General features: G+C 45.0%; 2 long non-coding RNA genes across 2 annotated transcripts; both read right to left on the bottom strand.

Moving 5' to 3' along the window:
• Positions 1 to 23,223: 23,223 nt before the first annotated feature.
• On the bottom strand, positions 23,224 to 29,106 carry LOC137528168 (uncharacterized). The gene is made up of 4 exons (XR_011023306.1): positions 29,075 to 29,106; positions 28,918 to 28,947; positions 26,586 to 26,612; positions 23,224 to 23,254 (listed from the first exon to the last, which is right to left on the bottom strand). It is a non-coding gene; the product is annotated as an uncharacterized lncRNA (long non-coding RNA).
• A 2,482-nt stretch (positions 29,107 to 31,588) lies between these two features.
• LOC137528167 (uncharacterized) lies at positions 31,589 to 56,803 on the bottom strand. Its single transcript, XR_011023305.1, has 3 exons — positions 56,710 to 56,803; positions 36,479 to 36,508; positions 31,589 to 31,619 (listed from the first exon to the last, which is right to left on the bottom strand). It is a non-coding gene; the product is annotated as an uncharacterized lncRNA (long non-coding RNA).
• Between the last annotated feature and the right edge of the window lie 15,286 nt (positions 56,804 to 72,089).

The raw sequence follows: 72,089 nt of genomic DNA, 5'->3' as shown, positions 1-72,089 counted from the left end.
ATGAGTGTTCACCAGCGCCATCTTGTGGCCAAAAAGTATATTACACTTACAAAATACATACATTTTCAAGTATATACACATCATTAATAAAATTACACTTCCAACCCTCCCCCCAAAAAAAAACACTTGTAAAAAAAAAAATCAGCTTTTTTTATTCTATATTTTATGGGGGAAAATTAATTTTAATTTATTACATAGGGGCTTGTAATTATGGCCAGAACAAACAGAAAAATAACCACTTATATTTCAAAATAATATACTGTCGCCATACATTGTGGTAGGGACATAATCTAAACGGTTTAATTATCGGGACCACTGGGCAAATACAACGTGTTTGTTTTATCCACAGGAGAATGTTTAATTTTAAAACTATAAAGGCTGAACACTGAGAAATAATGATTTTTTTCTTTTTTTTTCTGTTTTTCTCATTAAAATGCATTTAGAATAAAAAAATTCTTAGCAAAATGTACTATCCACAGAAAGCCTAATTGGTGGCGAAACTAGGTCGCGCTCTATAGGCAGTACCAGTGTTAGGGAGACTTGCCCAAGATCTCCTACTGAATAGATGCTGGCTTACTGAACAGGCAGAGCCGAGATTCGAACCCAGGTCTCCTGTGTCAGAGGCAGCGCCCTTAACCATTACACTATCCAGCCACAAGATCCTCCAACCCTTAAGGATTGGGTGGGAAAAGTTAACTTACTGAAGTATGCAGAGAACCAGATTGCGCTTCAGCAGGATAGACTGAAGCTGTTTAAAGGATACCCGAAGTGACATGTGACATGATGAGATGGACATGTGTATGTACAGTGCCTAGCACACAAATAACTATGCTGCGTTCCTTTCTTTCTTTCTCTGTCTCAAAGAGCTAAATATCAGGTATGTAAGTGGCTGACTCAAACAGGAAGTGACTACAGAGTGACCCTCACTGATAAGAAATTCCAACTATAAAACACTTTCCTAGCAGAAAATGGCTTCTGAGAGCAAGAAAGAGATAAAAAGGGGAATTTCTTATCAGTGAGGGTCACACTGTAGTCACTTCCTGTCTGAGTCAGGACTGAGTCAGCCACTTGCATACCTTATATTTAACTCTTGCAGGCAGAGAAAGAAAAGAAGGAACACAGCATAGTTATTAGTGTGCTAGGCACTGTACATACACATGTCTATCTCATCATGTCACATGTCACTTCCGGTATCCTTTAATGATAAATGGATAGATAGTTTATGTTTCAGATATGATTGGAGGGGAGGAGTGGTGGGGTTGTCTTTTTTTTATTTATTGTTTGGAGTTTTTATTTATAGGGAATGTAGGAGAAAATGGAGAAAAGGTTGCTCTATGGTATTATTGTTGATGGTATTTTTTTCTGTTTCTCTGTTTGTGGAATTACTTTTTCTTCCAATTAACTCAATTATATGAAAAAAGGGGGCAGTTGTAATTAGGTCTAATGTGATGGTGCAGTGCTCAGTCAGCCTATTGTAATAGGACAGTGCTCACTCAGCCTGGTATGATAGTGCAGTGGTCATTCAGCCTGCTGAGATATGGCAGTAGTCACTCAGCCTGCTTATGACACAGCAGTGGTCAGCCAACATCCCATGATCTGTGCAGTGGTCATTCAACATTCAGTAATACTGTAGCATTCACCGAACTTCCTGCAGCAGGAAGTGTTTGTTAGAGATTACTTGGATGTAAACATGCGTTCAAACTCTGCCAGTTGTGTCCAAAATGAATTTGAGGTCAAGGATAAAGGTGGGAAACCTACTGAACCATCTGCATAAGTACATGCTATCCAGTGAAGTGCCCCTTTAACAAAAAGCTAGGCAACCATGTATTAGTTATACACTGACACTGTTAACTGACAGCAAGACTGTTAACCAGCTAACCCCGCTATTGCCACTTAACACCAATCCTTTGCTCACTACACTGGCTACCCATAAAATGGAGAATCATTTTCAAAATTGGCATACTACATGACCTAGGCCCCGGATACCTGAAGTATTTATTGCAATTGTGTCACAATCTCAGATCAAAAGGATCCAAAAACTTGACCACCCCCATAGTTCGGCTAAAAACCTTTGGAAGCAGAGATTTCTGGCATGCTGCTCCTACTCTGTTGAATGCCTTGCCAAAGGCAATCAAGAGAGCTCCAACCCTGGGCTCATTTAAATCAAAAATAAAAACCCACCTGTGTAGTCCTGCATTTATGATCACATAACTTTTCCCCTGTAAACATCACTATGTACAGATCTGAGACAAGCTTATGCTCTGTGGGTGCTATGGGAGAAAAGCGCTTTACAAATGTTTGGTTGTTGATGTTGTTGACACTGACCTGTGTTTGGTGATGTTGAAACTGTTGAGCCTAAAGAAATCACACACATTATAACATGAAGATAGAGATTACTCCTATGTTTAGTAGTGTTAAAGGATACCCGAAGTGACATGTGACATGATGAGATAGACATGTGTATGTACAGTGCCTAGCACACAAATAACTATGCTGTGTTCCTTCTTTTCTTTCTCTGCCTGAAAGAGTTAAATATCAGGTATGTAAGTGGCTGACTCACTCCTGACTCAGGGAGGAAGTGACAACAGTGTGACCCTCACTCACATAGTTATTTGTGTGCTAGGCACTGTACATACCCATGTCTATCTCATCATGTCACATGTCACTTCAGGTATCCTTTAATAAAAATCAGTGCAGCTTCAGACTACTTGTATCAGGAGAACATGTAGAAATAAGTAAAGCATCTAAAATCTCTTCAATTCTGTGTTAAAATAGGGCTATTGAGATCTAGCAATTGTCACTCAACTTGCTGTGATGAAACAGTGGTCACTCAGCTGGGTATAATGGGGCATTGGCCACTCAGCCTACTGAGATCTGACAGTTGTCACTCAACCTGCTGTGATGGTGCTGTGGTCACTCAGCTGGGGGTAATGGGGCAAGGGCCACTCAGCCTACTAAGATATTGCAGTTGTCATGATGGTGCAGTTGTCACTCAGCTGGATGTGATTATTATTATTATTGATGGTGCATTGGCCACTCAGCCTACTGAAATATGACAGTGATCACTCAGCCTGCTTACGACACAGTAGTGGTCAGCCAACATCGCCCAATCATTGCAGTGGTCATTCATCGTTGCGTCCAGTTTTACACCTATTTTTTGCAGTGAGATACTCCTACCGCATCATACCACACTGCAAAAAAAGTCAATCATATGACCCTGCGGCAGAATGCGTCGACAGGGTCATATGCATAGGTACGCCCCCCTCAGTGATGTACTCAGTGCTGGACAGGAAGTACGTCACTGGGATTCCCATCAGTCTGCGCATGCGCACCAAGCTTTGTTGTTTACAATACCTGTGTCTCCCATAGCCTTGTATTACAGCAGCCCTTGCTTCCGGCGCACTGCATTGCACTGCATTGCACTGCATTGAGTGTGCAAGGCACCACTGACTTGCATTACTTTTTAGACCCTTTCGGTAAAAAAAAAGGGTATTGCAGTGCAGATTTTTCAGTGCAAGTGTATAATGGGCCTCAGTGATAAGTTAATGTTCACATACCTTCCTGTAGCAGGAAGTGTTGTCAGAAAATTCTTGGATATAAACATTCAAACTCTGCCAGTTGTGTCCAAAACGGGTTTCAGGTTGAGTATAAAGGTGGGAAAAATATTTAACCATCTCCATAACTGAATGCTACCCAGTGAAGTGCCCCTTAACAAAAGGCTATACAACCATGTTTTAGTCATGCACTGACACTGACCTGTGTTTGGTGAAGTGGAAACTGTTGAGCCTAAAGAAGACACACACATTATTACATTATTACATGTAACGATAGAGATTACTCAGATGTTTAGAAGTGTTATTAAAGATCAGTGCAGCTTCAGACTACTAGTAGTGAATCATGAAAACATGCAGAGCTAAGTTAAGTGTTTTAAATATCCTCAATACTATGATACCAGTTTAGTAATCAATCAGCCTGTTGTTAGGGGGCAGTTGTAATTTAGTCTGCAGTGATGGTGCAGTGCTCAGTCAGCCTATTGTGATATGACAGTGCTTGCTCAGACTATTGTGATACGACAGTGGACACTCTGCCTTCTGAGGTATGGCAGTAGTCACTCAGACTATTGTGATATAACAGTGGTCACTTAGCCTACTGTGGCATGACAGTGGTCACTTAGCCTTCTTATGACACAGCAGTAGTCACCCAACATCTCACGATCTGTGCTGTGGTCATTTAACATTCAGTAATACTGTAGCATTTACTGATCTTCCTGCAGCAGGAAGTTTCTGTCAGAAAATTCTTGGATATTAACATGACTTCAAACTGACAGTTATGTCCAACATACGTTTTAGGTTAAAGATAAAGGTGGGAAACATATTTAACCATCACCATAACTACAAACAAAAAAGGGCCCCCTTAAAAAATGCTAGGCAACCATGTTTTAGTCAATTACTAGCACTGACCTGTGTTTGGTGAAGTTGAAACTGTTGAGCCTAAAGAAGACATGCACATTAGTACATATGAAGATAGAGATTACTCCTAAGTTTAGAAGTGTTATTAAAGATCAGCGCAGCTTCAGACTACTGAGAGTGAATCAGGTGAACACGCAGAGCTAGGTAAAGCATATAAAATGTCTTTAATTGTTTGCTGAAATAGGACAGTGGTCACTCAGCCTACTGAGATCTATCAGTGGTCACTCATCTGGGTGTGATGGTGCATTGGTCACTAAGCCTACTGAGATATGGCAGTGGTCTCCCAGTCTAGTGCGATGGTGCAGTGGTCACTCAGCCTGCTTATGACACAGTAGTGGTCAGCCAACATCTCAGAATCTGCGCAATGGTCATTCAACCTTGAGTCCACTTCAGCCGCATCACATCACACTGAAAAAAAGTCAATCATATGACCCTGTGGCAGAGTGTGCCAACATGATCATATGCATAGGTACACCTCTGCTCAGTGACTTACTCCATGCTGGACAGGGAGTACGTCACTGGGATTCTTGTCAGTCTGCTTTGTTGTTTACACTACCTGTGTCTCCCATAGACTTGTATTACAGCAGCCCTTGCTTCCAGCGCACTGGAAATATGAGTGTGCAAGGCGGCATTGACTTGCATTACTTTTCGGACCCTTTCGGTGAAAAAAAAGGGTAACACAGTGCAGATATTTCAGTGCAAGTGTAAAGGGGGCCTCAGTGATAATGTAATGTTCACAGAACTTCCTGTAACAGGAAGTGTTGTCAGAAAATTCTTAGATATAAACATGAGTTCAAACTCTGCCAGTTGTCTCCAAAATGAGTTTCAGGTTAAGAATAAGGGTGGGAAACATATTTGACTATCTCCATAACTACATGCCATCCAATGAAGTTCCCCCCTAACAAAATGCTAGGCAACCATATTTTAGTCATGCACTGACACTGACCTGTGTTTGGTGAAGTTGAAACTGTTGAGCCTAAAGAAGACATGCACATTAGTACATATGAAGATATAAATTACCCAGATGTTTAGAAGTGTTATTAAAGATCAGTGCAGCTTCAGACTACTAAGAGTGAATCAGGAAAACATGCAGAGCTAGGTAAATTGTTTTAACTATCCTCAATTCTATGTTTCCAGTTTAATGACCGATCAACCTGTTGTTAGGGGGCAGTTGTAATTAAGTCTGCTGTGATGGTTCAATGCTCAGTCAGCCTATTGTGTTATGAGAGTGCTCAGTCAGCCTTCTGTGATGTGACACTATTATGATATAACAGTGGTCACTTAGCCTACTGTGGTATGACAGTGATCACTCAGCCTGCTTATGCCACAGCAATGTTCAGCCAACATGACACGATCTGTGCAGTGGTCATTCAACATTCAGTAATACTGTAGCATTTACTGATCTTCTTGCAGCAGGAAGTGTTTGTCAGAACATTTTTGGATATAAACATGACTTCAAACAGCAATTTATATCTAAAATAAGTTTTAGGTTAAAGATAAAGGTGGGAAACCTATTTAACCATCACCATAACTACATCAAATGAAGTGCCCCCTTAAAAAATGCTAGTCACCCATGTTTTAGTCATTTACTAACACTGACCTGTGTTTGGTGAAGTTGAAACTGTTGAGCCTAAAGAAGACACACACATTAATACATATGAAGATAGAGATTACTCCTATGTTTAGAAGTGTTATTAACCCATTCAGGTTCCGTCGTTTTCACGTGAGAAATGTTCACCTCCCATTCATTAGCCTATAACTTTATCACTACTTATCACAATGCACTGATCTATATCTTTTTTTTCTGCCACCAATTAGGCTTTCGTTGGGGGGTACATTTTGCTAAGAGCCACTTTACTGTAAATGCATTTTAACAGGAAGAATAAGAAAAAAATGGAAAAATTCATTATTTCTCAGTTTTCAGCCATTATAGTTTTAAAATAATACATGCCTCCATAATTAAAACTCACGTATTGTATTTGTCCATATGTCCCGGTTATTACACCGTTAAAATTATGTCCCTATCACAATGTATGGCGACCATATTTTATTTGGAAATAAAGGTGCATTTTTTCCATTTTGCATCTATCACTATTTACAAGTTTAAAATAAAAAAAATATAGAAATATTTCATCTTTACATTGATGTTTAAAAAGTTTAGACCCTTAGGTAAATATTTACATGTTTTTTTTTTTTTATTGTAATGATTTTTTTTTTATACTAAACATTTTATTTGGGTACTTTTGGGAGGGTGGGAGGTAAACAATAGATTTATAATGTAAATGTGTGTTAATTCTGGTTTGTTTGTTTTTTCAGGTGTAGTATTAGTTTTTGGCCACAAGATGGCGGCCATGAGTTTGTTTACATGACGTCACTCTAAGCGTAGCACGCGCTTAGAGTGACGCATCAGGAAGAAGACGGCCAGAAAAAGCTCAGCTTCCGAGAGAAGCTGTCGCTTTTTCAGCGGGGGAGAGGAATCAATGATCGGGCTCCGTAGCCCGATACATTGATTCCTTGGCTACCGAATCCGCTGCCGGGAGTGCGCGTGCACGCGCACAATCGGCCGCGGGGGCGCACGGTAGTGCGCATGGTTCCTGGACGTAGAAACTACGTCCAGGAACCAAAATAGGTTAAAGATCAGCGCAGCTTCACACTACTAAAAGTGCCCATCCATGGTACAATTTTTCATTTTTTTTTTCGATTAGGTCATTTAGTTTGATGATTGTGTTAGATCGAAAATGAAGATTTTTTTCCAACGTGTCTGATTGGATTTTTATAGAAAAAATAGGATAATTGTTAGTTTTTCTTGATCGAAAAAAAGATTCTTTTCAACTCTCATTCGATCGTTTTGGTCGAAAAAATTGTAAAATCAAATGTTTTTATTGTACCGTGTATGGGTACCATAAGAGTGAATCAGAAGAACATGCAGAACTAAGCAAAGCATTTACAATATCTTCAATTATATGTTGAAATAAGGCATTGGCCACTCAGCCTACTGAGATATAGCAGTTGTGACCCAGTCTAGTGTGATAGTGTAGTGGTCACTCAGACTCCTGATATATGGCAGAAGTCACTCAGCCTGTTTATGACACAGCAGTCGTCAGCTAACATCTCATAATCTGTGCAGTGATCATTCAACATTCAGTAAAACTGTAGCATTCACTGAACTTCCTGCAGCAGGAAGTGTCTGTCAGAACATTTTTGGATGCAACCAAGAGTTCAAACTCTGTCAGTTATGTGTAAAATAAGTTTTAGGCTAATGATAAAGATGGGAAATGTATTTAACCTTCTCCATAGCTACACACAATCCAGTGAAGTGCCCCATTAACCAAACGCTAGGCAACCGTGTATTAATCATGCTTTGACACTGACCTGTGTTTGGTGAAGTGGAAACTGTTGAGCCTAAAGAAGACATGCACATTATTACATATGAAGATAGAGATTACTCTTATGTCTTGAAGTGTTATTAAAGATCAGCACAGCATTAAGACTACTAAGAGTGAATCAGGGAAACATGCAGAGCTAAGTACAGTATTTAAAATATATTCAGCTCTATGTTACCAGTGAAGTTATCAATCAGCCTATTGTTAGGGAGCAGTTGTAAGTCTGCTGTGATGGTGTCGTGCTCAGTCAGCCTACTGTGATATAAAAGTGCTCACTCATCCTACTATGAGATGACAGTGGTCCCTCAGCCTGGTTTGATGGTGCAGTGGTCACTCAGCCTACTGAGATATAGAAGTAGACACTCAACCTGATGTGATGGTGCAGTGATCACTCAGCCTACTAATATGTGGCAGTCATCACTCAGCCTGCTTATGACTAGTGTTGGGCGAACAGTGTTCGCCACTGTTCGGGTTCTGCAGAATATCACCCTGTTCGGGTGATGTTCGAGTTCGGCCGAACACCTGACGGTGCTCGGCCAAACCGTTCGGCCACATGGCCGAATTAAGAGCGCATGGCCGAACGTTCCCCGAACGTTCGGCTAGCGCTGTGATTGGCCGAACGGGTCATGTGGTTCGGGCCCGAACGCGCTCTGATTGGCCGAACGGTCACGTGGTTCGGGTAAATAAATACCCGAACCACGTCATATCTCCGCCATTTCTCTGTGGGTTTAGCTTTGGGTAGGCAGGCAGGGTAGTTCGCTCTCCAGCCACGCTAGCCTGGGTCCCCCCCAGTCATTGTGTGTTGCTGCTGGGAACAGTAGTACACCGCTCGCTCAGCCACACTATATATATAGCATTGTTTACTGCCACTGTGTACCTCGCTCAGCCACGCTATATATAGCATTGTGTTTTCTGACACTCTGTGTACACGGCTTAGCCTGACTATATAGCATTGTGTGTACTGCCACTGTGCACCTCGCTCAGCCACGCTATATATAGCATTGTGTTTTCTGACACTCTGAGTACACGGCTTAGCCTGACTATATAGCATTGTGTGTACTGCCACTGTGCACCTCGCTCAGCCACGCTATATATAGCATTGTGTTTACTGCCACTCTGTGTACACCACTCAGCCAGACTATATACCATTGATTACTGACACTCTGTGTACACCGCTCAGCCAGACTATATACCATTGTTTACTGACACTCTGTGTACACCGTTCAGCCAGACTATATACCATTGTTTACTGACACTCTGTGTACACCGCTCAGCCAGACTATATACCATTGTTTACTGACACTCTGTGTACACCGCTCAGCCAGACTATATACCATTGTTTACTGACACTCTGTGTACACCGCTCAGCCAGACTATATACCATTGTTTACTGACACTCTGTGTACACCGCTCAGCCAGATTATATAGCATTGTTTACTGACACTCTGTGTACACCGCTCAGCCAGACTATATTGCATTGTTTACTGACACTCTGTGTACACCGCTCAGCCAGACTATATACCATTGTTTACTGACACTCTGTGTACACCGCTCAGCCAGACTATATACCATTGTTTACTGCCACCCTGATTCTGCTGGGAACAGTAGTACACCGCTCGCTCAGCCAGACTATATAGCATTGTGTTTACTGCCACTCTGTGTACACCGCTCAGCCACACTATATAGCATTGCGTACTCTGCCAGTCAGTGTGTATATTGCTGGGATCAGTAATACTCCACTCACCGTCAACCACTATATGAGCTCAACATGAGGTCCCCAGAGACCTCCGCTGTGAGCAGCACTCCCAACAACAGCAACAGCCAACGCCCCACGCAAGCTATAACATCCACCCCAGCAGCCAGTGGTCAGCAGCAGCCCTCCCCGGAGGAGAACGTTGTGTCCATCGGTCCGTCGCCAGAGCGATTAATGAGGGCTGCCATTGAGGAGATGATGGGGCCTGATGTGGAGGAGGAGGTCTGGCTCAGGCCAGCATCCCAAGTTAATGTTGAGGACGATGAGGGATGTTGGGGTGGCAGAGGTGGTGGGTGGGTCAGACTCAGGAGAAGAGTTGTATGATGAGGATGATGATCGGGACCATCTGTATGTGCCTCGGAGTCCGACCCCGGAAAACATGTTGTATCGTGTGTTTAGGTACTAAAATCTGCGTTCCCTCCCAGTAGTGTTGGGCGAACAGTGTTTGCCACTGTTCGGGTTCTGCAGAACATCACCCTGTTCGGGGTGACTATATAGCAGACTATATAGCATTGTGTTTACTTCCACTCTGTGTCTGCTGGGAACAGTAGTACACTGCTCACCCGCCACTGTATAGCATTGTGCTCTGTGTCGCTGCTGACAATAGTGGTACACCGCTCACCCACCACTGTATAGCATTTCTGTACTGCCACTGTACTGCTGCCAGTCAGCGTGTACTTTAAAGATAAGTGAAATGAGGAAGAAATCCGGTGAAAGAGGGAGGGGCAAGGGAAGAGGTGTTTCCCCTGACGGTTCACGTACAGGCCACAGGGGAGCACCCAAGAAAACCCACTCAATACCGCCCATGTTGTCCAGGACAACAACCCTCACAGATCCAAAAGAACAGGACCAGATAATTACTTGGATGACCTCTCAAGCGTCCAGCAGTGGGTTAAGCAGCACCAGCACATCACGCACGAGGTCCGAGTCCTCAGCCAGTTACAAGGAGCCAGTAGTGTTGGGCGAACATCTAGATGTTCGGGTTCGGGCCGAACAGGCCGAACATGGCCGCGATGTTCGGGTGTTCGACCCGAACTCCGAACATAATGGAAGTCAATGGGGACCCGAACTTTTGTGCTTTGTAAAGCCTCCTTATATGCTACATACCCCAAATTTACAGGGTATGTGCACCTTGGGAGTGGGTACAAGAGGAAAAAAAAATTTAGCAAAAAGAGCTTATAGTTTTTGAGAAAATCGATTTTAAAGTTTCAAAGGGAAAACTGTCTTTTAAATGCGGGAAATGTCTGTTTTCTTTGCACAGGTAACATGCTTTTTGTCGGCATGCAGTCATAAATGTAATACATATAAGAGGTTCCAGGAAAAGGGACCGGTAATGCTAACCCAGCAGCAGCACACGTGATGGAACAGGAGGAGGGTGGCGCAGGAGGAGAAGGCCACGCTTTGAGACACAACAACCCAGGCCTTGCATGAGGACAAGAAGCGTGCGGATAGCATGCTTTGTACCACCATGCAGTCATAAATGTAATAAAGATAAGTGGTTCAATAAACAGGGACCACGCGGCAACGCTAACCCAGCAGCAGCACACGTGATGGAACAGGAGGAGGCGCAGGAGGAGAAGGCCACGCTTTGTGAGACACAACAACCCAGGCCTTGCATGAGGACAAAAAGCGTGCGGATAGCATGCTTTGTACCGCCATGTAGTCATAAATGTAATAAAGATAAGAGGTTCAATAAACAGTGACCACGCGGCAACGGTAACCCAGCAGCAGCAGCAGCACACGTGATGGAACAGGAGGAGGCGCAGGAGGAGAAGGCCACGCTTTGTGAGACACAACAACCCAGGCCTTGCATGAGGACAAAAAGCGTGCGGATAGCATGCTTTGTACCGCCATGTAGTCATAAATGTAATAAAGATAAGAGGTTCAATAAACAGGGACCACGCGGCAACGGTAACCCAGCAGCAGCAGCAGCAGCAGCAGCACACGTGATGGAACAGGAGGAGGCGCAGGAGGAGAAGGCCACGCTTTGTGAGACACAACAACCCAGGCCTTGCATGAGGACAAAAAGCGTGCGGATAGCATGCTTTGTACCGCCATGTAGTCATAAATGTAATAAAGATAAGAGGTTCAATAAACAGGGACCACGCGGCAACGGTAACCCAGCAGCAGCAGCAGCAGCACACGTGATGGAACAGGAGGAGGCGCAGGAGGAGAAGGCCACGCTTTGTGAGACACAACAACCCAGGCCTTGCATGAGGACAAAAAGCGTGCGGATAGCATGCTTTGTACCGCCATGTAGTCATAAATGTAATAAAGATAAGAGGTTCAATAAACAGGGACCACGCGGCAACGGTAACCCAGCAGCAGCAGCAGCACACGTGATGGAACAGGAGGAGGCGCAGGAGGAGAAGGCCACGCTTTGTGAGACACAACAACCCAGGCCTTGCATGAGGACAAAAAGCGTGCGGATATAGCAGCAATGCTTTTTGCCGCCATGCAGTCATAAATGTAATACAGATGAGAGGTTCAATAAACAGGGACCGGAAACGCTAAACCATCCCAGATGTTCATCGGTCATGTTACTTGGTTGGGGTCCAGGAGTGTTGCGTAGTCGTTTCCAATCCAGGATTGATTCATTTTAATTTGAGTCAGACGGTCTGCATTTTCTGTGGAGAGGCGGATACGCCGATCTGTGATGATGCCTCCGGCAGCACTGAAACAGCGTTCCGACATAACGCTGGCTGCCGGGCAAGCCAGCACCTCTATTGCGTACATTGCCAGTTCGTGCCAGGTGTCTAGCTTCATGCCCGGTTTCAGGTCCAGCGGTGCCAGCCACAAATCCGTCTGTTCCTTTATTCCCCTCCAAATTTCCTCCCCTGTGTGCTGCTTATCCCCAAGGCAGATCAGCTTCAGCAACGCTTGCTGACGCATGCCAACAGCTGTGCTGCACTGCTTCCACGATCCTACTGCTGCTGGTGCTGGGTTAGCATTTCCGGATGAGGTACAGCTTTGAGATGCGTTGGAGGAGAAGGAGTCAGAGAGGTAGGTGCTGCTGTTGTTATCCAGCTGTTTGCGGCGTGGGCAACACCCGCGCCGTAGCAGGTGAGGAATCGCTGCCAGGCTCCACAAGGTTCACCCAGTGCGCGGTAAGGGAGATGTATCGACCCTGGCCGAACGCACTCGTCCAGGTGTCAGTGGTGAGGTGAACCTTGCAGGCAACGGCATTCTTCAAGCTTCGGGTTATTTAGCTGACCACGTGCTCATGCAACTCAGGCACTGCAGAGCGCGCAAAGTGGTAGCGGCTGGGAACCACGTAACGTGGGATGGCCACTGACATCATGCCCTTGAAGCTGTTTGTCTCCACCACTCGATATGGCAGCATTTCGCAGGCCAGAAGCTTGGCTATGCTGGCTGGCTGTTACTGCCACGGCCCGGGGGTCATTTGCTGGCAATTTCCTCTTGTGCTCAAACATCTCAGAAACAGACAACTCAACCGTAGCGCTGCACACCGAAGGGCTGTTGGTTGTTGTGTTTGATGAACACTGGGAGACCTCAAGAGCACTAGTCCGGAAAGTGACAGTGTCAGCATCGTCTGATGTTTGTGAATGTTGTGAACCACGCAATGGCTGGGCTACTGCTGCTGCTGAGGCGGGTCTGGTGGTGAGTCTGGTGAACCCAAGGGAGGCAGTGTTGCTGGTGGTACCCTGTCCTGCCGCGTTTGCCCACAGAGTGGGATGTTTGGATAGAATGTGGCGGCTCATGCTGGTGGTGGAGAGGTTGTTAATACTTTTCCCCCTGCTCAGGCGGGTCTTGCACACCTTGCAAATCGCCATGGTAACATCCTCAGTGCAGTCTTCAAAGAAAGCCCAGACTTTAACTGGCTGAGGACTCGGACCTCGTGCGTGATGTGCTGGTGCTGCTTAACCCACTGCTGGACGCTTGAGAGGTCATCCAAGTAATTATCTGGTCCTGTTCTTTTGGATCTGTGAGGGTTGTTGTCCTGGACAACATGGGCAGTATTGAGTGGGTTTTCTTGGGTGCTCCCCTGTGGCCTGTACGTGAACCGTCAGGGGAAACACCTCTTCCCTTGCCCCTCCCTCTTTCACCGGATTTCTTCCTCATTTCACTTATCCTTAAAGTACACGCTGACTGGCAGCAGTACAGTGGCAGTACAGAAATGCTATACAGTGGTGGGTGAGCGGTGTACCACTATTGTCAGCAGTGACACAGAGCACAATGCTATACAGTGGCGGGTGAGCGGTGTACTACTGTTCCCAGCAGACACAGAGTGGAAGTAAACACAATGCTATATAGTGTGGCTGAGCCGTGTACACAGAGTGGCATTAAACACAATGCTATATAGTCTGCTATATAGTCACCCCGAACAGGGTGATGTTCTGCAGAACCCGAACAGTGGCAAACACTGTTCGCCCAACACTACTGGGAGGGAACGCAGATTTTAGTACCTAAACACACGATACAACATGTTTTCCGGGGTCGGACTCTGAGGCACATACAGATGGTCCCGATCATCATCCTCATCATACAACTCTTCTCCTGAGTCTGACCCACCCACCACCTCTGCCACCCCAACATCCCCAGACACAGACCCCTCATCGTCCTCAACATTAACTTGGGATGCTGGCCTGAGCCAGACCTCCTCCTCCACATCAGGCCCCATCATCTCCTCAATGGCAGCCCTCATTAATCGCTCTGGCGACGGACTGATGGACACAACGTTCTCCTCCGGGGAGGGCTGCTGCTGACCACTGGCTGCTGGGGTGGATGTTATAGCTTGCGTGGGGCGTTGGCTGTTGCTGTTGTTGGGAGTGCTGCTCACAGCGGAGGTCTCTGGGGAACTCATGTTGAGCTCATATAGTGGTTGACGGTGAGTGGAGTATTACTGATCCCAGCAATATACACACTGACTGGCAGAGTACGCAATGCTATATAGTGTGGCTGAGCGGTGTACACAGAGTGGCAGTAAACACAATGCTATATAGTCTGGCTGAGCGAGCGGTGTACTACTGTTCCCAGCAGAATCAGAGTGGCAGTAAACAATGGTATATAGTCTGGCTGAGCGGTGTACACAGAGTGTCAGTAAACAATGGTATATAGTGTGGCTGAGTGGTGTACACAGAGTGTCAGTAAACAATGGTATATAGTCTGGCTGAGCGGTGTACACAGAGTGTCAGTAAACAATGGTATATAGTCTGGCTGAGCGAGCGGTGTACTACTGTTCCCAGCAGAATCAGAGTGGCAGTAAACAATGGTATATAGTCTGGCTGAGCGGTGTACACAGAGTGTCAGTAAACAATGGTATATAGTGTGGCTGAGTGGTGTACACAGAGTGTCAGTAAACAGTGGTATATAGTCTGGCTGAGCGGTGTACACAGAGTGGCAGTAAACACAATGCTATATACTCTGGCTGAGCGAGCGGTGTACTACTGTTCCCAGCAGACACAGAACAGTAAACAGAATGCTATATAGTGTGGCTGAGCGAGCGGTGTACCACTATTCCCAGCAGACACAGAACAGTGAACAGAATGCTATATAGTGTGGCTGAGCGAGCGGTGTACCACTATTCCCAGCAGACACAGAACAGTAAACAGAATGCTATATAGTGTGGCTGAGCGAGCGGTGTACCACTATTCCAAGCAGACACAGAACAGTGAACAGAATGCTATATAGTGTGGCTGAGCGAGCGGTGTACCACTATTCCCAGCAGACACAGAGTGGCAGTAAACAGAATGCTATATAGTGTGGCTGAGCGAGGTACACAGAGTGGCAGTAAACAGAATGCTATATAGTGTGGCTGAGCGAGCGGTGTACCACTATTCCCAGCAGACACAGAACAGTGAACAGAATGCTATATAGTGTGGCTGAGCGAGCGGTGTACCACTATTCCCAGCAGACACAGAACAGTGAACAGAATGCTATATAGTGTGGATGAGCGAGCGGTGTACCACTATTCCCAGCAGACACAGAACAGTAAACAGAATGCTATATAGTGTGGCTGAGCGAGCGGTGTACCACTATTCCCAGCAGACACAGAACAGTGAACAGAATGCTATATAGTGTGGCTGAGCGAGCGGTGTACCACTATTCCCAGCAGACACAGAACAGTGAACAGAATGCTATATAGTGTGGCTGAGCGAGCGGTGTACTACTGTTCCCAGCAGACACAGAACAGTACACAGAATGCTATATAGTGTGGCTGAACGAGCGGTGTACTACTGTTCCCAGCAGACACAGAACAGTACACAGAATGCTATATAGTGTGGCTGAACGAGCGGTGTACCACTATTCCAAGCAGACACAGAACAGTGAACAGAATGCTATATAGTGTGGCTGAGCGAGCGGTGTACCACTATTCCCAGCAGACACAGAGTGGCAGTAAACAGAATGCTATATAGTGTGGCTGAGCGAGGTACACAGAGTGGCAGTAAACAGAATGCTATATAGTGTGGCTGTGCAAGCGGTGTACTACTATTCCCAGCAGACACAGAGTGGCAGTAAACAGAATGCTATATAGTGTGGCTGAGCGAGGTACACAGAGTGGCAGTAAACAGAATGCTGAGCGAGCGGTGTACTACTATTCCCAGCAGCGACACACAATGACTGGGGGGGACCCTGGCTAGCGTGGCTGGAGCGCGAACTACCCTGCCTGCCTACCCAAAGCTAAACCCACAGACAAATGGCGGAGATATGACGTGGTTCGGGTATTTATTTACCCGAACCACGTGACAGTTCGGCCAATCAGAGCGCGTTCGGGTCCGAACCACGTGACCCGTTCGGCCAATCACAGCGCTAGCCGAACGTTCGGGGAACGTTCGGCCATGCGCTCTTAGTTCGGCCATATGGCCGAACGGTTTGGCCGAGCACCGTCAGGTGTTCGGCCGAACTCGAACATCACCCGAACAGGGTGATGTTCTGCAGAACCCGAACAGTGGCGAACACTGTTCGCCCAACACTAGGAGCCAGTGGGCACAAAGCTGACACAACCGGCAGCGACACCACGCACACAACTGCCAGATAACCAGACGACATTGGAGTGAGCTGCGCAGAGGTTGTTCTGGGGAGCTCTACTCCACGGCGGCAGCCCCCCACAATGACATATGACGAGTTTGAGGAGATGGAAGAGGAGGGTATGGACAATGTGGACATAGACCCAGATTTTGTTTGTGAACGAGAACATCGCCGTCGTAGCAGCAGCACAGATGAGTCTGTTGAGGAACCCACTGCTGCACGAGTTCGCCTTGTGCCACAAGGTAGGCGGCGCGCAATTTCAGGCACCGCAAGCATGGAAGTTCAAGTGAGAGGCAAAAGAGGCGCAAACAGAAATCGCCAGCAAGGCAGGTGCTCCAAAGTCTGGGCTTTCTTTGAAGACTGCACTGAGGATGTTACCATGGCGATTTGCAAGGTGTGCAAGACCCGCCTGAGCAGGGGGAAAAGTATTAACAACCTCTCCACCACCAGCATGAGCCGCCACATTCTATCCAAACATCCCACTCTGTGGGCAAACGCGGCAGGACAGGGTACCACCAGCAACACTGCCTCCCTTGGGTTCACCAGACTCACCACCAGACCCGCCTCAGCAGCAGCAGTAGCCCAGCCATTGCGTGGTTCACAACATTCACAAACATCAGACGATGCTGACACTGTCACTTTCCGGACTAGTGCTCTTGAGGTCTCCCAGTGTTCATCAAACACAACAACGAACAGCCCTTCGGTGTGCAGCCCTACGGTTGAGTTGTCTGTCTCTGAGATGTTTGAGCGCAAGAGGAAATTGCCAGCAAATGACCCCCGGGCCGTGGCAGTAACAGCCAGCCAGCATAGCCAAGGTTCTGGCCTGCGAAATGCTGCCATATCGAGTGGTGGAGACAAACAGCTTCAAGGGCATGATGTCAGTGGCCATCCCACGTTACGTGGTTCCCAGCCGCTACCACTTTGCGTGCTCTGCAGTGCCTGAGTTGCATGAGCACGTGGTCAGCTGAATAACCCGAAGCTTGAAGAATGCCGTTGCCTGCAAGGTTCACCTCACCACTGACACCTGGACGAGTGCGTTCGGCCAGGGTCGATACATCTCCCTTACCGCGCACTGGGTGAACCTTGTGGAGCCTGGCAGCGATTCCTCACCTGCTACGGCGCGGGTGTTGCCCACGCCGCAAACAGCTGCACCGCCGTCCCTCCCACTGGATAACAACAGCAGCACCTACCTCTCTGACTCCTTCTCCTCCAACGCATCTCAAAGCTGTACCTCATCCGGAAACGCTAACCCAGCACCAGCAGCAGTAGGATCGTGGAAGCAGTGCAGCACAGCTGTTGGCATGCGTCAGCAAGCGTTGCTGAAGCTGATCTGCCTTGGGGATAAGCAGCACACAGGGGAGGAAATTTGGAGGGGAATAAAGGAACAGACGGATTTGTGGCTGGCACCACTGGACCTGAAACCGGGCATGAAGCTAGACACCTGGCACGAACTGGCAATGTACGCAATAGAGGTGCTGGCTTGCCCGGCAGCCAGCGTTATGTCGGAACGCTGTTTCAGTGCTGCCGGAGGCATCGTCACAGATCGGCGTATCCGCCTCTCCACAGAAAATGCAGACCGTCTGACTCAAATTAAAATGAATCAATCCTGGATTGGAAACGACTACGCAACACTCCAGGACCCCAACCAAGTAACATGACCAATGAACATCTGGGATGGTTTAGCGTTTCCGGTCCCTGTTTATTGAACCTCTCATCTGTATTACATTTATGACTGCATGGCGGCAAAAAGCATTGCTGCTATATCCGCACGCTTTTTGTCCTCATGCAAGGCCTGGGTTGTTGTGTCTCAAAAAGCATGGCCTTCTTCTCCTCCTGCGCCTGCTCCTGTTCCATCACGTGTGCTGCTGCTGCTGGGTTAGCGTTGCCGCCCGGTCCCTGTTTATTGAACCTCTTATCTTTATTACATTTATGACTGCATGCATGGCGGTAAAAAGCATGCTATCCGCACGCTTTTTGTCCTCATGCAAGGCCTGGGTTGTTGTGTCTCACAAAGCGTGGCCTTCTCCTCCTGCGCCTCCTCCTGTTCCATCACGTGTGCTGCTGCTGCTGGGTTAGCGTTGCCGGTCCCTGTTTATGGAACCTCTTATCTTTATTACATTTATGACTGCATGCATGGCGGTAAAAAGCATGCTATCCGCACGCTTTTTGTCCTCATGCAAGGCCTGGGTTGTTGTGTCTCACAAAGCGTGGCCTTCTCCTCCTGCGCCTCCTCCTGTTCCATCATGTCTGCTGCTGCTGCTGCTGCTGCTGGGTTAGCGTTGCCGGTCCCTGTTTATGGAACCTCTTATCTTTATTACATTTATGACTGCATGGCGGTACAAAGCATGCTATCCGCACGCTTTTTGTCCTCATGCAAGGCCTGGGTTGTTGTGTCTCACAAAGCGTGGCCTTCTCCTCCTGCGCCTCCTCCTGTTCCATCACGTGTGCTGCTGCTGCTGCTGGGTTAGCGTTGCCGGTCCCTGTTTATGGAACCTCTTATCTTTATTACATTTATGACTGCATGGCGGTACAAAGCATGCTATCCGCACGCTTCTTGTCCTCATGCAAGGCCTGGGTTGTTGTGTCTCACAAAGCGTGGCCTTCTCCTCCTGCGCCTCCTCCTGTTCCATCACGTCTGCTGCTGCTGGGTTAGCGTTGCCGCGTGGTCCCTGTTTATTGAACCACTTATCTTTATTACATTTATGACTGCATGGCGGTACAAAGCATGCTATCCGCACGCTTCTTGTCCTCATGCAAGGCCTGGGTTGTTGTGTCTCACAAAGCGTGGCCTTCTCCTCCTGCACCTCCTCCTGTTCCATCACGTCTGCTGCTGCTGGGTTAGCGTTGCCGCGTGGTCCCTGTTTATTGAACCACTTATCTTTATTACATTTATGACTGCATGGCGGTACAAAGCATGCTATCCGCACGCTTTTTGTCCTCATGCAAGGCCTGGGTTGTTGTGTCTCACAAAGCGTGGCCTTCTCCTCCTGCGCCTCCTCCTGTTCCATCACGTGTGCTGCTGCTGCTGCTGGGTTAGCGTTGCCGGTCCCTGTTTATGGAACCTCTTATCTTTATTACATTTATGACTGCATGGCGGTACAAAGCATGCTATCCGCACGCTTCTTGTCCTCATGCAAGGCCTGGGTTGTTGTGTCTCACAAAGCGTGGCCTTCTCCTCCTGCGCCTCCTCCTGTTCCATCACGTCTGCTGCTGCTGGGTTAGCGTTGCCGCGTGGTCCCTGTTTATTGAACCACTTATCTTTATTACATTTATGACTGCATGGCGGTACAAAGCATGCTATCCGCACGCTTCTTGTTCTCATGCAAGGCCTGGGTTGTTGTGTCTCACAAAGCGTGGCCTTTTCCTCCTGCGCCTCCTCCTGTTCCATCACGTCTGCTGCTGCTGGGTTAGCGTTGCCGCGTGGTCCCTGTTTATTGAACCACTTATCTTTATTACATTTATGACTGCATGGCGGTACAAAGCATGCTATCCGCACGCTTTTTGTCCTCATGCAAGGCCTGGGTTGTTGTGTCTCACAAAGCGTGGCCTTCTCCTCCTGCGCCTCCTCCTGTTCCATCACGTGTGCTGCTGCTGCTGCTGGGTTAGCGTTGCCGGTCCCTGTTTATGGAACCTCTTATCTTTATTACATTTATGACTGCATGGCGGTACAAAGCATGCTATCCGCACGCTTCTTGTCCTCATGCAAGGCCTGGGTTGTTGTGTCTCACAAAGCGGGCCTTTTCCTCCTGCGCCTCCTCCTGTTCCATCACGTCTGCTGCTGCTGGGTTAGCGTTGCCGCGTGGTCCCTGTTTATTGAACCACTTATCTTTATTACATTTATGACTGCATGGCGGTACAAAGCATGCTATCCGCACGCTTCTTGTCCTCATGCAAGGCCTGGGTTGTTGTGTCTCACAAAGCGTGGCCTTCTCCTCCTGCGCCTCCTCCTGTTCCATCACGTCTGCTGCTGCTGGGTTAGCGTTGCCGCGTGGTCCCTGTTTATTGAACCACTTATCTTTATTACATTTATGACTGCATGGCGGTACAAAGCATGCTATCCGCACGCTTTTTGTCCTCATGCAAGGCCTGGGTTGTTGTGTCTCAAAGCGTGGCCTTCTCCTCCTGCGCCACCCTCCTCCTGTTCCATCATGTGTGCTGCTGCTGGGTTAGCGTTACCGGTCCCTTTTCCTGGAACCTCTTATATGTATTACATTTATGACTGCATGCCGACAAAAAGCATGTTACCTGTGCAAAGAAAACAGACATTTCCCGCATTTAAAAGACAGTTTTCCCTTTGAAACTTTAAAATCGATTTTCTCAAAAACTATAAGCTCTTTTTGCTAAAAAAAATGTTTCCTCTTGTACCCACTCCCAAGGTGCACATACCCTGTAAATTTGGGGTATGTAGCATGTAAGGAGGCTTTACAAAGCACAAAAGTTCGGGTCCCCATTGACTTCCATTATGTTCGGAGTTCGGGTCGAACACCCGAACATCGCGGCCATGTTCGGCCTGTTCGGCCCGAACCCGAACATCTAGATGTTCGCCCAACACTACTTATGACACAGCAGTGGTACGCCAACATCTCACAATGTGTGCAGTGGGCATTCAAGATTCAGTAATAGTTTAGCGTTCACTAAACTTCCTGCAGCTGGAAGTGTTTGTCAGAAAATCTTATAAACAGGAGTTCAAACTCTACCAGTTGTCTCCAAAATAGGTTTCAGGTCAATGCTAAAGGTATAAAACATATTAAACTATCCCTATAAGTATAAACAGTCCAATGAAGTTCCCCCTTAACAAAAATGCTAGGCAACCATGTTTTAGTCATTTACTAACACTGACCTGTGTTTAGTGAAGTTGAAACTGTTGAAACTGTTGAGCCTAAAAATGACATGCACATTATTACATATAAAGATAGAGATTACTCAGATGTTTATAACTGTTATTAAAGATCAGCGACGCTTCAGACTGCTAAGAGTGAATCAGGAAAACATGCAGAGACAGGTAAATTATTTTACATATTCTTAATTCTTTGTTACTAGTTTAGTGATCGATCAGCCTGTTATTAGGGGGCAGTTGCAATTAAGAGTCCGTTTCCATTAGAACATAATGGAACATAGCCGCATCGCACCATGGGCTTGATTCACTAAACCGTGCTAACTCATAGCACGGACGCGCTAGCGTATTTGTGCGCGTTTTTGCGTGCGTTTTTGCACACAATCACAAATGTTCATGCGCAATTGCGAATTTTTGTTAGTAATCATGGGCGCAAATTCGCAATTGCATGTGAAAATTCACAATTGCACGCAAAAACGCACACAAAACCTAGCGAGCTATGAATTAGCACTGTTTAGTGAATCAAGCCCCTAGGATGTCCTGATCCCAATGTATTGCACTGGAACAGTTTCCATTCCATGCATTGCCTGCCGAGCAGTGCGATCCGAGAATCTATAGCATGCTGCAGATTCTCGCACAGCCGCATCCTCCCACCGTCCCCTCCATACACTTCTGCACTGGGAGATGCAGAAGTGACGCGGTCAGCAGTGGAAGTGATGTGATGCGGCGAGGTAGCCGCATTCGCATCACTTTACAGTGGAAAAGGGCCCAAAGTCTGCTGTGATAGTGCAGTGCTCAGTCAGCCTGCTATGATATGACAGGGCTCACTCAGCCTGCTGTGATATGGCAGTGCTCACTCAGCCTACTGTTATATGGCAGTGGTAACTTAGCTTGTTGGGATGTGCAGTGGTCACTCAGCTTGGTGTAATGGGACAGTGGTCACTTAGCCTTCTTATGACACAGCAGTGGTCACCCAACATATCACGATCTGTGCAGTGGTCATTCAACATTCAGTAATAATGTAGCATTTACTGAACTTCTTGTAGAAGGAAGTGTTTGTCAAAACATTCTTGGATATAAACATGACTTAAAACTGGCAGTTATGTCCAAAATAAGATTTAGGTTAAAGATAAAGGTTTTAGTCATGTACTGACACTGACCTGTGTTTGGTGAAGTGGAAACTGTAGAGCCTAAAGAAGACATGCACATTAATACATATGAAGATTGAGATTACCCCTAAGTTTATTGGTGTTATAAAGATCAGCACAGCTTCAGACTACTAAGAGTGAATCAGGAGAATAGGCAGAGTTAGATACTGTATTTAAAATATCTTCAATTCTGTGTAGAAATATAGCAGCGGTCACTCAGACTACTATGATCTATCTGTGGTCACTCAGTCGGGTGTGATGGTGCATTGGCCACTCAGTTCATTGAGATACAGTATGTCAGTAGTCACTCAGCCTGTAAATATTACTGAACTTCATGTAGCAAGAAGTGTTGTCAGAAAATTCTTTGGATATAAACATAAGTACAAACTCTGCCAGTTGTGTCCAAAAGTGGGCTTTAGATCAAGGAGGAGGTTGGGAAGCATTTTTTAACCATCCTCATAACGTCAAAATATTTTTGGGATATAATCAAGAGTTCAAACTCTGTCAGTTATGTGTAAAATAAGTTTTAGGCTAATGATAAAGATGGGAAATGTATTTAACCTTCTCCATAGCTACACGCAATCCAATGAAGTGCCCCATTAACCAAACGCTAGGCAACTATGTATTAATCATGCTTTGACACTGACCTGTGTTTGGTGAGGTTGAAACTGTTGAACCTAAGGAAGACATGCACATTATAACAGATGAAGATAGAGATTACTCCTATGCTTAGAAGTGTTATTAACCTTGAGGACCAGAGGTTTATATCTCCTAGGGCGACCATTGACCTGGCTATTTTTTACAATTCCGCACTTCACAACTTTATTAGTTTATTGCTCGGTCATACAACTTAGCACCCACATTAATTTTATCTCCTTTTCTTCTCACAAATAGAGCTTTATTTTGGTGGTATCTGATTGCTGCTGCTGCTGCTGCTGCTGCTGCTATCATTTTTTTTATTATTATAAAAAAAAGCAAGATTTTTACATTTTTTTTAATTCCCTCCCCCCTCTAAATTGGCCTTACACTACGTTATATACACTACACTACACTTACGGGTCTACATGAAAAGGGCGCCGGTAAAAAAGGGCGCCTGGTGGAGCCCATATATATACCAACTTCGGCTACAAAAAAGGCGCCTGGTGTAGCCCATATAAACTTCGGCTACAAAAAAGACGCTTGGTGTAGCCCATATAAAAACTTGGGCTACAAAAAAACCAAGGCGCCTGGTGTAGCCCATATAAAAACTTCGGCTACAAAAAAACTCCGGGATGTGTTAATTACTATTCCCCCTCCAGGCCGCCATGGATAGTGGGGGAATGAAATAATTCGGCTTCCAGCGCTTGTAGCCCATATACAAACTTCGGCTACAAAAAAACTCCGGGATGTGTTAATTACTATTCCCCCTCCAGGGCGCCATGGATAGTGGGGGAATGAAATAATTCGGCTTACAGTGCTTGTAGCCCATATAAAAACTTCGGCTACAAAAAAAAAGTCAATAATATGGGCTACAGAGGGGCACCTTACTGTAGCCGAAGAAAATATGGGCTACAAAGGGGAGCCCGCTTGTAGCCGAAAACCTTGTAGCCGAAAAAATATGGGCTACAAAGGGGAGCCCACTTGTAGCCTATATCAAAACTCGGGCGCCCTTTTCTACACCTTGTAGCCCATATTTCCAGAAATAACATTGATGTCTATGGCGGCGCCCTTTTCATACAGGCAGCTCGGGCGCTCTTTTCAACCGATCCCACACTTACATTTATATACAGCTATGGCAGGGATTAGATTGTGAGCCCATCAGAGGGACAAGGGACAGTTAATTGACAAGGCAATACTCTGCGCAGTGCTGCATTAGATGTCAGCACTCAGCGCTATATAAATATGTTTTTTAGTAATAAATAAACTTCACAGCCTGCCAGCGCTAATTGGCCGCTGGAAGGCTGATTGCTGCAGCCGTTTGTTTATAGTGACTCCTTGCAAGATCACACCATATGGCATGACAAAGGACCAACAGAGCCACTCTGCGGCAGCCAATTGGCGTTAGGCAGTCGCAGAGTGATTAAAGATCAGCGATACTTCAGACTTCTAAGAGTGAATCAGGAGAACATGCAGAGCTAAGTAAGGAGTTAGTAGTGTGGGAGGAGTCCTCGGGGGTTAAGCATAGGCACCAGGGCCACCATCAGGACAATAGAAGGAGTACTACCATATAGGGTCCGAGGAGAGTCTAGGGCATGAACAGTGGAAGTGCCAAACAGGACCTAGGTGGTAATTATGCTCTGTGGGGTCACTTTTAGACTGCAGTGATGTGGCAGCAGTCACTGTGCTTGCTTTGATGCAGGGATCAGGAAGCCTTCTGTTATGCGGCACTGGTCCCTCAGCCTTGTAGGGATACACAACACTCAGTGGCGTAGCTAAGGAGCTGTGGGCCCCGGTGCAAGTTTGACAATGGGGCCCCCCAAAGCACTCTATACATAACAATTGATACGGCGCACCAAAACCTGCCAATGACAACTACAGTGTCAGAGGTGCAAGAAAAGCATGGGAAACAGTTTCTTAATGATTACCACTATTCAAAGTATCTATAGAAGTCATTATTATGGGCACAGGACCAATAGAGAGCTAATACTGTAGTTGGGGGAGGGCCCTTTGGGGCCCCTCTGGCCCAAGGGCCCCGATGCGGTCGCTACCTCTGCAACCCCTATTGCTACGCCCCACTGATCATGATGTGGCAGTGGTCATTCACTTAACCTAGTACAATACGGTCGTGCTGACTGAGCCATCTGGTGACACAGAAGTGGGAAGCCAACAGCCAGATATGTGACGGTGGTCATTGAATATTCTGTATTATTGTTGTATACAGTGCACTTGTAAAAAAACTGCAGTAAAAGAATATTGTGGCTACAAATACGGTCACAAATGCTACCAGATGTGGATCGTTGATCATACATGAAGGTGGTATGCAGACCTATTTATCCTTCTAAGCAAATACTGCCCCTACTCCCAACTGTCTCCCCCCCCCCCCCCCCACACACACACACACACACACACTCATACACACTGGCTAGAGTATAGACTGTAATGTTTTGGTTTACATAAATTAAAAAAATTGACACTGACCTGTGCTTGGTGTGACGGAGGTTGTTGAACCTGTTGAAGACGTGCAAATTGATACACATGATGGAAATTGCTTTCAGTACTGGCATTAAAAATCAGCTCAAGTACTAAGAGTGAATCAGGGGAGCAAACAGAGCCTGGTATGGTGTACAAAATCTCCTCCCTTCTGCATGATCAACCAGTGGCGTAACTACAATTCATGGGGCCCCAGGGGCATAGCAATAGGGGGTGCAGAGGTAGCGACCGCATCGGGGCCCTGAAGGGCCCTCCCTCAACTACAGTATTAACTCTTTATTGGTCCTGTGCTCATAAAAATCACTTCTATAGATACTTTGAATAGTGGTAATCATTAACAAACTGTTCCCCACCCCCTTCTTGCACCTCTGACACTGTAGTTGCCATTGGCAGCTTCTGGTGCGCTGTATTAATTGTTATGTATAGAGTGCTTGGGGGGCCCCATTGTAAAACTTGCATCAGGGCCCAGAGCTGCTTAGCTACGCCACTGTGGGACCCCCAGCAAAACTTTAATGCCCGCCCCCCCAATTTCACACTTTCCCTTGCTTCCCCTTGGTGCTCTTCACAGCCTTGGTGCCCATCTCACAAGGGTCATAAAACAAGTGTGGCCGTCATGATCTTCACTCCCGTAACAAGTGTAGCCACAAAAACTCCTGATAAGAAGTATAATCTCCTGTATCGGAGGGAGGGAAGGTTAGTAGTCGGGATCCCCCCACAGCTCTCAGCCTCCACTCTAGTTACACCTCTGTCATCAACTTCATGAACTGGCCTGGCAATACCACTCTGCTGTGGGGGGGTGCCAAGAAAATAGGGAATTTTAAATTTCTTCACAATTTCATTACAATGGATGTATACACCAGAGGTGGGAAGCTCACTTACCCGATGTTGAGCTTGCTGGGGTACTTCCTATGGAACATTTTGCACAAAAAAAAAAATCAAGAATTAGAGGCCTCCATAAAATTTTGCAAAAAAAATAAATAAATCAAGAATTAGAGTGTTACAGTGTTAATGGATATAAAACACTCCACAGTATATCCAATGTTATAATGTTATTATTACAATAGCTAGCATCAGCCATGTCCCCATGCCTGTGAGTGTAGTTCTGACTTAGCTAAGGGTGGGGGTCACACAGGGCAGGTTCTGGTAACAAAGGGGCCCACGGGCAAAATTAACCCGCTTGCCCCAATAGACACTCGCCAACCAAAAAGCAGCAGTAGGGTGCCCCTTGTTGCAGCCAAACTTCCCTCAGCATCCCCCATCAGCTCATAACTTAAAGAGGAACTACAGTGAAAATAATGTAATAAAAAAAAGTGCTTCATTTTTACAATAATTATGCTTGAATGATTTAGTCAGTGTTTGCCCATTGTAAAATCTTTCCTCTCCCTGATTTACATTTTGACATTTATCACATGGTGACATTTTTACTGCTGGCAGGGGATGTCACTGGAAGGAGATGCTGCTTGCATTTTTGGCAGTTGGAAACAGATGTTATTTCCCACACTGCAACAAGGCTCCCACAGTGTGATGCCAGCACCATGGTCCTGACATCACACTGTGGGAGGGGTTTCACCACAATATCAGCCATACAGAGCCCCCTGATGAACTATTAGAAAAGATAAAGATTTATCATGGGAAAAGAAGTGATGAAGTTCAATTCGTGGTTACGGTTTCTCTTTAACTGTGTTCCCTGGGGCCCCTACAGAGTTTTTGGCAGAGTAGCGTCTTACCTGTGCAGGCATACGCCCTTCTCTGTCAGTCTGTGGCTCCATGCACTCCCTGACTTCATCCTCGCAAGAGTCCCCTCTCCTCCATGACCCGGCACATTTAATTACGCAATTACATGCTGCAGGTCAAAGATGGTGAATGAAGACACACGTAGCCTCAGACTAAAAGAGGAGCACACCCTGCTGGGGCAGGTGGGGCGTTACTCTGCCGAAGACTCTGCAGTGGCCCCTGGGAGCAACAGGTAAGTGGAGGGGAATAAACCTCGGGGGCACCTACAGGCTCTGTGCCCTGGGCCAATTGCCCCCTTTGTCCTGGGGACACAACCTAGCCAATGTTCCATTTAATGTCACCTGGCTCTTCTTTGGGTGGGGATGTCCTAGATGGGTATGTAAAGCAGAACACATACTTTCCAGTGGTGTAGCAATAGGGGATGCAGTGGGTGTGACCCCACCATGGCCCTTGGACTAGAGGGGCCCACTAAGGACCTTCCTTCATTCATCTTATTAGCTTTCCATTGGTGCTATCCTGGTAATGAACACCTCAATATGTGCACTGCATAGTGGTTATCATTAACAAACCATTCCCTTACTTTGATTACACCTCTTGGACACAACAATACAGTGCTTGGGGCCCCATGTAAAACTTGACCCCAAAATCCTTGAAGAGAGCCCAAAAAGAAAAACATAGACTAGCTGATCCAGGGGGCTGAGCGGATCAGGTAGTTGCAAAAAAAGCCTCTCCCCGCCACTTTCACTTTCATAACCTCTGGGTCACGACGCTGGAATGAGAGACTGTGTCTCTCATTCACAGCATGCAGGGAGGCGGGGGAGCAGCAGGAGGTGCGGCCAGGGAGAGAGTGCTGCCCAATGGCAGCTCTGGAAGCCCCGCAGGAAAGCCCCTGGCGGGCATTTTAAACAGGGAATTTCTCTCCCCTATGTTTACCTCCTAGATAGCGACAATTATTGTCGCTAGTCTCGGGGGGCTATAGCGCAGCAGTGGGGAGAGGGACTAGAGAGTGGCGGTGTAGGGACACAGAGGCACGTCATGCCCTATGTGTCCCATCTCCCCCCCCCCACCCCATAGAACAGCCTCGAGTTCTTTTTAATTATGCCACTGATACTTTCTGCTGGCTGTCACTTAAAGCCCAGTTCCAGTTTATCTGAGGATTCACCATCAGCAGGAGCAGTGATCATCTGGTGGCACAGGGGTGGTCAGTCTGTATCCTGTGATACGTGCAAGTGGTTATTCATCTTCCTGTTTAGCTGTAGTGTTTACTGAGATCTGCATTAAAAGCTAATTTTGAGTGTAGGTGCGAATACAAACTCTGCTTGATATGGTTCAAAATTGGTTGTGGGTAACAGGTAAAATGGAAATACAAGTCTATTCACTCCCCATAAGCACAAGCTATCCAGCAATGTCCATCCATCCCCCTTAGTTAGAAGCTTGACAGTTGTCTTCTATCTGAAACAGACAAAACTGCACTGACCTGTGTTTGGTGATGTAGAAACTGTTGTGCCTGTTGAAGACATGCACATTAATAGATATGACCATAGGGATTACTCTGATTAGTGAGGAACTCCATATATTACATTGGAAGCGTGAAGAAGATAGTAGAAGGTGGAGGAGGTGGGGATCTTACTTACCTGTTGTTACAGTTGCTGTTGTACTTTCTGTGGAAAAATAAACCAAAATGATCAAGAGTTAGAGAAATACTTGAATTGCTAATGGATAAAACATAGCTCTTTTGGAGGGACAGTCCCTCTTTGAGAGATCTGTCCCTCTTTCCTCCTCATTTGCCCCTTTATCAAGACTCACAGATCTATGTAAATAAATATATGTAATTTTTTTTTACTGAAAAATGTGTTTAATGGATTGTAAACTCTATGTCTATCCTTTAAGGCCCTGTTCACATTGCGTTCCGATCGCGTTAGCATTTGCGTTGGGCGTTTTTTGAGGCAATTTTTTTTTTTTTTGCTTTACCCGCCGCTTGGGTGGGCTATGCGTTTTTGTTAAAAGCGCTTTTCTAAGCGCTTTTCCAGAGCAGCTTTTTAATTCACTCCCTGACGCAAGATAGTAAGTGAACTCTTTGATCCGGGAAAAGAATAAATACAATGTATTTATTCTTCAAAGTGGGAACGCAATTGCTGCACAAAGCGATTTTGTGAGCGCTTTGCGTTTTTCCTATACCTTCCACTCAGGGCAAATAACCTTGAAAATGGTCCATGCAGCGCTTTAGTCAGCGGCAAGCAAATGGAACACTCTAATGAGAACTATCTCATTGGAAACCATAGTGTATGCGCTTTTAGGACAATTTGTACAAATCGCCTGCGCTTAACAAATCCAAGGGGTGTGGCAGGTGAGTAACTTAAAGTGGAATATAACCCTGCATTTCAACTTTGCTCTAAAACATTATTTACAGTATATTATATGCAACCAGCATTTTTTTTTTACTTTGGCTGTCCTCCAGCTCAGTCAGAGAGATGAGTCACATTCAACACTTAGATACATTTATGTAAACAAAATGTAACTATCTGAGCTTCGGATGCGTCTGCAGAAATCTCCAGGAACTTTAAAGCCCCGTGTAACCCTTCCAATGCTGGTCTAGTAAAAAAAAAATGCTGGTTGCATATAATATACTGTAAATAATGTTTTAGAGCAAAGTTGAAATGCAGGGTTATATTCCGCTTTAAGTGTCCATTTTTCATATCTCAAAAAGTTGGGAGGTATGGATAAAATATACTGCAAAGCTGGTCTAATGCTATAATGCTAATTCTTAATTTAAATATAGCCAATTGTCTATCCCTGTCTGTTTAGTTTTAGTACAGGATTACTGGAAACACAGGCAGCATGGTGGTGTAGTGGATAGCACTCTCTCCTTGCACCGCTGGCTCCCAGTTGGAGTGGCCACTTAGCTTCCTGCAATATGGTAGTGGTCACTCAACTTGATAGTAGAGTAGTGGTCGGAGAGTATCCTGTAATGTCTGTTATTGTAGTGGCCCTGACCTGAACCCATTACAAGCAAATTCTTTTTGAGTAGAGGCATTAGGGGAATGTCCAGGGATGAAAAAAAAAAGACATTTACTTACCTGGGGCCTGCGCAATACACTCCACACCATGTGCGAGTGATTGACAGCGGCAGTAGAGGACAACCTCGCAAGGTCGGCCTCTGCACCGGCAGGGACCCCGGGCCGGGGGCTGGAAGCGGAGCTGCTACAAGGAACATGTTGGCTGCAAGGGGCTGGAGGAAGCCCCAGGTAAGTAAGTGTCCTTTTTTTCCCTCCCTGGATATTTCCTTTAACCTGTCCTCAGAAGCACAAACTGTTTCTTCTTCCTTTTCCCTTACCTGCCTGAGCAAAAAGCTGAAAATAAGGTTTTAGCTGAAATAGAAACAATTATGCACTGACCTGTGCTTGTTGAAGTGAAAACTGTTGAACCTGATGAAGACATAAATATTGATACATATGAAGATTAAAGAGGAACTTCAGCCTAAACAAACATACTGTCATTAAGTTACATTAGTTATGTTAATTACAATAAATAGGTAATATAATCTCTTACCCACCCTGGCAAATGTTTGATTTCATGAGGACAGCCATCTTTTTGGTTGAAAGGAGGTGTCAGGGAGCATGAGACACAGTTCCAACTCTCCTATGTGCTGATCACCCCTCCCAGTTGCTAAGCAACGTGAATAACAAAGGAAATTCCATCATGCTCTGCACAGCATCAGGGAAAAAAAAAGCCCGGGCAGTTTTCTTTGATGGGCGGAGCTTAGCTAAAAATGCAGCTAAAAATGATGCTTTGGTAAGAAAAACAAAGTTCTGATGCTCTGAAACTGTTAAAGAAACACCAAGCCTTTTCAGTTCTGCTGAGTAGATTTTTAGTCCGGAGGTTCACTTTAAGACTACAGTATGTTCAGGTGTGGCATTAAAGATCATCTCTCAACTTTAAATTACTAAGAACGCCCTGAAGTTTACAGATATAGGTAAATCTGCAAAAACAGATGCCATGGTCCCCATTAGCACATGCTTTTTGCTACAGCCCCCCCCCCTTCCCCCCCGCTTTCCTTGTTGAAACAGTTCCCCACACCCACCATTACCTTGGCAAGAAGATTGGACAATAGCAGTCTACTTGAAAGACATACAAAAAAAAATCACTGACCTGTACTTGTTGGAGTGGACACAGTTGTTGCTGTTGAATAATGATAAGATGTGAATACATTTACATTTATACATATGAAGATACAGGATAGTGTTATATTCAGAGGCATTTATTAAAGATGTATGGAAGCAAGGTTTGTGGCTGAAGGAGTAACTTGTCTATGTCACTGCCTCCCACTGATGTGCTAGACGACACTCATTGGAAGTTGGCGGTGAAGGTGGAAGTGTCGGGAAGACAGCAAACAGCATGCAGTGCAACTGCGAGAGGAAGAGACATAAGCAAGTAATCCCCTTTTGCAACGCCTCGCACCCCGTACATATTCGGACAGTTTGGCATTTTGCAAAACTGTTCCCACTCACCCTTACTCAGAATCGTCATTGCTACACCTGACCGTAAACCCTTCTCAATTCACCATTGGACTTGGTCCAACAGTGGACCTTCCTCCTCAGCTCCTAATGTTGGCCATGCCTCTCTTGGCTATTATCTGGCACAGCGTCAGGCCCTTCTGATGAAAGTGTCTGAATACGCCTGACTCTTTTATCCCCTCCTACACCATGCTGCACTACTGCGCCGCATAGTATTACATGGGCTCATTTGGGCTGCCCCTGCCTGCGCTGCTGTTTAAATCGCATCAATATGCAGCGTCGGGTATGAAAGGTAAAATGAAAGTCTATGGACTTTCCTTTTACCCTGGTTAACGCAAAGTATAGACTTGCGTTAAAATGCTGAAAATGGGTTTTGGTGCGAAAGAGCCCGTAGTGAACTACGAATGCATCTAATTTTCCACGAATGATTGTATGCTTACAAATTTACGCATTGGAAAGGGGAATGTACGCATAGAAGAGTTCCCAGTAGAGGCAGATTCAAAGGAATGAATGCGTAAAATGTTCTGCATACGGGCATAAGCACCCGCATACACTATGCTTCGCACTACGCGTAATTGCGTATTTTAACGCGTAGTCTATGAAATGCATACTAATCGAATATTTGATTTCGAAGCCGTAGTTTGGCGAAGCGTAATTGCGTAAAACTACGCGTAGTTCAAGCGTAGCGAAGTTGGCTGACTACGACCATCCCTGTGTTTATTCAGAAACTGCACAAATTTGCATAATTATCAGGACCAATCAAATTAAGGTTCCTAATGTACCTACCAATGTGACATATACACAGAAAAAAACCTGATTAGATTACAGGACCTTATAGGCTATTTCAGTTATGGAAAATGTTTTGGTAGGGGCATGTGTAACACTAATTCCTAAAAAATGTCTGACTTTTGCAATACTAAGTATAAGCCAACAAACTTTTAATACATTTTTTTTTATGGTAACACAGCTTTTGGCCTCAATTCACGGAGCATTATCAAACGTTTATCAAACACTTTATCAAACGTTTGATGATTTACCTCATGGGTATAATCTCACTAAGGCCTCAATTCACGGAGCTTTATCAAACACTTTATCAAACGTTTGATAACTTACCTCATGGGTAAAATCTAATTTTGAATTCACTAAGGTGTTATATATTTATTGAACGTTTTATCGGTAAAGCACTCGATAAATAAATAACAACTTAGTGAATTCAAAATTAGATTTTAGCCATGAGGTAAATTATCAAACGTTTCATAAAGTGTTTGATAAAGCTCCGTGAATTGAGGCCTAAGGTGTTATATATTTGTTGAACGTTTTATCGATAAAACATTCGATAAATATGTAACACCTTTCCACACTCCAGCTCCCTACTGCTCTGGGTGGTATGGCACTCCCTAACTTTAAAATATACTTTTGGGCTTCGGCCTTGGTCACTCTTAGGTGGTGGTTTGCCCAAGATGAGAGAAATACAGCTGCTACCCTGGAGGCGGCGGTGCTGGGGTCTCTTGAGGGGCTCTCCCTCCTGCCATTTCGAGGCCGCAGAGCTCTTCCGAATCTCCCACTACCTATGGTATTTACTATTAAGGTATGGGAAACAGCTAATCGTAAATACAGACAACCAGATATTTACTCCCCATTTACCCCTCTCTGGTGCAACCCTCACCTTCCTCAATTCTGCAGTATCCCTGACCCTGTGTTATGGGCCTCACATGGCATCAAATGGTTACAGCACATAATTACTGATGGACATCTAACTACATTTAACTCACTCAAAAATGACTTTACTCTACACAGTAAAATGTTTTTTAGATATATTCAGCTCAGACATGCTGCTCAAACACAGTTCCCTAAGCCCATCACTTTAAAATCTGACCCGTTGGAAACACTCTTACTTCAGAAACACCTAGACTCTCCTCTGTCAGAAATTCATGCCACATTGTTGGGTACCTCAACTCCTAGAGTTGAAAATGCATACCAGGCTTGGAAAGCAGACATACCTACATTAGAGGAGTCGGAATGGAGAGATCTTTTAGAAAACCCAGGGGAGTATTTGATATCTTGTAAGGATAGACTTATTCAACTGAAATTCATATTTAGAATATATTATACTCCATCCAGGCTGGCACATATGTATTCTGACAGATCCGATGAATGCCCCAGATGCAACCAATCCCCAGGAGACTTCATGCACATGGTATGGAACTGCCCACGCATACAGGAATACTGGATACAGGTTAATGACCTACTCCAAAAGATATTTGAAAGGCCTATCTCTCTTGATCCTAAAACACACTTATTGGGGATCTCGGGTGATATTACACCGTCCAGGAGATTGGTACTCCTATGGGACATGCTTTCTTATTTTGCCAGGAAAACTATTATCCTACATTGGATACAGGCAGAAGCTCCCTCGGTAGCAACTTGGGTAAAAATAACCAACTTGACTTTACCCCTCTACAAACTTACTTATATCCAGAGAAATTGTCCCTTGAAATTCGACAGCATCTGGATCCCATGGGTAGAGCACCTTAAAAAGCATGGTATTGCTTATGATACGCATGATTAGACACTTTTTAATGTACTTATGGTAATTCTAGGTAGGGTGGGGCTGCGAGAGAAAAACAAAGATGGGATGGGTGGGTTTTATTGGGTGGGGGTTGGAGGGGTGGTATACTGTATTCTTCTGTACTTTATTGTATTGTTTGAATATGCAAAACTCAATAAAACTTATTTGTTAAAAAAAAATATGTAACACCTTGGTGAATTTAAAATGAGATTTTAGCCATGAGGTAAATTATCAAACGTTTGATAAAGTGTTTGATAAACGTTTGATAATGCTCCGTGAATTGAGGCCTCTTTGTCTTTTATTTGCAGGAGTGCCATTATAGCCTCCAAGACAAGGCAGAACTAACCATACTTGTGAGAGTTTACACCATGAACATGTATATAATGTAAAACTAGGTTTAACTGACCACACCATTTAGCCCTTTATAAAGAGGCTCATCAACATGGTTTTTAGATTGTTTAATACATTTTGTGCATTTTAACTAAAGAAGTAGTAAAAAATAAAAAGTAAAATAAATAATTATCAAGGAATCTAAGTGGATATTTTTATCAGATTATTTAAGACCTTCGGATCATGGGCGTAGCAATCACCCCTGCGACCTCTGTCATCGCAGGGGGGATCAGAGGCTTTGGGGCCCTCCTCTTTCCTCTCTTCAACTGCAAGTGCAGCCAATTGGCAAGAAAACCTTTATGCAGTGTAGCGAGTAGCAGGAGCATTTGCAATTTTTTTTACTGCTTCTAGATGCTTGGGGTTTAGACATGCAAACTGTTTTACTGTAGTCTTGTTTTATAACATGTTTGTTTTATAGTGGAGGTAATATTCTTGTGATTTCCTTTTTTTGCCACTAGATGGCAGTGCAACATTGACTCATATTATGAGGCTTTTACAGATAAGAGATTGTATTGTAGCATGTTTTAAATAGTTATAATTGTGCCCTGATTATTTTTATTTTACTGTTTATTTTAACCCATTATGGAAACCTGTAGCAAAAAAATAAAATACAAAATAAAGGACCAAACAGTTTAACTTACCTAGGTCTTCCACCAGCCCCCTGCAGCCATCCTGTGACCACGTTCCTGTCACCTGCACAGCCCCTCTCTTATCTGGATCCGTGGCCCGCGTCCGCGCGCCTCCTGATCGCACACTGGAGAGTTCTGTGCATGCGCAGGACATGAAAATCTCTACTACACATGTGTAGAGCTCTCCTCGCGACAGGTGCACAATCGATGACACACGTGGCTGCACATGCAGAGTGGCTGTCAACTCACCCAGTGGTCTGGCCAAAAGTGGGCCGCTGCGGGGGAGTGAAGCATTGCGCAGTGACAGCACGGGCGCAGGGTGGCTGAAGGGGGCTAGTAGAAGCCCCAGGTAAGTTTAACTTTTTTTTTTTTTCTTGCTTTAGGTTCCCTTTAAGGTACAGATCCTTTTTTTTCAATTTGCCATCTGTGATCGCTGTGGTTGGCTCACAGTGATCACCTGGTAGTATGAAACTGGCTCCCTACCGATAATAGGAAGCCCGACTATCACATCACAGCCGAGTCTGCGGCAACCGGCTGGGATTGGCTTGTCACTACGGAAACCCACAGCGTAATATACATGACATCAGAGTTAGAGAGCCGCTGATGCGGCATAGATTCTAGCTAACGTGTTCCCGAGCCTGTTTTTTTTCATATTTTATCGCGGACCTAAATTCAGTACTTTCTATCAGCTCTAAAAGACTAACCACAGCATGATAAACCTTTATGGACTAAATTTCTTCATTACAATACATATGAAAATCCTAAAATAAAATAAAATTGAAGTTTACAAGTTGATTTCGCTTTGCATAGTTTCTCTTTTTGCAAAAAAGGTTGGAGTTTCCCTTAAACATCAAGGAAGCCATACAGTTTTCATAAAACATTCACATACAACTTTACAGAGCTCAAATAATGGATGGCAGATGTTCGGAGTCTGACCTGTTGAGGTGGACTGAGCAGAAATGATGGCTGCAAGACAAAGAAATGAAATACAGTTAGAATAATGCAAGATAACATATAATATGAGGGTTTAAATATTATCCATGAATCTAAGCATCCCACCCAGGGTGTAACTATTGTGCGGTCTGAGCCTGTGGCTGCTGTGGGATGGGACAGCACAGAGGTGTGAGAGATGTACCTCATGTTATGCTGGGCTCCACCCACCCCGTCTGGCTGCACTAAGACTAATCCAAACAGCTGCAACATCTGGCAGACGCAGGACAATAAATACGTATAGAGGGAAGGGATCTCAGCCAGACCGCTTCCAAAGAAAAAAAAAAAATCTTGAAATGTTAAATTTATTGGCTGATGCTTAGGAATGATTCACGTCTCAGAACTGGGATTGCCTATAATTTCCAGAGGTTTACACCCTGCTTCTAACAGCATGATATACTGCATATATATTACTGGGACCGGTAAAATCTTAGAAAGGATCCTATATGGAAAGCAGGAGTATCACCTGGAAGTTAACATCTAAATGTTATCTCAAAATTCCAGATAAGACTTAAAGGGATACTGTAGGGGGGTCGGGGGAAAATGAGTTGATGTTACCCGGGGGTTCTAAGGGTCCCCCACAGACCTCCTGTGCCCGCGCAGCCACTCACCGATGCTCCGGCCCCGCCTCCGGTTCACTGTCGTGTCCTCGCTTCCTTTGATGTCACCAGGAGCGCACGGCGCAGGCACAGACCAAACTGGGCCTACGCAGTACGCTCCTGGTGCCATCAGCGGGAGTGAGGACACGGCAACACAGGCGCAGTGGTTTTCAGACTTTAAAGTCTGAAATTCCAGAAGTGAACCAGAGGCGGGGCCGGAGCATTGGGGAGTGGCTGTGCGGGCACAGGATGTCTGTGGGGAACCATTAGAACAACTCATTTTCCCCTGCCCCCCCTACAGTGTCCCTTTAAAGGACAATTGAAGTGAGTGGAATATGGAGGCTGCTATTAGAGATGCTCAAATCCGATCTTGGATGAAATCTGGATAGTTGTTATCTGGATTTCATCCTGTTAAATCAAATCACCTGTGCGTGGTGGGCGGGGGGTTAATCTTACCTATCTGACGTCTTCTTAGGTCCGTCCCTCTGCGCCTCCCACGATGCGGTCCAATCCGGCGTCACATGAGTACAAACACTTCCTCCTTCAACCCGGAAGATTGACGTCAGATAGGTAAGATTAACCCATTCCGCACAGGTGATTTGATTTAACAGGATAAAATCCGGATAACAACTATCCGGATTTCATCCAAGGTCAGATTTGAGCATCTCTAGCTGTCATATTTATTTCCTTATAAGCAATACCAGTTGCCTGGCTGTCCTGCTGATCCTCTGCCTCTGATACTTTTAGCCATAGACCCTGAACAAGCATGCAGCAGATCAGATGTTTCTGACATTATTGTCAGGTCTGACAAGATTAGCTGCATGCTTGTTACTGGTGTGATTGAGACACCACTATAGCCAAAATAGATCAGCAGGGCTGCCAGACAACTGGTATTGCTTAACAGTAAATAAATATGGCAGCCTCCATATGCTTCTCACTTCAGTTGTCCTCTAAAGACAACCTGAGGGCCCTTTTTCACTAGCAATCGCTAGCACTTGCGGTAAACACTAGCGATTGCGATTCAGCAAGTCCCTAATTTTTTTCTGCGATTGCAGTCACAATCTTGCTATGCAATGCATAGCATAGTAAAATTGCTGTAAAAATCACTCCGCATCGCGATTGGGCTTTGGAAGAAATCGAATTGCGGTAGTGGAAAATACCTACCGCGATTCCTATGTTATTTAGCAAACCCTAGTGATTTAAAAATCGCTAGCGATTTGCGATTTTGCAATTCAGCATCGCAAATGCTCCTAATGGAAAAGGACCCTGAGATGTATTAAACATAAACATTTATACTTGCCTGGTGCTTCCTCCAGCCCCCTTTAGGCAGTGGGCACCTACTCCATCCGCCCTGACCGGTTGTGCCCTTGGTCGCACTCTCGTAGCTGGGAGCGTTCTGTACCTGCGCAGTTATTTAAGGATTGTAACTGCTCAGATGTAGAGCGCTCCTGAATGCGGGAGCGTGACCGAGATGATGTGGGGCCAAGGCCGCTCATGTGGAGCGCAACTGGTCCAGTCAGGGGGCAGAGGAAATCCCTGGTAAGTATATATGCTTATGTTTGCTAGATCTCTGGTACACTTTAAGACTAGAACACCCCTTCAATTTTGATTGGCCAATTCGACCCCCTCCATGCAGTATGCGGGCCACCAGATTTTGAATACTATGAACAGATTGTTTAGGTGAGCTCTCATACTCTCAGTATGAGAGTGTACCTACTCAATCTGCTCATAGTATTCAAATTTTGTTGGCCCGCATACTACATGGAGGCAGTGTAATTGGTAAACCAAGATTGAAGATGTGTACCAAGCTTAAACGTCTGGTACACACATCCAATTTTTATTGGTCAAATATCTAAATCCAACAGTAAAAAAAAACAAACAAGCAAACAAACAAACAAAACAGAAATCACAAGAAAACCAGATTGCATCACGTGTGCATTTGATTTTATTGAAATGCAGAAAAAATACAGCGTTCGCTATGTTTGCATTTGGAGGATGAATTTGATGGAGCAGAGTTTTCTGTTCATGCGGATAGGCACCCTGTATAACAAGTTAGAGCTCTTTACTGAAGAAAAACGTGAAGAGATAAATCATACACCACCAATGCAGCTCACTTAGAACAGAGAGGAACACGGAATGCATACAGGAAATCACAATACCATAGAGATCATTGCAGCATTGTACAGACAGTGACATCTTGTGATTGTTTTACTATACTGCAGCTTAATCACCTTACAACCACCTAACGCCTATCGGCGGCTGCAAGGTGGCTCCCCCAGGACCACGTGTTGCCGATTGGCATCAAGTCCTGGGGGAGGAGATTGCAGGGGATCGCGCACTTCGATGCGCGCACATCCCCGCTTGAGTGATGGAGCTCCGTTCCGTCAACAGTCTGCCAGTGGCGATTGCTGCTAGGAGACTGTTAGACAGCGTAACCGCCGTCTATTCACATTGTACAGCGCTGGGATCTACTGCAGTGCTGTATTGGGAAAGCCATGTCACTTGGTTCTCTACTGGAGAGGCTCCGATCGCATCAGCCTATGAGAGAGGATTGCCCTGATTGACTGTCAGGGGGAGGGAAGGATTAGGGAGAAATTTACAAACATATATATATATATATATATATATATATATATATATATATATATACAATTTTATTAAAAAAACAAACAAAACACAACAAATAAATTACTAACAATAAAAAAGCGTGCAGCAGCGATCAGAGCCCACCAAAAGAAAGCTCTGTTGGTGGGCAGAAAAGGGGGGGGGGAATTCATTTGTGTGCTAGATTGTTCTGCTATAAAGGCTGCAGAGCACTGAGTTGTAAAAAAATAGCCTGTGGTCCTTAAGTGGTTAAGTAATCCTGTTGATACTTCAAATAGAATGAAGTGACAGTGGATAAACAGCACCACACTTTACCTTCTTTAAATTGCTGGTACCTGTGTGAGTCGTGACCCAGTATTAGTTACCATGGGCTCATGCTATGAGTGTTGTCACATTATGACTGTGATAGCACAGACTCTAATTTACAAACCTTTCAGAAATCCTTACTATATCCTGATATGACCCAGGCCCAAAAAATGACTGCCACCTAACTAATTGCAGATACTTTGGTGGATCGTTTATGTTATTCACCGTTCCCCAACCGTAGTAAATCCACCTCATTGTCCGCCCTGAGGCCCAGCTTGGCACCCCAGCTCACCGTTTTGCTTTGTTCCGCCTGGTCACAAAACCAAAGAACAATATCTGACACATCTGTACATTTATGAGAGCGCACATTCCTCAGTGTCGCAACACAAATTTAAAGAGCCACAAAGTTTATTCTGAGTTTTACTAGCTGTTTTTAGAAACTGGATAAACTTGTAATGTGGGTTTATCATTTACCTCTCAGTAATGGATATTACAGTAACTACTGACAGCAGTTTATCATTCCTATGGCGTAATGTGTATTGCAATAATAGTTGCTAAGCAATAGGCAAATCAGGGAACAGAACGTAACTGGGATTTGGCATTTTTGGTGCCAGTGCGCTGTTCACACTCACTGGCGCAACCAAGAGCTTGGGGCCCCGCTGAAAGTTTTATATGGGGCCCCAAGCACTCTATTGATATGGAGCCCCAAAGCCTGCCAAGGACAGCTGCAGTGTCAGAGAGATATAAGAGTATAAGGCTAGGTCCTCACTTGTCCGTAGCAGATCGGATCCGCTTCAAACGGATCCAATTTGGTGAAATTATATTTTTCCTCCGTTTTTCCTTTTTTTAATGTAATTAAAGCATACGTACCCGTGTCCATGGAAACGTATGACCAGCCTGTGGGTGGGTAGGGGGCTGGAGGGGAAAGCTGCCAGGACGGGGGGGTCAGCAGTCGGCGGGGAGGGGGGTCGCGCCCCCCCTAACCTGGGTCCCCCGTCCCTACTCCCCCTCCAGCTAATTTACGCAAAAGTTGTTCAAATGTACTTCGGAGGGCGGCATTGCAGGAAGTGATGCGTCGAGAGGAGGAAGTAAAGAAGGTAAGCTCCCCGCTCGCCACCTACATACATTGGAACACATTTTGCGCAAAGAAGTTAGAGGGGGAGCCAGGTGAGGGAGGGTGGTGCGACCCCCCCCACCGACTGCTGACCCCCCCCCCCCCGTTCTTCCTGCTACCACCTCCAGCATGGCGGCCCCCTCCCCACCCACAGGCTGGGTCACAGAAAACGGTTCAGTTTCTGTGTCGAAAGCTGCCTGTGTAGAGGGGGATCAGCTCTCCTACTGCCCTTCAGTACCCCTCCGTGTATCGGGATCCATGTGCGGTTCGTGAAAATCATGCAAATCCGGATTTAAAAACAGATATGATTTTAAAACAAGTGCAAACCTACTCTAAGAGTATAAGGTATAAGAGTTAGGAAACAGTTTAAAGAGAATCTGTAATTGCAAAAAAAAAACTCTGGGGGATACTTACCTCGGCAGGGGAAGCCTCAGGATCCTAACGAGGCTTCCCCCTGGACTCCGATGTACCGGCAATGCATCGCTGCAGCCCCCCGAACCTTCACCTACCGCAATCCTGCGCAGGTGCACTAGTGGCTCCTCCATTCGAGTTAAGGCTGAAATAGCCAAACCCGATTGCATCCGCTCTACTGCGCAGGCGCGAGTCTTTTGTGCCTGACAATTTTGTGGCTGACTATCCCTCTTTAATAAATCATCAAAGATCCTGCAATCCAAGAGAGCAAAGCACTTCACAAAATAGTTTTACAGAAGTGATGCAATGCCAGATAGCTATGATTAGGTCCTTGTAACGACTGTGGAATTATCTCCACGGAAATCCTCCACAAACGTTTGGATAAGAGCTGGGCTAAGGTGCGGATGCACCCGTAGAGAGGAATTCCAACCAGCAGATGGAGCTGTGGAGTGCAGAGGAACAGATCCTCTGCACAGCCACAGATGCCAGATAAAGGATTGTACGTAATGGGGAAATACGGAGCAGGATAGTTTCTCTCGAGGGAGAGAGCACAGAGACAGAATGTATGCATGTCTACCTATCTAGTCACCGCCCGGCGACGGTCGACATACAACAGCGAAAACCAAAGTGTGAACGCAATTGCAAGAGTGTCGATTGCCAACAGTGACACAAGACAGAGTAAAGGTTTAAACACAGGAGCAGAGCGAAAGGCACAGCATATCATACAATGAGAAAGTCAATGAAAATAACAAACGCAATACCTAAACGCGGTCACCGCGCGTTAGGCGCAACAGCAACAAGCGCGTTTACGGTGCGGTCTCCGCACGATAAGTGCAACAGAGACAAGCACGCCACCCTGACTAACGAATGAACAAATAACAGGAACGCTTGCTAAACGGCTACCTTACCTCAGGCAACCGCAAGCGTTTGCTCCAGACAGACAGACGAACGGAAAACAGGAATAGGTCAGATAAGATCCACCGTTCTTCCGCCAGAGCGAGTGAGATCCGGGTTCAGGGACAGGACAGGAAGGATCCACTGCTCTTTCCGCCAGAGCGAGTGTGAACCCAGTACAGAAACAGAGCTAGCAGGATCCACTGCTCTTTTCCACCAGAGCAAGTGTGAACCAAGTAGAGAAACAGAGCTAGCAGGATCCACTGCTCTTTTCCACCATAGCAAGTGTGAACCAAGTAGAGAAACAGAGCTAGCAGGATCCACTGCTCTTTTCCACCAGAGCAAGTGTGAACCAAGTAGAGAAACAGAGCTAGCAGGATCCACTGCTCTTTTCCACCAGAGCAAGTGTGATCCAAGTGCAGAAACAGAACTAGCAGGATCCACTGCTCTTTTCCACCAGAGCAAGTGTGAACCAAGTAGAGAAACAGAGCTAGCAGGATCCACTGCTCTTTCCACCAGAGCGAGTGCGATCCACACGGCAAGACAGACAGAAGGAGTAACCAGTAGCAACCGCAGCTCTGGCTAGCACTCTTAAGACAGAACACAGAAGGAAGCACTGCCACTACCACTAGGGCGAATGCAATCCATACAGATGGAGCAGCCAGTAGCAACCGCAGCTCTGGCCTACACTCCCAGACAGACAGAACAATTCCCTGTCGACCGCCGCTGGCGACAAGGCAATCGAGACAGAGAGGGAGAACAAGGCAATACAAATAATACAACCTGACTGCACTAGAAGGAAAGCCTAGTGCAGTCCCCAGAAAACTCTAAGATAATCTTTTAGCAAACAATAGCAAGGCTGACACTCCAGGAGTGTTTTAGCAGTAACAAACCATCATGACCAGCAAAGGATCCTGGGAGAACATGGTATTCATACTGCAAGAGAAGGATACAGGGAGCGCTAGGCTAGTTACAAAATTAGTACAAATTTTATTGAAAAACTACAAATAACACTCATTCAATCCCCCTTTAAAAACAAACAGAAGGCCATGAGCCTAAAATATGCAGAACCCTATTAGTCCTCTCAGGAGTGCACTCCTATATCCAAAAAATTAGACTGACATGTCAATCATCAATTTTTTTTTCAAACAGTTCTTTGGGCCCATGTGCTACTACACAGGGTTCTGCATATTTTAGGCTCATGTCCTTCTGTTTGTTTTTAAAGGGGGATTGAATGAGTGTTATTTGTAGTTTTTCAATAACATTTGTACTAATTTTGTAACTAGCCTAGCGCTCCCTGTATCCTTCTTTTGTATAGTATTATTCTTTATGGGTGAGACAGGCCATATGAGAGGTTTATGATATCCCGTACCCGCGTACGTTAAAAAGGGGCGCTGGGAAAAAAGGGCGCCGGGTTTTTAACGATAAGCATGGATAACGTTTAAAAATGTATTGTACTGTATTTCGTTTAAAATTAATGTTTTATAAAGTTATAAATCATTAAATAATGTGCATTAAATCGGCAATTGTAAAAAACGTTAATCTTTCGTTTAAATAGTAAAACGTATAATAACGTTTAAAAAAAAAATTACTAAGTAACCCTCCCTGTACCTACCCCTAACCCCTAGACCCCCCTGTTGATGCCTAAACCTAAGACCCCCCCTGTTGGTGCCTAAGTAACCCTCCCTGTACCTACCCCTAACCCCTAGACCCCCCTGTTAGTGCCTAAACCTAAGACCCCCCTGTTAGTGCCTAAACCTAAGACCCCCCTGTTGGTGCCTAAACCTAAGACCCCCCTGTTGGTGCCTAAACCTAAGACCCCCCTGTTGGTGCCTAAACCTAAGACCCCCTGTTGGTGCCTAAACCTAAGACCCCCCTGTTGGTGCCTAAACCTAAGACCCCCCTTTTGGTGCCTAAACCTAAGACCCCCTGTTGGTGCCTAAACATAAGACCCCCCTGTTGGTGCCTAAACCTAAGACCCCCCTGTTGGTGCCTAAACCTAAGACCCCCCTGTTTGTTTTTTCGTTTAAAAATAATGTAAAAAAAAAAGGTACTGTTTTTCGTTTAAAAATAATGTTTGAAAAAAAATATTGTACTGTTTTTCGTTTAAAAATAATATTTAAAAATGCATAAATCATTAAATAATGTGTAATCATGAGAAGCAGTAATAAAACATTAAGTCTCCGGGCGCCGCTTTTAAAACGTTATTTTTCTCCGGCGCCCTTTTTTCCTATCGGGCGCCCATTAAACGATATTTATTATAGGAGTGAATGGCGGCGCCCGATTTGTCCACTAGCCTCAGGCGCCCGAATTTACTGTTCCCCCCGTACCCTCCTTTTTCCATTTATACTGCAAGCCTTCAAAGGAGGCGGCTAGGCAAGTTGCATGACAAGTGTATGCAAATTCCTCAGTGGCAGAGCAAGTCTGAAACCTGCAAAGCAATGACAGGTCTCTTTTCCAGAGACCTGCAGCCCTCAGACTTAAGGAATGGTCAAACAGCTGTCTGCCTGTGCAGACAGCTGAGCGGATCATTACAGTCCTTCAGTTGAGTTTCGATAACACTTCATATTGTTGAGATCTCACAAATAAGTAATTAATTGTTTTAATTGGTATACAATTCACCATAATTAACTCAGGAAGATAAGGGAGGAGTATGATCTAACAATCCACACTGATCCATTAGCTGAAATAGGTCACTTAATAATTCTAGAAGTGTTCCTTTGCCTTCTTCCTTCCTTATAAACGTACCTCTCATCAATATTTATGCAATTCAATGAATTTCACTGAGGGTTGATTGATCACTTTCTAAAAATACTGACTGATCAATTTAAACAAGAGACAGTGAGGTGCAACTGCATATGAATTTCTCAGAATCGGCTTTCCTTCTATGTATAGTATGCATCCTTGCCTGTGACATGGGTTTTGACAACAAGGCTTCAGAGAGTCATGGTTGCTTTGTAGATTACAAAATTGGTGAGAACTGGGGCGTAACTACAAATCTTGGGGATCCCAGCAAAACTTTGATGGGGCCCACTACATTTTACACTCTTTCCTTTGCCTGCCCCAGATGACAATGACAGCCTGTGGCCCAATGCAAGTGTAATAAAACATAACATAATCTTCACACCCATAACAAGTGTAGCCACAAAAACACCTGATCTGCAGAACAGACCCCTTTATCAGAGGGAATCAGGCCGGTTCTCTCATGAAGCAAGGTGAAACATTTGCATCAGGTGCAGAGATTACAGGGGCAGCATGTTTGTGCTGTGTTTACACTAACAGAATGCTGCCAGACTAGGAGGAGAAACGAGAGGAGAGCGAGGTGAAGAGGTCATCATTGGGGAAAAGCAGCTTGTTGTGCCGTGTGAGGAGTCTGACTGTGAGTGAGGAGGGGGGAGGCAGGAGAGCAGCAGTGTTTCATTTAACTTGCACAGCAGAAGGGAGGAGATGGCATCGCTGCCCTGATTGAGGAGGAATGAAGTGGGTGAGGGTGAGCAGTTTGTATGTCACAGACTAACAGCCAGCCAGTGTGCTATTGTGTTGAGCTGCAGCATGTCATGTGAGAACATTAAATGAAGTAGAGTAAATTGTCAGGTACTGTGCGATCATATCAGATGTTCAAAATAATATTATATGAAATAATATTAATACTACCGTTTCACCTACTTTTTGGTACTTTTTTAATTGCAAAGTGCTGAAAAATTATCTCCTAGGAGACAACTCAAGAGAAAAAGTTAATTACATATGAGCCCTGGTGTATTTTTCATTTTTTTGGGGGGGATGTGAGTCATAGCTACTCATTTGTGAATTGCATTTGTTGATCATTTCCTTGCTTTACTGACCTAATTACCGAATGTTTTAGACCAGGTCTAAAAAGAGGTCTAAAACATTCTGTAATTACCGTATTAGTGAATTCCCTCTTGAGGCAACTGATTTACATCAAACCATTAGTAGACTAAAAACCATCAGTAGACTAGTCTAAACTGCTTAGTGAATTGAGGCCAATGTCTGCTGGAACAAGACCTGTCGGTCTGTTGGTCCTGTTCCAGCTGACAAATGTGAACATGTGAGAATGGAGTGACGAAAGGAGGCCAAGTGTTGTAATTTCTATGCAATGCTAACCTGATGCTTAGTTGCAAGAACCCATCCCAACGCATGAGGTTTTTTGACCAACAAATGATCATAAATTTGACCCATTTAGATTATTGTTCTTACTACAGAAGTTTGTTTTATTGGTAAAATATACTTATTTCAGCTGACCTCTGTATTATATCTATGAGTAAGGAACTTAACACTAATGTACTCCCCTAACCTTTTCCAAACCATAATCCTCCTCTCCTCATCTACCTGAAGCTAACCTTAACCTGCCTGGCGTTCTATTAAGATCGCCAGGCAGGCTGCGGGAGGGTTTTTTTTTAATAAAAAAAAAACTATTTCATGCAGCCAACTGAAAGTTGGCTGCATGAAAGCCCACTAGAGGGCGCTCCGGAGGCGTTCTTCCGATCGCCTCCGGCGCCCAGAATAAACAAGGAAGGCCGCAATGAGCGGCCTTCCTTGTTTTGCTTACATCGTCGCCATAGCGACGAGCGGAGTGACGTCATCGACGTCAGCCGACGTCCTGACGTCAGCCGCCTCCGATCCAGCCCTTAGCGCTGGCCGGAACTTTTTGTTCCGGCTACGCTGGGCTCAGGCGGCTGGGGGGACCCTCTTTCGCCGCTGCTCGCGGCGGATCGCCGCAGAGCGGCGGCGATCAGGCAGCACACGCGGCTGGCAAAGTGCCGGCTGCGTGTGCTGCTTTTTATTTGAGCCAAATCGGCCCAGCAGGGCCTGAGCGGCAGGCTCCGGCGGTACTGGACGAGCTGAGCTCGTCCAGACCGCCCAGCAGGTTAATGTCTTAACATTACATCTACACCTACCATTAACCCTCACCTGACACCTACACCCAACCTTAATCTTAACACTTAGGCAGGGGTCGCACTCGTCTTTCATTTTTCTGAAAAGTGTAAAAAAATAAAAGACAAGGATGACCACTGCTGGATTTTTCTGGGTTTGTATGCAGAAAAAAAAGGGATTTGTTTTTCAAAGCAGCTAATGTAATTTATAGAGAAAATGAACAAAATGTGCAGGATTATGCTGCAAGATGTTTTTTTTTTTTTCTCCACATGAAATCTGTCCACGGTGCTCTTTCACTCTTAACATCTATGTACTGTATCCCCTCTCTTCCATGAACAGCTCCCTTGGACATCAATTTCCCCTTTTCTTGCGTTGCTCCCCATTTTTAGGCCTCCTCTTCTCTTTCATACGTTGCAGCCCCTCTTTCATGTTCAGGTGCCCTGGTCTGGCATAACTGCGCCAACGATAACGACAAGTGCAAACTACAGAGGGTCATCAGGACGGCGGAGAGGATTATTGGGAGACCCCTCCCCTCACTTGCTCACCTACACAACTGAAGGCTGCAATCTAGGGCACTGAGGATCGCAAATGACCGTTCCCACCCAGGAAACCGTTATTTTAATCTGCTCCCATTGGGCCGGAGGCTTCGGGCCATCTCAACAAGGACTGCGAGGCACATGAACGCATTCTTCCCCTCGGCTGTCAGCCTCCTAAACTCCCTCCAAATACTCCCATCAGCACTACAACCCCATCACGGATCACGATCCGAGCTGTGACACTGCTGAATCGATCTGTCCGTCCCTCAAGTCTGACTAACTCTACGTAAGACAGGATCTGTGGGCGGACAGGAACCACAGGATGATCTGTCATGAACGAACACTGTAAATGGTTATCGTTGTTCCTCTGCTTGATGTTCCTGCATGCTGTGTACCCTTTATGTATGTCTTCTTTTTTTGAGCAATGTATTGTGCCAAATCCAATTCCGGGTATAACCCTGTTATGCTTGGCGAAATAAACGATTCTGATTCTGATTCTGAGCTACCCAAAGCCCGGGCCTTTGTGGTCTTTCCAGAAATCGGGCTCTAGCTACGGGACAGCTATCCAAAGGACTGTCAGAAGCTGCCACTGACTTGATGGCACAACACTGGCAAGTGTCATACATGTAATTTAACAGTTTAGAATTCTTTGTCGGGTTAATATGAGGCTTATTTAAAGTTAAGCTTCACCGGTATATTTATAAATGTGGGTCAAAGAATAGAAGTCCCGTATTATTAAATCTCTATAAAGTCTCACCCACTCATCAAGTGCATGGGTATTCGTAAGGATGACTGTTGTTTTAAATATTGGAATGTAAAGGAAAATAATGTATATCTCCAGTCAGAAATAGTATAGTAAAGCTTTGAATGTGAAGCAGAAAACCGAGAGCCCAATATAGTATAATATGTATTGGAAAAGAGGAGTAATATTGAAACGTAAGTAGTATACTTACAAACCTGGGTTACCTCTGAGGTAACCACTGTATAGGCAGGTGGGGAGTTTAGGCCTGTCCCCACTCAGGACTAAGATGTCGCTCTCTGTGGATAGAAGAAGAAAAGGGTGTAACAGCCCTCCACCAGGGGTGGATATCTTGATATGTAGAGGAGTACAGAGGCGCCAAAAGGATAAAATTCGCTAAAATCGTTTAAAAGGTTCGGGAGGCGGTGGTGGACCGACCAACCCAAAACAGACATGATGCTGTCAATTGAGGTAGACACAATTTGTTCACATACTCCTAGAAACTAATAGCAATGTGTTTCACAGGAAAAAGCCCCATTTCTTCAGGCAATAAACAGGAGTATCTCACAGCTAGGGGTCCAATACGAGCTTGGCACCTCTGTGAATGTGGTCAGTTTCAGATCCAATGACCCAGGCCCGGATTTACTTCAGAAAAGCCTATAGGCACAGATGTACTGGCACCTTAGACTTTGCCCTCTAGGAATCTACAACCCTCTGCCGAACCGCACTGCAAGTGTGTTGGCTGGCCCAGCTGTCACTTCTCCCTTACTTCCCTTGCCCGTCATAGGTAGCTACAGGTGCCCCTTAGTATTAGTTAGCCAGACGTACCCTCAACATTAAGTGGCTAGAGTTGCCCTCGAGTATTAAGTATCTAAAGGAACCTCAATATGAAATAGCTAGAAGTGTCCGCAAGTATCAGGTAGCTAGAGGTGCCCCTGTCTGAAGGGAGATCTCATCAGTTGATTGCCCAGAGCAGGTTGAGTAATCTCTTATTTACACTCTCATCAGGACTCTGCATAGGGAAGGAGGGAGGCACTCATTGAGGGGAGTGGGCCGCCTTTCCATCATCAGGCTCGTGTCTACAGTGCCTTATGGTAAATCTGGCCCCAGGGCCGGTTCTTCCATAGAGGCAAAGGGGGGCAGTTGCCCCAGGGCCCCCACATCTATAGGAGCCCCAAAGTGTGCCCCTTTGCCTTAAATCATTTGGCTGACGGGCTGGCCAGATTCCCCTGCAGCTGCCTTCCGACGAGATCCCCCCCCCCCCAGTTCGATCTCTCCACCCCCCGTACGCTCCTCCCCACCCCGCAGCGTAATAAAGGCAGTGGGAGACAGACACACTCACCTCCCGAACGATTCAGGCAGTGCAGCTCCTGTCTGCCTCCCCTGTAGTGATTGTTTTGCAGTTCCTGCTAATCCATTTGGCCTCTAATGCCTGAATGGAGAAGCAGGAAGTGAAGGGCAAGCACTACAGGGGAGACAGACGGGAGCATGGATCCTTCTGAAGGTAAGTGTGTCTGCCTCCCACTGCCTTAATTACACTGCGGGGGGGGGGGGCAGCATGCGGGGGGAAAGGGGGGAGCGAGCGAGGGGGGGGGGGAGTCTGGCCAGCGGCAGCTGCGCGGGGGTAGGGGGGGAGGTTTGGGTGTGTTGTGGTGGGTATCGGTGTCTGGGGCCCCAGATTATTTTTTCCCCGGGGCCCCATTTTAGCTAGAACCAGCCCTGTCTGGCCCTATAATAACCAGATATTATAATAAATTGTTTCCATTAAGTTCTTCAATTTTTAGTTTAAAACTAAACTATCTGTCCTTATAGGTTTATGTGCGTGTATATATAATAACCAGGAAATGAAAACGAAGTGAGGTTGTATCGGAAAAGCAGCATGGTTGGGGAAAACGAAATTTAGATGTATCGGCAATGTTGTGCACCAGGTGAAAACAAAATGTAGTTGTTACAGAAATGTTGTGTTGCGGCTAGATTTCTTATCTGTAATTTTGGGGCCTGTGTAAGCAGTGATGAACATAAATGTCCTGTTTTCGTAATTATGACACAAAATTTGCAATTACGACATTAAATTTCATATTTCGTAATTTTGCATTAAATCGTAATATTCTGTTTCAATCATAAGTCCATAATTTATCAGAATTACGGAAAAAAGAAATGGAAATTTCTTTTTTTACATGAAGCTACGGGTAACACAAAATCATAATTCCATGTTTTACACATAATTATGGAAATTACGGCCGTGTAACACAAGATCGTAATTTCGTGTTCTACACAAAAATTCAGCCCGAAAATGATCATAATTACATAAACGATACATTTTTGTACTGTATGGATGTAATTAAGCAAAATGTCATGTAATTTTTCATTTTTATGATTTTTTTATTATGATCATAATAACGAAAATTACTCTAAGTTTTGTGAAATTGTAATTACACATTATGTTTGTCACCGTACGTAAGTTTTGGTAGAAAATTATAAGTTATTGCCAGTAGTTAGAATATTGGCAACTATACTATGGCCTTACCTATCCTATCACTCACACTAACTCTCCGCTTCCTGTTCCTAACACTAATCTCCCCCCCCCCCCCCACCACCACCACTACCTACTCCTAACGCTAGCTACACTTGAGCAAGTACCTGGGTAATTATGGGGACAGATGAAAATAGTAAATAATTCCAGAGGAATAGATAATTGGTAACTGTACCAGTTTTCAAATATAGCTTTCCCAATCCTAACCCTCACACTAACCTTCCCATACCTTTGTCTAACACTAACCTGAATCTACAAGAAGGCCGTGGAAATGTTAATATGTTATTAGGTTGACTAATATGAAAAATGTGGCTGTGGAAATCATATTGTATTATTGTGGTTGTAATGAAGAAAATGTGTGTCAGAAGTTGCTAATTCTCTTCGAGGCACCAAAAACTATATTTCGGTCCATGAACCGTTATTACAAAAAGGCAACGCTAATTAAACTGTTGTAGCTGTAAGCCCACGTTGCTATGAAATCAGGGATGAGCAGAAAGTATGCCAGTGCGAATGTATGCATCATAGTTCGCATCTACGCATCGTAGTTTGTCGGTGACGTTTCAAAGCTACGCTCACGAATTTACGCGTAGCAGAGTACCGCTACGCGCAGCTTATGCCCACTATGCGTAGTTAACATGTGTATTGCGTAGTGAACTACGAATGTGTTACTCGCCGTTAAATTTCCGCGGTACGATTGTATGCTTACAAATTTACGCATTGGAAGGAGGAATGTACGCATAGAAGAGTTCCAGGTATAAGCATTTACCGGATGAATTCATGCGTAAAATTTACTGCATGCAGGCATAAGCATCCGCATACACTACGCTTCACACTACGCGTAATTGTGTATTTTAACGTGTAGTCTACGAAATGTATACGAAGCGAATATTTGATTTCGAAGCCGTCGTTTGGCAAAGCGTAATTGCGCAAAACTACGCATAGTTCAAGTGTAGCGAAGTTAACTGACTACGACCATCCCTGTATGAAATCACTTGCCGCTATTTGAAACCCACTATTTCTGTCAGTGCGCCATTTACACCACTGGTGCTGGGAAAACATGATGATGATAAGATTATTGTTTATGGGGCATCAAAATTAATAGGTGGGAGTGGGCACTATAATTGCCTGTCTCGTCCTGTGCTGCCTTGCCCTGATTCTTGTATAATGTCCTCTTAGGGGCGCAAGTCAGAGACAGTTCTTGATTCACCCAAGTGTACTTTTTTGTAACCTTCCTTTCTGGGTCTGTGCTGTGGTTCCTGATCGGTGCATGTATTGTAGACAATGAACAAATAGGCCCAATTTACCATTTCCAGATACTGAGCTGTGCAGAAGTTTACAGGACTAAGGCCATGTTTGTGGAAAGGCCACAGTGGACCAGGCCTTGGTTGGCCGCTGCCTTAGGGAATGACCACAAAGGGGAAGAGGAATTCCTGCATCTGGAGGAGGAGGAGGATGCAAATAAAAAATGGAGACTGCAAATGGAAAATGGAGACTACAAATGTAGGGCAACAAATGGAGAAGGGGGGCTGTGGCTCAAGGAAGCTGTAAATGAAAAAGAGGAGCAGCTGTACTGTTCAAGAGGGACAGTGACAGGAACAAAAACAAATATTCTAGAGCAGGGAAGGGTTCGAATCCCAGGGCTTCTAGTTCCAAAGCTCCGGGTTCTTTCCACGCTATTAAAATCTAAATGTAAACACATTTTTTTAAGGAAGAACTCCACCCAGTATACGTGGAAGTTAGAGATTGTCATCAATGCTCTGCTAATAACTCATGCAAATTTAATGCAAAAATATATGTAATTCTGAATTTGGCTAATCACTATCAGAAAGGAAGCGCATTTGGCTGAACCAATTCCAAAGTGCATACAATTTACATTAAGTTTGCATACATTTCAGAGTTATTAGCGCGTCTATTTGAAAAGGACACCTGGAAAAAAGGGCGCCTGGTGGAGCCCATACATGCCAAATTTGGCTACAAAAAAGGCGCCTGGTGTGGCCCATATACCAACTTTGGCTACAAAGGGCACTTGGTGTAGCCCATAAAACAACTTCGGCTACAAAGGGCACCTGGTGTAGCCCATATATTGCAAATTCGGCTACAAAGGGCGTCCGGTTAAGCCCAAATATGTCAAATTCGGCTACAAAGGGCACCTGTTGTAGCCCATATATGCCATATAGTTTTATTGTCTAAAAAGGATGCTGTTATAGGCAAAATTTGTTGAGCTATAAAAGGGCTCTAGATATAGCTGAGAAAAGTGATTACTATGACCTAACTTCTCCCTACTCTCACACAGAATCCTCTCCTAATCCTAACCCCCCCTTGGTGGTGCCTAACCCTAAGAAGCCCCTGGTGGTGCCTAACCCTAAGAGTCCCCTGGTGGTGCCTAACCCTAACCCCTCCCTGGTGGTGCCTAACACTAAGACAGCCCCTGGTAATTAATATGACCTAACTTCTCCCTACTCCCACACAGAACCCTCCCCTAACCCCCCCTGGTGGTGCCTAACCCTAAGACTCCCCTGGTGGTGCCTAACCCTAAGGCTCCCCAGGTGGTGCCTAACCCTAAGACTCCCCTGGTGGTGCCTAACCCTAAGACTCCCCTGGTGGTGTCTAACCCTAAGACCCCCAGGTGGTGCCTAACCCTAAGACTCCCCTGGTGGTGTCTAACCCTAAGACCCCCCAGGTGGTGCCTAACCCTAAGACCCTCCCAGGTGGTGCCTAACCTTAAGACCTCCCAGGTGGTGCTTAACCCTACGACTCCCCTAGTGGTGCCTAGCCCTTAGACCTCCCCCCCTCCCGCTTGTGATGCCTAATCCTAACCCCCACTGCACCCCCAAATCAAAAATCTTGACTATAAAAGGTTGCCTTTTTGTAGCAAAATAAAAAACCTTGTAGTCAAAAATCTTGTAGCTGAATACAAAATATGGACTACAAAGGGGCGCCCTTTTGTAGCAGAATCAAAAACCTTGTAGCCGAATAAAAAATATGGGCTACAAAGGGGTGCCCCACTGTAGCCGAAAACCTTGTAGCTGAAAAAATGGGCTACAAAGGGCACCCTACTGTAACCGAAAACATTATGGGCTACAAAGGAGCGCCCTACTGTAGCCGAAAACCTTGTAGCTGAAAAAATATGGGCTACAAAAGGGCGCCCGCTTGTAGCCTATATCAAAACTCGGGCGCCCTTTTCACCACCTTGTAGCCCATATTTCCAGAAATAACACTGATGTCTATGGAGGCGCCCTTTTCATACAGGCAGCTCAGGCTGATCCCTTATTAGCATCTTATTATCCCTCTCTAGTGAGGGTGTTGGCAGATCTTATCAGGCATATGATATAAGCTAAGAGGCACAGAGATTTCCAGTAAACCAGTTATAATAATTGTAAGGATAACACAATCTTGATAAGATCTTGATAAAGTAATTGTACATTAATAAAGTCATTGTAGATTAATTACTGCTAATTGGAAGATTATCGTAAACATTAGGTTGAAAAAGTGACTCTTGCTTAGACATGTATGCAGTGCACCTGTTTTTACACACTAAAAACATACATCATCAACAAAGGCTCTTATCCAATCAACTTGTTCTCCTAAGTTTTCACCCAGGAATTTTTCATCTTATCTAAAAATAACTTTTCGGTACTTAGCAATTAAAAAAAAGTGCTAAAACGTAGGTCATAAAATAATATGAAATAGTGATGTAGCGAACATGAAATTGGCGGTTCGCTAACACAAATTTTCTGCAAACGTTTGTGAACAGGCGAATCTGGCGAACTGCCATAGACATACACAGAGATGGAGACCATGAACCTATTTTTCTCTACACTTTACAGAGTGCATCATGTGTTTCACAACACTAACCGTGTTGCCCAGTGGAGCTCACAATCCAAAGTCTCCACTAAAGCCATTGTGGGAAAGCTGATTAGCTTGCCATTATGTATTATATGCCTATCTTACTCTGCTCAATGCCACAGGAATATCTTGGGGTAATGCTAAATAAAAGAAGCACTCTATTTTTTGGACTATAAAACTCACTTTTTCTCTCTTTTTTGGGGGAAAAAAAGTCACTGGCCTCAATTCACGGAGCATTATCAAACGTTTATCAAACACTTTATCAAACGTTTGATAATTTACCTCATGGGTAAAATCTCATTTTGAATTCAATAAGGTGTTATATATTTATCGAATGCTTTATTGATAAAACGTTCAATCTATCTATAACACCTTTGTGAATTCAAAATTAGATTTTACCCATGAGGTAAATTATCAAATGTTTGATAAAGTGTTTGATAAAGCTTAGTGAATTGAGGCCACTGTGTCTTATAGTCCAAATGCAGGGAGTTCCTGACTTGTGAACGCCTGCCAATGCTGCCAATAAGAACCTCTAACCCATCACAATGTTGGGACCTGTACTGTGCCCATGCAGAGAAGGACACAGGGGGACACAAAGCGGCATAGAGGACGACACAAGGGGACACAAAGGGGCATAGAGGAGGACACAAGGTGGACAGAGGCAGACACATGGGGACACAGGAAGACACAAGGTGCACAGAGGAGGTACAAAGGGGAATCAGGTACAAAGAGGCCATAATCCACAAGATGCACCTTCACCATGGATGCACCAGGTTTAGTATATATATATTTTTCCCCTGGTTTTTGTCCTCTAAACCTAGGTATAGTCCAAAAAATACGCTAGTAGTAGCAGCAGAAGAACTAATAATAATAGTATGAGGGTCATCCAGTAAGTACCAGCCATTTTCTTTTATCTGTCTCACAAGGTATTTTTTCAGTGTAATTTAGCTTGCATCTCATCTCTCCCTGCACCACTTGTCAAATGACTGCAGAACGCTGGCAACAGTTTATTCAACAGCATTAAGATGTCACTCCTTCCTCCTCAATTCCTTCAGTCCATATACTGGGAGTGTTAGGCCCCTTTTACACTTAATCAGTTGCTCTCAGTTAAAACGGAAAGAAAACTGATTTTCAAAGTAAGTCCCATGTTTTCCTATGGCACCTTTCACACTTAACGCGTTTTAACTGAAATCTTCTTCCCAATGCACTGCCATGGAAATAACGCGTACCGATGCGCACTAACGCGTACTAACGCATACTAACGCACACTAACGCATACCAACTGATTAAGTGTAAAAGGGGCCATATGGCAATACAACAAAGCCATTGAAAACCATGTAAAAATTATGTTAAATGATTAAATAAAGGAGGTACAGTTGTGTGAAAAATAAAGTTGACAAAATGCTTCCTTAACTGCTTAAATGAAAACTGCTGTTCCATTCCAGATGACCCCCGTAATATTAATAATAATCAATCACAACCCCTCCAACATCAATGGCCTTCCTAACATTATAGGAGCTGCAAACTGTACTACATTTTCCATTAGCACAACCAGACAGAGCTTCCGAAGGTCCAGGAATCAGAATTTTGCAAAACTGAGAAAGTTCCATAAACATCCCGTCTCCTGATGGGGGAATAACCTGATACAGTAACCATCAGATGCTGAGTATCCAAGCATTCCCCAGACACCTGCACAGCTCACCTGGTGCCCAGAGGCAGAGAAGTGACAGCATCAGAGCTACAGGTAACATCCTTGGAACCTTCATCCTGTAAGACGCGTGGCCTGCTGCTTCAGAGAGAGGATAATTATTATATCTCTCGTCTCCTCCTGCACAGCTTATTTAAAGCTTCGGAAACACACCTATCCTGGCAGAAATACCAACAAAACAGTCTCACCACTCTAACCCTGTGTCATCATCATCTATTCGCTATTGCTATTTCGTTATGTAGCTAAACCTATCATTATTACCGTACATTGATATATTGGACCTGCTAAGGTGGTGTTCTCTCTCTGAAGGTGCTCTTCCCACCCACAGACGTATGACACTTATGTATTTCACGTGGCCAGGCGAAAAGTCCATTAGCTTATTTTGATTAGCATATTGTGAAATCGTTTTCATCGTATCTTGACATTTTGATGAACAAATTACTGTAGGAGTGCCCTCTCTTCATCAAGCTTACCGGCTTTCTATTTTCCTCTAAAGTCTCCTCTTGGAGCAACTCCTTAGATTCACCTCTGGTTTTTATTTTATTGTTTTTTTATACAAACTTTGTCTATTCCTTATCTCCTATTTCTCAGTGCCATACACCCTTTTAAATGGAAAGCTGTAAGGATTTAAAGGGAACCTTAACTGAACGGGGGGTAAAGAGTTTCACTTACCTGGGGCTATTACCAGCCCCCTGCAGCAGTCCTGTGCCCTCGGCGCCGCTCTGGAATCCTCTGGTCCCCCGCTGTCACTTAGTTTCGTTTTTGACGACTCACCAGTCGCCGGCCATCATGCGTATTATTGGACGCATTCACCAATGCATTTAGCGCTATTGCGGATCGCAACGCGTACAAAAATACGCGTTGCCGCATATCTACGCGTGCGGAATTGCATTGGTGAATGCGTCCAATAATACGCATGGCGGCCGGCGACTGAAACTCTTTACCCCCGTTCAGTTAAGGTTCCCTTTAAAAGATACCTCAGCGCTTTGACAAACTTAAAAATGGAGGGAGTAGGCAAGTGTAGGATGCTCTCCTCATGCCCACCATTCCCACTGTTCTCCTCAGCCCTCCCTCCCCCCGTTATGTTTTAATAGCCCCCAAAGCTACTTCCTAGTCAGGAGAGTCGTTGAGGAGTGCCCAGCAATGCACATTTTTGATTGCGCACCTGCGGCCAGGAGTGCTCTGTGCATGTGCACTACAAATTTGTAACATAGTGTGCATGCGCAGAGCGCTCCTGGGCACAGGTGCGTAATCAACGACGTACATTGCCGGGCAGCGCCTGCGCACTGTTCTCCGACCCTCCCAACCAGGAAGTAGCTTTGAGGGCTATTAAAACGTAATGGAGGGGTAGAGAGGAGAACAAGGGGAGTGGTGGCCATGAGGAGAGCAACCTATACATGCCTACTCCCCCCATTTATTACATTTGTCAAAGCGCTACAGTATTCTTTAAAGAGAACCAGAGATGAAGAAGATATAGATTTATACATACCTGAGGCTTCCTCCAGCTCCATAAGCCTGGATCGCTCCCATGCCGCCGTCCTCCGCTGCCTCTGTCCGCCGGTACCGGGTCCCGTACTTTCGGCCAGTCGAGTCGTACTACGGAGGGAGCCCCTGCGCATGCGTACAACTGGTTACGTCCGGCGGAAGTGACGGGACCCGGTACTGACGATACAGGCAGCGGAGGCCGGTGGCATGGGAGCGATCCAGGCTTATGGAGCTAGAGGAAGCCCCAGGTATGTATAACATCTTTTACAATGTTTAGGCTTACCCTCGTCTCTGGTTCCCTTTAAAGAGGAACTGTAGTGAAAATGACATAGGCCTCAATTCACGGAGCATTATCAAACGTTTATCAAACACTTTATCAAACGTTTGATAATTTACCTCATGGGTAAAATCTCATTTTAAATTCACTAAGGTGTTATACATTTATCGAATGTTTTACCGATAAAACGTTCAACAAATATATAACAACTTAGTGAATTCAAAATGAGATTTTACCCATAAAGTAAATTATCAAACGTTTGATAAAGTGTTTGATAAACGTTTGATAGTGCTCCGTGAATTGAGGCCACAATGAATAAAATTACTTTTTTTTTTTTACAATAACAATTTATAGATTATTTAGTTAGTGTTTCCCTAATGTAAATTCTTTCCTCTCCCTGATTTACATGCTGAAATTTATCACGGGGGCTACGTCTGTAGTCCTCTCATGTGATAGAGGAGCTGATTGTCCATTTTGTAAGCAATCACTACAAATATCAATCTTTTGGGCACATGGGTTATATATTAGGAGGGGGAGGTTACACTTAGGCATGGGGCGGCGGGGGAAGGGGGTATAGTGTTAAGCACTAGGAGGGGAGGGTTAATGTGAAAATGGGGGCTGGGTAAGACTAAAGTAAAATATTAGTGATGTAAGTTACTAATATTTGTACTATAGGTATCATATGGTGCCAAATTCACACAGTGGCACTGCAGTACGCCCTCGATTCCCTAGCTCGTTGTGGCATGCTGTTATGTGACATCACATGACTGTTTGATGGAGCTGAGAATGGACATGGCAGAGAAGATCCCCAGAAAGTGCTGCACAGATCATTTCACTGCACTGAGTGCTAAGTGGTTTCTTGCAGCATGGTGGTGGGGGAGATGGACAATAGCAAGCGCATACTATTAGCTGAGGGCTAATTAAGAGAAGAAAGTTTGGGTCTGCACTCATATATAACTCAAAAACCACTTGAAGGCTACCTGAACTAAGGTAAACTTTACAAGATGGACATACCTGGAGCTTGTTCAGTGCTTTGGTAATCTCTGTGGCCCCTCAGCTTCGCTGGCCTCCCCTCAGTGCTATGCCTGCCTCCTGAAGCTGGTAGGTGCAAGGGTGCATGCTCTGTCCTCTCCAATAGGGATGCTCACTGCGTTTCGTGGAATTCATTTTTCCGCGATTCCGGCTGGAATTTGGTGATTCCGTTCCGTCGCATCGGAACGGAATTGCCTTAGCGCTATAGCGGAAATTCCGCGGAACGATGCGTAATACCGGCGGAATGTGGAATTTTGTAAGCCAATCACAAGGAAGCCCCTAGAAGAAGTTTAACCTCTTGCCGACCGCGTCACACCGATGGGCGTGGCCGCGGTAGCAGCCCCAGGACCGCCTAACGCCAATTGTCGTAAAGTCCTGGGGCTCTGTTTTGCAGGAGATCACGCGCAGGCTGCGCGCGCATCTCCTGCTTGGGGGGGTGGAGCCTATGAGAGCTGATCGCCATGATTGGCTGGCTGGGGGGAGGGAGGGAGGGGGTTTAAAGGAACAGGTTTTTTTAAAAAAAACACGAACAAAAATATTCATAAAAAAAAAAAAATAAACATGGGGGAGCGATCAGATCCCACCAACAGAGAACTCTGTTGGTGGGGAGAAAAGGGGAGGGGGGACTTACTTGTGTGCTATGTTGTGCGGCCCTGCAGCTTGGCCTTAAAGCTGCAGTGGCCTTTTTTACTAAAAATGTCCTGGTCACTTGGGGGGTTTAGCCCTGCAGTCCTCAAGAGTTTAAAGTGAAAACAACAGGATTTCTTCATGAAATTAGGAATTTCTGCACCAATCAGAGGCTTACAAAAACCACCCAAATGTATTTCTGCATGAAAATCGGAATTATTTCAGCACCAATTACAGTCTTAACAAAAACCAATCAATCCTATGTTAGCAACCAGCTCCCTACCTATCTTACCTATCCCAACCATTTTGTATAGGTCCCAAAGCTTACGCGACACAGAATGACTGCCATGGGACCACCGCAAGGTCCCATACCTTACATGACACCTCCTGCGGTGCCAAAACCACCCCCATGGAACCACCGCCAGGTCCCATAGCTTATGCGACACCTCCTGCGGTGGCAAAACCACCGCCATGGGACCACCCATGTAGTAAGTGACACCTCCTGCAGTGCCAAAACCACCGCCATGGGACCACTGCTAGGTCCCATGGCGTAAGGGACACCTCCTGTGGTGTCAAAACGACCGCCATGGGACCATCGCTAGGTCCCATGGCTTAAGCGGCACCTCCTGCTGCGCCAAAATGACCGGCATGGGACCACTGCTAGGTCCCATGGCTTAAGCAACAACTCCTGCGGTGCCAAAATGACTGCCATGGGACCACCGCTAGGTCCCATGGCTTAAGCGGCACCTCCTGCGGTGCCAAAATGACCGGCATGGGACCACCGCTAGGTCCCATGGCTTAAGCAACAACTCCTGCGGTGCCAAAATGACTGCCATGGGACCACTGCTAGGTCCCATGGCTTAAGCGACACCTCCTGCGGTGCCAAAATGACCGCCATGGGACCACCGCTAGGTCCCTTGGCTTAAGCGACACCTCCTGCGGTGCCAAAATGACTGGCATGGGACCACCGCTAGGTCCCATGGCTTAAGCGACACCTCCTGCGGTGCCAAAATGACCACCATGGGACCACCGCTAGGACCCATGGCTTAAGTGACACCTCCTGCGGTGCCAAAATGACCGCCATGGGACCACCGCTAGGTCCCATGGCTTAAAGAGACACTGTAACAAAATGTTGAGCCTTATTTTTTCTATTCTATAAGTTCCTATACCTGTTCTGATGTGGTCTGTCTTACTGCAACCTTTTCTAGTTGCACTGTCTCTGTAATAAATCTTATCTTCTTTCCTCTGTCGTGTCTGTCGGCAAGAGGCTGGAATGTGTGGAATGTGCAGCACTGCTTGTCATTGGCAGAAGCTTTACACACCCCCTCCAAGCTCTGCATGAATCCACACAGTAAGCTGTTCTCAGCCTATGATACTCTGGTAAGAAGCCAGTCATTCGTTTGTAAACACTGCCTAAAACTGTTAATTACAAGCCAGGATTGCAGCAGGGAGTGACAGAAACAGCACAGAGGGGCACAGGGGAACATAAGGAATAGAATGGTATGCTTTTTATTGTAAGAATATTAGAGTACAGATTCTCTTTAAGTGACACCTCCTGCTCAAAAAAAAAATAAAAAAAATTTAAATGACCGGGGGAACAGCCACTAGGTCCCATGGGCTACCATTTAGCATAAACGAGGTTTCATTTGCGATTACTTTAATTTTTCGCTGGAATGCGGAATTCTGCGGAAATCCGCAAAATTCCACGGAAATGTAATGGCGACGGAATTTAGCGGTGGCAGAATTCTGCAATTCCGGCAGAACGGAATTTGCTCTTTCCGATCATCCCTACTCTCCAAACTCCCTCTTCAATCACACTTCCAAAAGGCTGCAAACACCGTCAGGATCATTTTGGGCATGTATGGTTTGGAAACATCTGTAACTGCACATGGTCAGGATGCTCCTAGACAAGACTCATGTTTACAGCTGTGGGGAACGCACACAAAGAGGACGCAAGTGGACATTGTATGTGCTCTTCATAGAAGATCGAGAGGCATAGCTGGCAGGAATGGGGGCACAGAAGAAGCCCCGGGTGTGGCCATCTCTAATATTTTTTTGTTCAGTTCAGGTGTGCTTTAACTTAAGTAAGGCAGTTAGTGAATATGGCATGGTAAACAGTTGTGGACAGTATGTTCCCTCTTTAAACTTAGCTGAGTAGGAGTGATGAATTTTGGTGATATTTTTTTTTTGTGTAATCGCTAATCTTGGCGTATTGATTGAACAATTTGTATGCCTTGTCCAGGTTTATATCAAAACACACTTGAGATTGCTGACTGGTTTGCATATCACAGGCATGTTTAGCCTCTACGGTGAGAATATTTTCTTTCAGTAATCTCTGGATACATTTATTAACAAAAAACAAAATCTTCATGAGGCTGCCCCATGCAGCTGCAATATAACAAACTCTTGATTCACTGACCTTTTATGGCCCTGATAAAGGTCATAAACAGTCACTCAATTGCAGACATAAATTTTTTTTTAAAAAATCTAGTCCGGTGTTTAGCTTTTCTTTGTTTTGTTTTTCACATTTATTATAGAATAACTTTCAGAAAAAATATCGAAATATTTTGTTGCTAATTAACTTGACGTCATTATTACTTTTCTTGTCTTATTTTTAGTATTTTTTTTTGCTTGATAGCTACTTGGGCCTTGATTCACTAACCGGCACTAAGTCGGTTAGTGTGCCTTATCACTTAGTGGGCACAAATTACAGCGCTATCCTTATCTGAGGTTAGTGTGCCTTATCTGAGGTTAGTGTGCCTTATCTGAGGTTAGTGTGCCTTATCTGAGGTTAGTGTGCCTTATCTGAGGTTATTGTGCCTTATCTGAGGTTAGTGTGCCTTATCTGAGGTTAGTGTGCCTTATCTGAGGTTAGTGTGCCTTATCTGAGGTTAGTGTGCCTTATCTGAGGTTATTGTGCCTTATCTGAGGTTAGTGTGCCTTATCTGAGGTTAGTGTGCCTTATCTGAGGTTAGTGTGCCTTATCTGAACTTAGTGCCCCTTAAGTAGCTTTGTGCACACTAAAAGATGCACAAAGCTACATCGCGCACTACACCGCGCATATCGCACACAGCGTACCGAATCGATCTTTGCTGTACTGTATATGATGCGACCATAAGGTCACATAGGACGCGACGATAATGGTGCACTGATGACTTAAGGTCGCATCATGTACAGCTTAGTGCCGGTTATTGAATCAAGCCCATAAGAGCTTAGGAAACCTGCAGTAAAATAAAGGTGGCCAGTTTACCTTACCTGGGGCTTCTTCCAGCCCCTTTTGTCCTCTTGGTCCCTCGCCATCCTTAAACACTTTTCCATTCAGCAACTGCACCCGTCAGGAAACTGCATGCGCCGACCTGGGCCGCAAACCTCCAGAACACACTCCTGTGGATAGCTCCCTTGGTTCTGTGCTTCCACTGTTTGTAAAAATTGCTACTGCGCATTCACCAAATGCTCCATGCCACAGGAGAGTGATTGAGGAGTCACGCATCCAGGGCCGAACATGCACAGTAGCCCGTGACTTGCCCAGTCGTACATCTTTCAGAGGTGCATAGAGGCTGAATAGAACAGGGTGGAACGAACGACAGCTAGGGACCAGGATGACTACTGGGGGCAGAAAGAAGCCACAGGTAAGTTTAACTGGCCACTTTTATTTCACTTTAGGTTACCCTCATGGGCGTACCCTGCGACCCTTGCCATCGAGGGGGCCCAGAGGCTTTGGGGCCCCCTCTTCTTCCCTATCCCCAACCAAAAGTGCAGCCAATTAACAAAAAAAACTCCCTGTTCGCTCAGAAAAACCGTGTGCAGGAGCGTCTGTAATTTATTCCTGCTTTCAGATGCTGCTTCACAGCAGAACACTCTCTACTGCCATCCGCCGGCTCCCGATCACCTGACCCATATAAGGGTTTGGGGACCAAGGGGATCCCATGCTATCATTTTTGCAGGGGGGCCCTATTAAGTCTTGTTATGCCCCTGCTTACCCTTAAAGGGTACCTTAACTAAATGTAAAAATATGTGGTGGCCATACTTGTGGCTTCTTCGATACCCCCATAATGTCTGTGGAACCTTAGCTTTAATGATCTCCTTTCCATTGTGATGCTTTCTCCCCGTTAGAAGCTCAGACTAGCCACGGTGCGTGCTCTGTCCTCTCCATGCGCCTCCTCAATCCTGTTCCCAAACTGTCCTATTTCTGCATGTTATTAGCTTGAATCATTGGGATTTGGAGGCTCGGCATATAACCTGACCAATACACATTTGATCACCCCATGGCCCAATTACAAGCAATGCAATCTGCTGCCTGCAAAAACGGGCCGCAATGTACTCAAACAGAACAGGCTCCGTTGAACTGCAGGGCAGCGGAAAGAGGGGTTGATTTACAATATGTATCTCAAGCATTTTCTCTTCTTACCTATTTTTATAAAATAACTTTTCTGCAAATTGAAAATATTTTATTGCTAATTAATTTGACTTAGAGCTGGTGCAAACTACAAGAGCTTTTTAAATGCTAGAGATTTTAAGAGTTCTTGCTAATGCAATGCTATGGGAGATTTTTACAAAATCACATCGCTCCCATGTGCACACACACACACACATTGGATAACATTAGCAAGAGCTTTTAAAAGCACAAAGCACTTAGAAAAGCTCTTGTGGGGTGCACTAGCCCCAAGTCTTACTTTTAATCCTTTTTTGTTTGTTGGCTACTTAAAGGCTACATGAACTAGATGTATAAATATGTGTGGGCCATACCTGGGGCTTCTTCAATGTCACCATAACCTCTGTGGCCCCTCAGCTCTGATGGCCACCCCTCCATTGTATTGCTTTACCCCCATTAAAAGCTGCGACTAGCCACAGCACATGCTCTGTCCTCTCCAAGAACCTCCTCGACCACGTTCCCAAATTAGCTCTATATCAGTATTAGCTTGAATCCTTGCTATTTTGTGGCTTGGAATATCATCTGACCAATACACTTTTTATCACAGCATGTCCCAGTTATCTCCACAAACAGACTGAATCTAGTAACATTGTGTGATTGGGCATGTCTGATTGGATAGTGTGGTCTGTATAGGAGCGCTCCACAACAGGGCCTAATTTTAGATGGTTATAATTGTTTGTCGTTTGTACTTTATATTATTAAACTTTTGATACTTTGATAAAAAATACATATGAACGGTGGTGATAGTTTCATTTTTGAGTCATGACTGAGAGCGTTCTCTGTATGTGTGGCTCAGAAACAATTGAAATGATGAACCTCTTTCCAAGGCTGTTGTGCACAACCGTCTGGGAGCACACACAAAGAGAACGCATGGGTGGAAAAACCAAGATGGTTGAGATGGTAAAGGAGGGCAAAGCACAGAGACGGAGGGGAGATTGGTGAATCTGAAGAGCCACAACGATAATTTGGGCACTAAAGAAGCCCCAGGTGTGGTCACTTCATATTTGTATTTTCAGTTCAGGTGTGCTTTAAAACGTTTCTTCATCAATAAGACAAGATCATTCATGAGAAAAGTTTTGTGAATGAACCACGTGGTGTGAACGAGCCTTTAGTCACAGCAAACTTGCAACGTATTTTAAACTTAAAACAAGATTCCAAAACATTTGGGCATGCCAACATTTCTGTAGTGGCATTACTCATAAATCATGGCCAAGTACCAGCTTGCGTGACAACTCTCCTATAAAACAAGTCATAACGTATAAATGCCTATCAAAGTATGCCAAGAACCCTCGTTATGACCTATTCCTAACCTTTATCCTCCTAACATACCCTTCCACCCATTACCCAGTTAAACCATTGCATTTGTACCATGGGTCGTGTTACATGTGGTTCTGTGAAAACTGCTAAAAGTAGAGAAAGATTCCTCGGTCATGGAATTAAACGTCAATGACAGAAATATGAGATGACAAAAACATTTAAATGTAGATATTAGCCTCAAAGTGGAAGGAGATTGTGGACTCCTCTAGTTACTCAGGTAGTTTGGTAACCAAGACTGGTGGATCTGAAGAAGATGTTAAATGTAGACTAAAGGCAATGAAGTTAATGGAGCTTTTGTTGAATTCTAACAGTTATGGAGAAATAAAAACATGTCTGAAAACATGAAGATTAGACTCTTTGGTCCTTTTCTGTAGAACTTTTTTCCAAAGCAATACAGCATAGTCAAAATGTATAACAGGATTCAACAACAGAGTGGGTAGCCAGACAAATGGAGGTTGGCAACAAGATCGGTCGCCAGATAGCAGTGTTGCATGCTAATTTTCACTAGTCATTTTCGCATCAAAAATGCTAGTTTCTATTTCGTGAACATTTTTATGAAAACAGCTCACAATAAGTGCAAAATCACGGAAAAAAACAATATTTTTACAGTGAAAATCTTTACTGCGAAAATGGAAAAAAACTATATTTTTTTTAATGGGAAAAATAACAGAAATTAATTTTCAATGGCATTTTCACTCAAAATTCAAATTTAACATTATTTTTACAAAAATGAATGTGAGAAGAATATTGGCATTTTTTTCTAATCACTACTGGATAGGCAGAGATAAGCAACAGAGCAGGTTTTGAAACAATCTAAGGTCAGCAGAAAAGCAAGTAGTTAGACACAGCAGAAGTCAGCAACAGGAAAGGTTCTCAGACAGGCCAGGGTCAGCATCAAGCAATGACTGGGCAGACAACTAGCTCAGGACATAGGAAAATGAACATATGAACAGAGTAACTTAAATGCAATACTACAATAACTGGTGAGTTGTTCTTCCTGAACTTATATTGGTCTGTGAATGAATGAATAGGGATACTCATTCGTATTGTGCGGAGTTGAAATGTCCGCATTTCCAATCGGAAATCTGCATTTTAGATCAGAAATCAGAAACTGAAAACCAGATCTCTGCGGTAATCAGATTTAACTCAACTTGGTCATCTTTGCCCGATCACTGAACTAAAAAGCATTATACAAATCAGAGAATGCAGAATTCTTCCACGAAAATCAGATTGCTGTGGTAATTTTAAACCAATCACAAGACTCGGATACTACCGAGTATACCTGAGCCTTGTGATTGGTCTAAAATGTCTATGGCATTCCGAGTACCGTAGTGAAATTCTGCATTCTCTGATTGGTCCAATACTACCGAGTCTACTCAGAAGTATATGGCCAATCAAGGAATTCAAGAAATGACAACAAAAAGACTGGTCGGAAATTGGAAAATCGAAAGTCTGCAGAATTGGTAATTGGCATTGGAGGAAATTGGAATTTCCACGGAATCGAAAATTGGCATTTCCAACCATCCCTATGAATGAATGTACTCTTAAATTGATGAACTTGCATGAATCAAAGGTGCATCCTTAGACACAGAGGCTCCGAAGGCATAGGCATGAACAGAAAGAACTTGTGCATGCTGTCGTGCACTAGTGTTGATCGAACACCCAGATGTTCGGGTTCGGGTAGGCTCAGCCGAACATCGACCAGATGTTCGGTATATTCGGCCGAACATCGAACCCTCGAGCCGTGGGGGGGGCGCAGAGCTGAAAGGATAGCGGGCAGGAAGGGGGTATTGGGCCTAGCGGCGGGGAGGGGAGACGGACCCTCCCCTCCATCACCTGGGTCCCCCGACCTCTGCTCCCCTCCAGCTGTAAAAAGTTAAGTAGCATCCACTACTATTAAGAGGTAACAGGCGGGGATCACTTACCTCTTCCGCGTTCCAGCGTGCGCTCCACTACTGACGTCACTTCCTGCAACGTCATCCACTTACAATACAGTGGGCGGTGTTGCAGGAAGTGACGTCAGTGGAACGCACGCTGGAACCGGAAGAGGTGAGTGATCCCCGCCCGTTACCTCTTTACAGTAGCGGATGCTACTTAACTTTTTAAAGCTGGTGGGGAGCGGAGGTCGGGGGACCCAGGTGAGGGAGGGGAGGGTCCGTCTCCCCTCCCCTCCGCTAGGCCCAATACCCCCTTCCTGCCCGCTACCTCTCCAGCTAGGGGCCCCGAACAGCGGATGGGTTCGAGCCGAACCCGAACACTGCATTATTCGGGGAATAATGAACAGTGTCAAACACTGTTCGATCAACACTATTGTGCACCTCAATTCTATGAAATGCATTCACATGAACACCTGTATGTGCTCATCCAGGGATATCCAATTCCAGTCCTCGAGCGCCATATCCATGCCAGTATTTAGGATGGACTTGGAGATGGAGAAATGTGTTGAACTTGATGAACCACTCCTTTGCGGATTCAGTCCCATCGATTAATTTGAGCTGTGCCAAAAATGTGTGAGGACCTCGGCCCTTGAGGCCTGGAGTTAGATATCTCCATAGACCATCCTAGGAAACACTGATTGTTTATGAGCACTGTCTGGGCTAGACCTGGTGCTGTGGCCTTATACACCCCATGCCAGTGGTGGTGTTTGTGCTTCTCTTTGCTTGTCCTCCATGGGTCAAGGGACTGTGGCATTTGGCAAATGCATGGCCGTTACCATCAGAATTGGCTTTTTAAAAGCCTCTTTACATTCCTTATAATTCTTATTATTAGGCATGCATATTAGTCATTTCTAAATCTTAGTGGACAAACAACGACAAAAAAAAAATGTAGGTTCAATCAAAGATGTTTGCATATCATATCCCTAGAAGACATGATAGTCCAGATTCAAATGTAACTGTTATGTAACATTATATAACCATTATGACTAGATTAAGTCTGTTTAGTTTAAGGGGTGTTTCAGGTTTATTTTACCCTTGTCTTTTTTGTATGCATATTTAGAGAGTTTATTAGCTTGTAAACTTATTTTGTTTCGTAAAGCACAATCTGTGTCACACAGAATACCTCACTTTGATTATGTATGGTTTGACATGATTTCTTTTACTATTTTGTTGTTGTTGTTGTTGTTGTTGTATGTGGTAGAAATATTACAGGCAAGCATGGTAGTAATAATAATAATAATAAAATCCTTACAGTAATGCATGCACTTTTCTCTCCTGATATAAGTTCTGCCATGATGAACCTATAGTGTGGTAGGTTAGCATCATTTTTAATTGGACCTGTGTGTATGGACAACAACATGAAGGAACTCATGTGCCTGAAACTGCCAGCAGATGAGGACTCAGGTTCTTGTGGATCAAGAAAGACACAGTGTCCTCTGCTACTACCACCATACAAGGTCAAAGGCTGGGCTTTACATGGATGTAACATGGATGTAACATCCATTGCGTCACCACTTACTCTTGCTCTTCTGGACCTTCAACCTTTTCCTCCTACTCTTTTTCCATCGGTTTCCCAGAGATGGGGACACTTGACAGAGAAGTATCCTGGCCAATTGTCTCCTCTTCCTTTTCTATAGTCTCCCTCCTTTCTTTTTGCCCTGGAGGGTGTTGTGGACAGAGACTGGTTCAGACCCTTTTTCTTTGGTGCACATGCAAACATTCATTAACCCTTTGCACTCAAAACATCGCAAGCTGGAACCGTAGTAGCAATAGCAATAAAAACAACTGGGTTGAAAAATTGTATTTCGTTGTGAAAGTAGAGGATATTAGCTTCCAAAATGTATTGCATGCAACATTCTCTATTGTACCCTTCCACCAGCATTGAGGTATCCCCTGTAGAGAGGGTCCCTATTTTACCTAAACCAGTAAGCAAGCAAAAAAAACATGTCATGCTTATGAACCTGTGATTCATGCCGAGGCACTGTCAGAGTACTACAATTACGTAAAGCAGTCTCCCTGGAGAGTTTATACTGATTTTATGTACTTACATGTGTTATCTATAATTGTAGTAACAGTGAGACAGTGCCTCAGCATGAATCCCAGGTTCATAAGCATGACATGCTTGTTTGCTTGCTGACTGTTATAGATAAAGAAGGGGCCCTTTCTATCAGTATTGAATCTCCAGGGAGTGATAAACTGCACATCTTACTCCAATGAATAAATGGGCCCAGAGCCGGGACAAGGTCCTCCAGCACCCAAGGCTGAGACACCAAAATGCGCCCCTCCATCCCTCCACCCCAGCCGTCACACACTGATTGCTATTAGACTAAGAGGCACCCCAGGGCCCCCAACACTTTAATCTCTAGTTCTATGGCTTGTAGTCACTTCCATGTATCTCCTCTTCTTATTTCTTTCTGCTTCAAACACAATTAGGAATGACAGCTGAATGAATTGTGCGCCCCCTCCTACACTGCGCCCTGAGGCTGGAGCCTCTCCAGCCTATGCCTTGGCCCGGCCCTGAATGGGCCATTCTGTGATTTAGAATTTAGACTGCTTTGTGTGCATGCATGTGTTCCCTATAATGATAGTAACCTGACAGTGCCTCAGCATGAATCTCAGGTTCAAGAGCATAAAATGTTTGCTTGCATGCTGACTGGTATAGGTACAGTGGGGACCCATTCTACAGAGGGAACCTCAATGCTGGTGAAAGGGTCCAGTACAGAATGTTGCTTCATGCAATCCATTTTGGAAGCTAATAGCCTTCATTTTTGCAACTGAATACAATTTGCAACCTAATTTTGTTGCCACTAGAGTTCCAAAGTGTTTTGAGTTCAGAGGATTCATGATTGTTTGAATGAAAATTGACCATTCCGTTTGCACCTGCGTTCCCCTTTACAATTCTGGTCTTAAAGCAGGATGAGCGTAGCTATCATTTCTTGTGTGTATGTTTATGTGGGTTATGTTTTCTGGTCCATTAATGCGGACAGCTGATGTAAGGGCATGGGACTGTGAATACCTCCTTATCAACCAGGTTCTTCCTCCACTCTATAGCCGGGGTTTTGGCTCTCAGGGATAACCCCTAATCCTGAATGTGCATGTTATATACTTTGTTAAACTTGAATCAGTCTTTTAGCATTTTTCCCTTTTGCTTAATTCTCCATATGCTGTACAAGTTCACTGTTAATCTTACCTTCTATTTGGGTCAGTGATGACCATCTATCCTTAATAAAATATTCTGAAAGAGAAACATTAAGAACAAAAAGAAGGAGACAGAGTAGAGGGAGGAAGAAGTCCAGGTGGCAATGTAGTTCCACAAATTCTATAAGCATACACTTTGCAGTTGGCCTCTGAGCTGCCACTAGTTTTCCCCCGACCCATAGTTTTTGGTAGTGGTAGGTTACACCCCCCCCTTTCCTCCAGAAGTTGGTACCTTCCAGGATATTTGGAGACAGTGAGTGTGGGGCTCTGTTTTCTTACTCTGATTACTACAGAGCAAACAGGTCCACCGACTATGCAATAAATATCTGCCTGGAGCTCATCAATGATCACCTCAGCTTTTAACATCATCTGTCTGCGCATTCTCTAGGAGGGGTTAGTCGCACTTGAAGTCCATCCCAACCTTCGGATTTGGATTTCGGACTTTCTCACCAACAGGTCCCAAGTTGTCAAGTTGGGGGACATCCACTCACGACTAACACAGGTGCCTCCCAAGGCAGCGGTCTGTCCCCACCACTATTCTCTCTTTACACAAATAATTGCAGATCTACAGTGGACTCGGTTAAGGTCATCAAGTTTGCTGATGACACAACCATTGTAGGCCTCATCACAAAGGACAACATCTAGGACTACTGTCAGCAAGTGGAAAGAATTTGCAACTAGTGTAAGGTGAACAGACTGGTGCTAAACATCGCAAAAACTGTGGAGCTGACTGTTGACTTCAGCAAGTCTGCTCCTACTCCAACTACTGTCTACATTGATGATATAGAGGTGGCTAGAGTATTCTGTGTCCGTCTCCTGGATACTACCATATCCAGCGATCTCAGGTGGAAGCCACATGTCACTGCCACCCAGTGAAAGGCTCAGCAGAGACTTTTCTTCCTCCGCCAACTGAGGAAGTTCGGCATGGCCCAGGAGAATCTGACAAACTTCTACTCCGCCACCATAGAATCGATTTTCTGTTCTTCCATCCTAGTCTGGTATGCTGACACAACTGACAGCGACAGACACATACTACTGAGGGTCATCAGGTCAGCGGAGAGGATCATTG

The sequence above is a fragment of the Hyperolius riggenbachi genome, chromosome 8 (assembly GCF_040937935.1).
Source record: "Hyperolius riggenbachi isolate aHypRig1 chromosome 8, aHypRig1.pri, whole genome shotgun sequence".
NCBI lineage: Eukaryota > Metazoa > Chordata > Amphibia > Anura > Hyperoliidae > Hyperolius > Hyperolius riggenbachi.
The sequence above is the reverse complement of the archived record's forward strand: the minus strand, read 5'-3'. Positions and strand labels throughout refer to the sequence as shown.